We start from the raw sequence: 72,089 nt of genomic DNA, 5'->3' as shown, positions 1-72,089 counted from the left end.
GAAGCCGGCCGTGGTTGTTTGTTCTTCATGCTTATATATCGGACTATTGTGACTCGCTCTGGGGTTAAAACATACGGTGCATGAATGCGGTTTTGCGGTAAGTGAAATTCGAGTGCTTCATTTATGTGTTAATGATTTTAATCAGCTACGTAATGAATGTTAAGCCTTGGGTTAGCGTGTAAGCGAGTGGTAGCTACATCGGTCCTAACGATGCTAATCGTAGCCTCCAAGTTAAAATCATAGACTGTATATATAAAGGTTAAAACGAAATAGACAAGTGTTAAGCGTTAAGTGGGATAATACTGTTGAACAAACGGCTTCTGTTTGAGGTTGATAAAATAAGGTCATCCTTGTAACTTAGAGAGATATTTTATTATGTAGGTAGGAACTGTATGCATCGCTAAGGTTATATTTAAATTGGCTAAGCTCAAGTATGTAAACAAGCTAATGTCGAAGTAGTGTATGTGAAATCAACCTCACAATATATTACAATTATTAATGTCATATTTCAAGATGATTACTTAGATATTACAATATGGTTGGTTGAGTTGGAGTTCATTATTGAGCTTACACGTTAACATTAGGGGTGCACCGAATGGGAAATTCATGGCCGAAACCGATACCGAAAATAGGGAACAGTTGGCCGAAAACCGAATGCCGAAAGGCCGAAAATGATTAATAGAAATATATATATATATATATAATGTATAACATTTTTACCAATGTTGTTCAGCTAGCTGATTATGGAAAAAGACATGATTATGGCAAAACTTAACTTAAATAATAATTAATATTATGGGTCCATAAAACATTTATTCAGCACTTTTGAATGCATACAGTACATTAATTCCAAGTCAAGTGCATGTTCTTTTCTCTGTAGGATAACTACAACAAAGTGCATTCAGAACAAAGCCAAGGTGCTTTAAAACTGCATAAACATCTAGGCCAGTAGGCCTACAACAAAATAGTGTAAATAAAGACTTTAACAGCCAGGCCTTCAACAACAACAAATGCACCTATAAGTTTGGTAACCTAACGTGTTGTTGTGATAACGTAATCAAAACGCGGCGACAAGCAAGGCGCGCGACCATGCTCGCGCGACCATGCTCGCGGCTGGCTCACGGCTCTCAGAGAGAGAGGCGCGGATTGCGATTTGTAAAACGTGTTCAGCTGACATTTCTCGAGGGGGTGTAACTGCAAAGACTTTCACCACTTCGGGATTACTCCACCACTTGAAATCAAAACACCCGGACAAATATGCGGAGTATGATCAACGTAACCCTGTTCTCTGACATTCGGCGATATTTTTTCGGTGCTAAAACCCTTTCGGCCGAAAAACGAAAGTGCCTTTTTAACCATTTTCGGCCGATAATTTTCGGTGGCCGAATATTCGGTGCATCCCTAGTCAACATCACAGTCATCTGAACAACGAACCCAAACCTTGTTGTTTTTATTAATTACATTACCAAATGGGTATCAAATAAACAGTAAGCATTGGTAACACAACTTCCAAAGTTACAGTAAAATAAAAAGGACCCTGACTCGGACAATACACAATCCAACATGTTCAACAGAAGATAATCAGTTTCTGTATATTGTTTGTACACATGGTACTTTACATATATATCTGTTTGTTTAAAGGCCCAGATACACCGGCCCGAAATCGGCAGTAAACGGGAGTCGGGCCGAACATGAGCGTGGGCACGCCCTATTCGGAGTGGTGTGCGCCGCACCGTTGGGTCTTTTCTGCCGACCTGACGCCTTTGAATCGGCGTCGGGAACACCACCGGAAGTCGGACAAAGGGATAACACTGATTGGCTGTTCAGCTAGCGAATCAGTGCATGAGAAGCCTTAACGGAAGTGAGGGAGGTAAATAAATGATTTAAAATGGAAGATGGAACACACACGGACGGCTATTTCACCTCATCGGTTTAAAGAGCTCCTGTTCGTTCATGTTTTCAATGGACGAGAGTGAAAATGGAAAGAAAAACGCTATTTGTTGTTTGTTTATATCACGGAGTCTGTTCTTCTCTGTCTTCCGGTTGTTCCGGTTGTTGCCTCTTTTGAATGATGAATACACACTACCGCCGCCTGCTGGTAAGGAGAGTTATTGCCACTCACGCATGCGCAGTTCATACGTGCTCGGCTCGGATTTGCGGTGTGTTCCAGTGCGCGAAGTCGGCAAATACGCAGGAGAGTCCGGCGACGCAACAGTCGGTGTCGGTGTCGGCGTCGGCGACTTCTCAGGTGACTGGCGTGTGTATCTGGGCCTTAAGGTGTCCAGGGGTGATGCAGGCAGGCTGGACCAGAGAGTGAGAGACAGAACTGGACTCCTCACAGCAGTGAACTTCAGCTCAGGTACAAAGACTCTTTTTTTCATACTGTACAAAGAATCAAGAAAGATATTGGTTTAAATGAATGAAGTATTGACTTTAATACACTGATATACATTCCATTAAACAATACTAAATACTAGATCACCTACACATCAGTTAAGTTGAGGGTTTTTTCCATGCAAAAAGTTACATTTAGATGTTAACAATCACTATGATTTTGTCAGCTTTCTAATTTAATGTATTAAAGGCAAAGATATTTAACACATAGTGAGAACTGCTACTATTTATCTCTCAATATTGTCCGTAAAAAACGTGGTAAAAGTTATTCTTTCAGTGAGACAACAGAGCACGCTTCTACAGTTGCAGTTTTGATAACAGTTAAATATTATTTTGATAATAACATATATTTCAATGTTGATGAACTTCATACTGTTCATTCATAATCTGATTGTCTTTGTAGCTCACGGTTGAAATAAAAAAAAAACATTACAATTACAAAATAATTATATCTACAGCCCCTAAACACACAAACACACCGCTTTCATAAATAACACACTTGTTCTGCAATAATATGTTTTATTTTTCCTGTAGTTTTTGCTAGGAAAGGACATGCCTGAAAGACACGACATGTTCTCCTTCTCTGAGGGTCAGGAAGAACATCCAAGAGGAAAATTAAAAGCTGATGCTTTGAGATTTTAAGACCAGTACACTAAGAAACTACTTTTATTGTAAAAACAGTCAGCTGATCGAATGCACCTATTTCCACTATCTACACTCCATCAGCTGATTATTTGTATTTGCCTCGCTTTATGAGCTTCACATCACTTGTGCCTTGTACCGCAGAGTTTGAAATGTCACAAATAAATGGGGCCAATCTTCAGTCAGATGTGAATGTGTAATATAACATTTTCAGTAAGAATAATGGACAAAAGGAGTGCAAATACAAATACAATTTATTGAAATGTGAACCAAAAGTTAATCAAACATGTTTTAAATAAAAAGCACATATGGACAGAAGGTGTAAACCTATTAAATGTATAACACATTTAGTCAAATAAAGTGACAGACTAGGCCTGTGCAGTTGGCATCAGCTTTGCCCAGCATGGGCTCCTCCATCAGGCCTGGTCCTCCTCGCAGAGGAAAGACCCTCAGTCCTCTCCGGGCCAAACAAACAGACAGGACGTCAATCACACGGAGGTTTCTCCCTGAAGTGTCTGCAGCTTTCTGGACACCACGCTGTCTCAATCCGTCCACACTGAATATGAGAGGCGGAAAATGAAAATAATAAATGCAATAAGAAACATAAAGTTGACTGTTGAGTTGCTCAGTTTTTTTAGATTGTCAATACTATTACTGTATAACTAATATATCAGGTTAAGAGGCACATTCAAATAAAGATTGGTCTTTAAATACATGTTGTCTTTTGAATTGTTTGTCTAAAGTCAAGGATCTAGAACTGGTACTTAGTTTTAATGATACAGTCTGGTTATTATGCTGTTTGGAGGAGGCCTCACAGGTAAGAGCACTAACTAGCTACCATCACATGTACCTTAGCTTGACTTAAATGTATTAAACGTATAATTAACACTAGAACCGCCAGAGGTCGCTGTAAACCTAAAACCGCTAACGGGTAAAATGTACCCGCTATTGATTTGCAAGGTACAATGTTATTTTATTTATCATACAGAACAGTGAGTTTTGATCGCACAGGGATGACATTTATACCAATAGAATCTGTGGACTCTCAGCTTTTCATATGACATAGTTTGTGCAGATAGCATGAAGTATAAAATATCGCTACAAGTGCTGATTTAAACGCTTGGTGTTAGACTTGTGTTTTGTTTAGGTACAAATATCTCTATCCATCTATAACTATCTATCGATCCATCTGTAATGTTCTGTTCTATGGACATATCATTGTCTACATAAACAGACGACGCGGACTACTTCTCTCATTCCGAGTGTCCATCTTTATTCAACTGGCACGTAACCTGCACACATGCATTACGTCCTCAACGTGAGCTCAGTCATCCAAGATCTTGTATTCTCCAAGATGTTACACTATCTATAACTATATATCTATCTCTCTCTTTCTCTATCTATCTATCAATCTATCTATCTATCTCTCTATATCTATCTCTCTATCTTTAAGGAACCGCAGTAGACAAAAGGCGTTGCTATAGCAACACGTCATGTTTACGCTGCATTTTCTATGAGGTAAATATTACCCGCTGGCGGATATGGGTATAAATGGCAATTTATTTGGCGATTTTTTCAATCTGACTTCCTATTGACAATTTTTAACAACAGAGGGTGCTATATAACAAACTTTCAGGAAAATTCACGGACTGGGAGACTTTAATATGTTATGGAAAAAAAGTTACATACAATAAAAAAACAGCTGCGGGTAAAATTTACCCGTTGGCGGTTCTAGTGTTAAGTGATATCAAAATATAAATAACTAATGTCATGCAAACATATTAATATTTGCTTGATTCCAGTGTTGAATTTAGCACAATTGCATACACATTAAGGGATTTTAAGGTTCTGAAGTATAATGCTAAAAACTCAATAACTTAGATTATTATTTATAGTTTTGCTGAATAGTTTCATGTCCGCTTATCTTAGAAATGTAAAATGCCACGGCAGTGTGCAGATGGGGAGCATGTTAGCTTAGCTTGGTAGCTTCAGCTAGCTCTGGAACTTTCAGCTCGGTGGCAGGAGGTCCCGCCTCGGCTCCGCCTCTTTGCCCTTATTTGGAGCAGGCTGGAGTAGGCGGGAGTTGAACTCTGACGTCAGGTTCGAGCCGTTAGTGGCCGACTCCGCCTACTAAGGGCTTCTCTGCAACTCTGCAGAATCCTATGGGTGACGTCACGGACCCTACGTCCATTTAGATATACAGTCTATGTATTTCACTAATATTATAGTTGACTTTTCATTCAGGAAGTATGACGCTGCGCTGTCAGTACGCTTGTCCATGTTTGTGATTGGTCGAATGCTCCAAATACCACCCTTCTCATGTGAACGCGCACATAACTAGATAAGACACGGCTGGCTTGAGCGATCCACTTGATAACCAGCGTCGTTTAGCGAGAGCGCGTTTGTTTTGGATTAAGTCAACCGGATAACTCAAAACATATGCAGGATATGTTGAACTAGATTCGTAGTACAGGCCCCTGGTTAGCCGCTGAAGTTACCATGGAGATCTAGCCCGCTAAAAAGAGAACCATTTTCGTAGGACCGGATACCCCGAGTTTTCCCTTAAGTTAGCCCGCTAAGCGAAAATCCTGCTTCGTAGTACAGGCCTCTGGTGTAGTAGTTACTGTAACGCTAGCTGCGTAAATATGACGCTCTTTGTATAACAACAAAACAAAACTTACCTTCTTATATATCGACTTTCTCCACTTCAATCAACTTTGTTTCCTCCGGCTTCAATTTTCATCACTCTCGTTCGTTCTCTCTATGTCTAGTCAGACATCAATCTGTTCCATGTAGCGCGCCCCCTACAGGCCTGGAGCACTGTGTGTTTTGGGGTTTGTATGTGTTTTGGGGTTTGTATTTTTTCCGGGGTTGGTATGTGTTTTTGTATTTGCAGCGTTTTTCTGTTGCGTTTGTTTTTGGGGTTTGTGTGTTGTATTTAGTTTGCATCATTTCTGTAAATGCAGCATTTTTTTGTTGTATTTTTTTTTCAGGATTTGTTTGTTTTTCATATCATTATTTGCAGCTGTTTCCTGCTTATGTATGCATTTTTGGCCGCGTTTGCACCTGCCGGCCACCGTAGAACTCATTAAGGTAATTAAGGAAGATTGTACTAGACTTATACGTTTCAGATAGAGAAAGGACTCAACCTTGAGAAACATAAGCTTACTGTTTTTGGAGCTTAAGGCGCCGTTCAGCAAACCTGCAGCGTGCTATTCGTTAACTCGAGGTTAGCATCACACAAGTCCTTCTGAGGTCTCTGCTATCAAATAATACACTAGGCTGGTCGCATGAGCAGCAGGTCATCAAACTGTCTAGCCTGTTATGACCGGCTCGTAGGCCACAACGGAAAGATAACAAGACGTACACGAGTTTCCAAAAGCCACGGCACATTTATTGCGGTTGTTTAGTATAATGCACAAGATGGATGGACGAGGGGAGAGGATCGCCGTGTTACTCCTCCTGCAGCCGGCTTGGAGAGAGTCAGGGCTGACCTGTGAATCCGGGCAGCTGGGCTTAATAGCACCTCGGCTCCGGCCAGGTGTTCGCGATCGCGCTGATTGGCCTCTTCAGCTCCACCCCACCGTAAGACCTGTAACACACCTTTAATGGGTATCCTGGCTCAGTCCATGGCACCAGAGTCGTGAAGAACAGCAGTATCTGCAAAGAGGTTCTGTATCCTCCCTAAGGTGAGGGTAAAGTAACGTGTTAATAAATCAATTACTTTTTTAGTTTCCCCCTCTCTGAAGGATTCTTTATTTCGGGTGATGGTGGCTACCTGCATGTGCAGTGCTCCATATCATCTGCCTCACAGAGGGGGACATCCTGGAGCCTGCAGAGGCTGTCAATCAGGTGTCCATTTTAGGCAACACTTTCCTGGAGCGTCAGCTCCAGCGTCAGACAGACGAAGACTGACAAAGACATTAGAGTCCTGTTGGAGTCAAAGACTGATAAAGACATTAGAGTCCTGTTGGAGTCACGAGGGAGGCAAAGAGGAGGCAAATCCTACTTTGATTGAGCTATGTATCTCTAGTATTTTATTTTATTTATTTTTTTAGCCCCTCATGCTATAATCATGTGTATTTTCTCCATTCCTGTTTATGTGTCTTCCCGCAATTATCACTGGGCCTGTGTATCTCCTAATAGATATAACCGTTCTGCTCTCGTCTATCCCACATGCTCCATTGAGATCCAACATCTAGTTTTAGGGGGCCTGTGGAACTGCCAGTCAGCTGCTCCTAAGGCTGACTTCATTTCTGGCTACGCTTCCCTGTCTCTGGATTTCCTTGCTCTCGCTGAGACCTGGATTACTCCATCCAACACATCCACCCCAGCAGCTCTCTCCACAGCATATTCCTTCTCCCATACACCCAGACCCTCTGGCAGAGGAGGTGGCACTGGTCTCCTGCTCTCTCCCAAATGGAGCTTTTCCCTCTTCAAGCTACCTAACTTCACTCCTTCCACCTTTGAATTCCATGCCGTCACAGTAACCCATCCTATACAATTAACCATTGTGGTTCTCTACCGTCCACCAAGCGCCTTGGGGGACTTCTTGGAGGGATTAGATAATCTCCTCTCACACATAGAGACTGGCCCTCCCGCTGTACTTCTCGGAGACTTCAACCTCCAGACAGGGAAGATAGCTGAACTAACATCTCTTTTAACCGCCTTTGCTTTCTCACTGTCTCCATCCCCACCAACTCATAACGCTGGCAATGTCCTTGATCTCATATTCTCAAGGAACTGCACTACTTCTAACCTCACTGTAAACCCGCTTCACACATCCGATCATTTCTTCATTTCATTCTCTCTACCCCTTTCCAAACATAACAAACTAATCTCTTCTAATTCTGCACCGCCGCAACCTTCGTTCCCTCTCCCCCTCTACCTTTGCCTCATCGGTGCTCTCAGCCCTCACTTCCTCTGACTCGTTCCAACTCCTGCCTCCAAACTCTGCTGCAGAAACTCTCCTCTCTTCTCTCTCATCCTCTCTGGACTCTCTTTGTCCTTTCACATCTCGGAAGGCTCGTCAGTCCCCTCCGGCTCCCTGGCTAAATGACGCACTGCGTGCTAAAAGAACCATCCTTCGGGCAGCAGAGCGGAAATAGTGGAAATCCAAACATCATGACGACCTCCTAACCCAGGGGCGGCAACCCGCGGCCCTCGGGCCGCATGCGGCCCTTTAAGCTCTCTGCTCTGGCTCCCTTGACTTTAGACAAAAATAAGAAGGAAATAAAATAAAAGTATGTGTAGGACTATTTATAGTTTGTTGCATGGTTGAAAATGTTTCGTATTTTGAGGTGATACTGTGACACATAAATAAAGAACAAAACGCATGCGGCCCTTTAAGCCCTCTGCTCTGGCTCCCTTGAGTTTAGACAAAAATAAGAAGGAAATAAAATAAAAGTATTTGTAGGACTATTTATAGTTTGTTGCATGGTTGAAAATGTTTCGTATTTTGAGGTGATACTGTGACACATAAATAAAAAACAAAACGGTTTTAATTAGGTCAACTAAAATATGCGTCACATCCTGCTACGGTCCCGCGCGAGCGCCTTTTCTTGGAGGCAAATAACCTGACCCCCGGCTCGATGAGCGAACTATGGATAAATCAAAGAAAAGTACCGGAGGAACACAGGATTTAATTCTGTGCCAACAGAGTTATATGCTTTCACAGCAAACGATGCTGGTTTACCGGTATGTTTGATATGTGGAGAGAAGTTGTCAAAGGTGCTGCAGCCTTTACGTGTCGAGGATCAACACGGGAGAGGAAGACAGCTGACGATCTTCAGTCATAATTCAATGGGGTATGTCATTTATTTCAGAAAACAGTTTTTGTTATATTCCATGGAATGCTCTTGCCATCCCGATAGCAATGAATATCTTAAGTGCTTTGACAACAAATCCATAAAAAATGTCATCTGTGGAAGCCGTGGTACTGTAAAAAGCACGACCAATAATCTCAGCCGGCCCGGCTAAAATAACTGGATGGCCTACCTTCCTGTCAGCCTTCCATCTGTGCACAAACTTATCTCGTGCCCTCATTGGTCATGTGCGCGTTCGTGTGTGTTGGAGGAGGGAGTCTGTGAGAAAGTCTGAAGGAAGAGGCATATTTGTTCCGGTTGTGTATTTTCAAATTCTAGCGCACTCGAGCTGGTTTCTCCATTCTTACCTACCCTACCTTTAACTCTTTTTAGGGTGCAGCTATATGTTTTATTTATTTCAAAGTGGGCCCATTTTAATAATATATTTTTTTCCTTCAAATGTGCAGATGACTCCTCAAGTGCTGTGTTTAATTTATTTTAAAGTAGGCCTGTGTATTATTTCTAATTCTCCTTATAGGAGTTCTTTGTTTCTTATTAGAGGTTAACAGTTTTATATAATGTAATAAATAGCCTAATAAATGCAAAAAAAAAATAGTTTTTGTCTGATATAACAATAAATACAACATTATTAGCTATCAAGCTATGAAATATTTTTTGCGGCTCCAGACAAAAAAATGTTTTGGAAAAAGGAGCAAAATGGCTCTTTTGGTCAAAAAGGTTGCAGACCCCTGTCCTAACCTATCAGGCTCTCCTCTCCTCTTTCTCTGCTTCGACCACTCAGGCAAAAAGCACTTTCTTTCAAGATAAGATCCACTCTTCCTATTCCAATCCCAAAAAACTATTTTCCATCTTCTCCACCCTCTTGGACCCCCCCAAAGCCCCTTACCCCTCCTCCCTTCTGTCAAGCGACTTTGTTAACCACTTTGAAAAAAAGGTTGATGATATTCGCTCTTCTTTTTCTGACTCACCTTTACTCACCGCCGGGTCACCAGACCCACCTTTCACCCACACACTAACCTCCTTCTCGCCTCTCTCTCCAAGTGAGGTTCTTACCCTCATTACCTCTACCCGTCCTACCACCTGTCCTCTGGACCCTATCCCTTCAAACCTCCTTCAAACTATGGCTCATGATATTCTACCGTTTCTCACCCACTTCATCAACACTTCTCTAACTTCTGGTCACTTTCCAAACAGTCTCAAGGATGCAAGAGTAAACCCTCTCCTAAAGAAACCCACCCTCAACCCGTCTGATGTTATAAACTACAGGCCTGTCTCTCTCCTCCCGTTCCTGTCTAAAACACTTGAACGCGCTGTCCTTAAACAACTCTCCTGTTATCTCCATCAGAACAACCTTCTGGATCCGCACCAGTCTGGTTTCAAGGCAGGTCACTCAACAGAAACTGCCCTCCTTGCTGTCACTGAGGAACTGCACACAGCTAAAGCAGCCTCCCTCTCCTCTGTCATCATCCTTTTGGACCTGTCTGCTGCATTCAATACGGTGAATCATCATATCCTCCTTCGCACTCTCCAAGAACTTGGAGTTTCAGGCTCTGCACTTTCCCTCCTCACCTCATACCTCAAAGACCGCACCTACAGGGTAACTTGGAGAGGGTCAGAGTCCGACCCTTGTCAATTAACTACAGGGGTCCCTCAGGGCTCTGTTCTTGGTCCCCTCCTCTTCTCCTAATACACAAACTTGCTTGGATCAGTCATTAGCCCGCATGGTTTTTCATACCACTGCTACGCTGACGACACCCAATTAATTCTGTCCTTTCCCCGCTCTGAGACCCAGGTCGTCGCACGCATCTCTGCTTGTCTAGCCGACATCTCTCAGTGGATGTCTGCTCACCACCTCAAGCTCAACCTTGACAAGACTGAACCACTTTTCCTTCCGGGAAAAGATTGTCCCACTCTTGACTTAACAATCAACATCGGCACCTCGATTGTTTCCCCGACTCAGATTGCAAGGAATCTAGGTGTGACCCTAGATAACAAACTGTCCTTCACTGCAAATATAGCTGCTACAACCCGCTGCTGCAGATAAACCCTTTACAACATCAGGAGAATACGTCCCCAGCTGACCCAGAAAGCGACGCAGGTTCTGGTCCAGGCTTTCGTCATCTCTCGCCTAGATTACTGCAACTCCCTCCTGGCTGGTCTACCTGCATGTGCACTCCGCTCTGCATCAGCCAAACAGCTCGCTGCACCTGCACTGCGAGGGGGACCCAAGTTCCCATCGGCAAAAACACGTGGGTTTGCTATCCTGGCTCCAAAATGGTGGAATGAGCTCCCCATTGACATCAGGACAGCAGAAAGCTTACACATCTTCCGGCGCAGACTGAAAACTCATCTCTTTCGACTCCACTTCGAGCGATAGAACTATTAACAAAGCACTTATATACTAATAAAGGACTGGCTTATCTAAAGCCAGTTGAGTAGCACTTGAAATGTTTTAGCTCTATGAAACCTGATGTACGTATATGATTCTGTTTTCTTCAAGTTTGTACTTTGTTGGTCGAACGCACTTATTGTAAGTCGCTTTTTATAAAAGCGTCAGCGAAATGCAATGTAATGTAATGTAATGTAATGTAATGTAATGTAATGTCAGGGACATTGGTTCCACCACGTCCAATGATGGGGGAGCAAGGCAGTCAAGTCCAGTGAGAGCGACTGGCAGGGCGGCTCTCTGCTCCCCGGGGCCCCCGGGGGAGTTGTTCAATGCCATAACATGAATACTTATAGACCATGGGACATGAAAGCCTGACACAATGTGAGGTAAACCGTGTGCCTTCGAGACTCTTTTCTTTTTGTTATACATTTGCCAAAGGATTGAGTTGTGCCGCAGCCTTGTCCTTGGTACATTTGAAATGGAATTTGTTTGGTACATTTTGTAAATACAATTATTGTTACACCCAGGTTTGATTCAAAATAGATTTCCACAACCTTTTTTTATTCGTTTTAACAATGTTCTATAACATACATTTATTTTTTGATCAAATAAAAATGAATGAAATCATTTTTACGAACTAACTCTTCAAATAAATCCACCCAAAAATTGCCATTTGCATGCAAAGCCTCAACATTTCAGGTCATCCTTCTGTAACAGTGCCCCCCATGTGACACGTCTTTCTCAGGGTGGGGCTAAGGCAGAGGTGGGGGGCTCTTCACACTGTGCAGAGTCCCCTTCCTCACAGGCTGGTCACAAGGAGAGGGACAATCATCTCTCCCCCCTTACTTTGGTGTTCCTGGACAAATGTGACCGGTCTGTTTTAACTGCTCTAACATTTCCACAAAAAAAACATAATCATCACCACATTTTATTGAACAACCTTTTAAGCTGTAAACAACAATAGACACTGAAAATGTATGTATATTTGTGGGTGTGTACTATCGGATGGAAGAACACACCGGTAATCTAGGTCTACTCATTCATTTCCAATGGTGGTCATTTTTGACTGGGAACATCATACGTTTTAAAAGGTTTACTTAAAGGTGGGGTAGCTAAGTTTGAGAAACCGGCTCGAGATACACTTTTTGTTATATTCCATGGAATGCTCTTGCCATCCCGATAGCAATGAATATCTTAAGTGCTTTGACAACAAATCCATAAAAAATGTCATCTGTGGAAGCCGTGGTACTGTAAAAAGCACGACCAATCATCTCAGCCGGCCCGGCTAAAATAACTGGATGGCCTACCTGCCTGTCAGCCTTCCATCTGTGCATAAACTTATCTCGTGCCCTCATTGGTCATGTGCGCGTTCGTGTGTGTTGGAGGAGGGGCTCTGTAAGGAAGTGGCAGATTTTTTCCGGCTGTGTATTTTCACATTCTAGCGCATTCTAGCGCATTCTTACCTACCCCACCTTTAACCACTCAAAATCATATGAAAGTAGTGATCATCATTTCAATATGTTCAAATACCTACTGTGGAGGATATCATAAGACCTTGAAGCAAATCAAATGTGAAGCACAATATTTATGATTTAGAACATTCCACAGGTAAACATGTAAACAATTGAAAATAGGTGAGTGTAATGATTGGGTATAAAAGGAGCATCCCTGAAAGGCTCAGTCGTTCACTAGCAAGGATTGGGTGAGGTTCCCCACATTGTGAACAACTGAATGAGCAAATAGTCCAACGATTTAAGAACAACGTTTCAACAACATACAATTGCAAGGAATTTAGGGATTTCATCATCTACAGTCCATAATATCATCAAAAGATTCAGAGAATTTGCAGAAACCTCTGCACGTAAGGTGCAAGGCCGAAAACCAACATTGAATGCCGGTGACCTTCGAACCCTCAGATGGCACTGCACTAAAAACCGACATCATTCTGTCAAGGATATTACCACGTGGGCTCAGGAACACTTGGGAAAAGCATCGTCAGTTAACACAGTTCATCGCTACATCCACAAGTGCAAGTTAGACTCTACCATACAAAGCCATATGGCCCATATATCAACAACACCCAGAAACGCTGTGTGCTTCTCTGGGTCGAGCTCATCTGAGATGAAAAAGTGTGCTGTGGTCTGATGAGTCCACAAATAGTTTTTGGGAAATCATGGAGGTCGTGTCCTCCAGCTAAAGAGTAAAAGGACTGTTCAGATTGTTATCAACGTGAAGTTCAAAAGCCAGCATCTGTGATGGTCTGGTGGTGTAGTGCTCATGGCATGGGTAACTAGCAGATCTGTGAAGGCACCATTAATGCTGGAAGGTACAGACAGGTTTTGGAGCAACAATGGCCAAGCAAAGTCTTTTTCAGGGACGTCCCTGTTTATTTCAGAAAGAGCGTGGCTTCGTAGTAAAAGAGTGCTGGTACTAGACTGGCCTGCCTGCAGCCCAGACTTGTCTACATTGAACATTTGGGGCACATTATGAAGCTTCAACAATTAGATCTTCAGTTCCCAAACGCTTATTGAGCGTTGTTAAAAGGAAAGGTGATGTAACACAGTGGTAAACATGCCCCTGTCCCATCAAATTCTAAATTAAATTACAAAAAACATAAAGTTGATCAGTTTGAACATTTAATATCTTGTCTTTGTATTGTATTGAATTGAATATAGGTCAAAAAGGATTTGCAAATAATTGTATTCTGTTTGTATTTATATTTTACACAACGTGCACATTTGGAGTCAGTAGTGTTTATGTGACAGTTTGCAAAATGATTTAAATCCATAAAGTGATCCATCATTTTATATTTGTTCAGTATATTTAAACACAACCAAACACCAAACAAAACATAATGAAAAAAAGTGTGGTTTGAGAGAAAGTAAATAAAGCAGGGTGTAAACAAAAGTATATACAAGCTGAATTCCAATCCAATCCAATTATTACAGGTGTTACAAATGTTCTTCTTTTTGTAACAAAAGAGGAAGGGTTACATAAAGTTCAAAGGTATTTGGCCTAACTGTTGACTTAAAATAACATTAAAGCTAGTGGACATGTGGTGAGCTGCACATGTTAACAACCCTCTTCATGCAGGTGAGCCAGGGGACAGGTACCAAACACAACGAAGTACAGACACACACACACACCAAACAAAACCAGGGTTGTCAGACAAGTTTCCTCAAATGTATTTTCATGAAGCCTCATGGAATGTGATTCTTTCCATTGCAAAGATTTAATTCATAATATCATACCAGTCATCTACTGATGGCACGTCCGGTTTAAGCTATTTCCTTGTAATTGCTCCCGTTTAAAAGGTGACTTTTGTCTCCAATACCATTTCGAATTCCAAATGAATCTTATGCCAGAAAATAAATATTTGTGGACAGGCCCAGAAAAAGTGGTAGTGATTGGCTACCTGGGAGATATGTTCCATCCAGTAACTGGGAGAGTCTGAGATGGGCTGACTGAACACGTGTGATAAAGTACCTGCCAATACGCTTCCATGAGACAGAGTTTAAATCTTCAATTTGTCACAAACCGGCTCATGGAATGTGACAAAAGGAGGGAGACAGGTAAGGTGGTAAATATGCATTTAATATGGATCCACAAACATAGCAGCAACACGATATGGCATGTGAAGAGTGGCATTATAAGTGGTGAGTGTTATGCATGGGTGAGTGAAAGATGTGTGTAAGTGTTGGTAGCAGACAAAAGCTGAACCACACCAGAGCCTGGACGGGAGAGAAAGACAGACAGTGAGTCTTGGCTTGTATTTGAAGCCTCTGTGCAGACACTCTCAGGTGTCACCACATTAACACATAACGACACCCCCTGACTGCTGCCAGAGGACAGCAGCAGACACACAGGGCAAATAGGGAGGGGTTGTAACACTTTGAAAATGACAATGTGTCCAGACTTCCTCTGGGATGCATGTCTTGTTTTTTCTTGCCATTTTTGTTTTATGTAGACACTATTTGCCTGTTTGATGTCTTGAAGGGCTTTATTGAATCTTGAGGGATGGAGGGTGACAGTGTTCCTAGCGAGGGAAAGAATCTGTTCACTTGGGTGGCTGGAATAGCCAGGTAGCTCCTGAAGAGTTTGGCTAAACACGGGAAGTGGTTGGTCCCTGTATTGTGCCCACCCCTCCAGTGGATTATCCATCATGGGGCTAGGGGTGTCTGCTAGCAGTAATCCCATAACTCATATGGTCTAGACAGCTCTTCCAAGTGTCTCTCCAGTCCCGCTTTTTTGCAACTTTTTTTCACCAGCTCCTCTCGTTGTCAATGATGGGGATCTCAACCTCACAGTGAACATTTGCCAATTTAGTGGCAACAAAAAAAAAGTAGGCCTTTTTGTTGCAACCTTTATTGCAGGTTATCATTAGGTCACTTATATTCACCTGTAGCTCCAGGCTGTTCCTCCTTTCTGTGTTCCCACACTCGAGTCAGGCGAGCCTGGGCATCGTCTCTGATATCTTCTGGAAGGAGATTTTTATACCAGGGATCTAGCATGCATGCCGTGATCGGGATGGATTCTGCCGACAACACGAGAAGCTCATTCCTCATGGTGTCCTTGAAGGAACAAATAGCCACCAGAGCGGACTCCATGCACTTAGCGTGTTGTTCCATGTTCAGTAGGGCCGGGTAGCTGAAGGACAGCCCGACGTGGGATTCTCCGCACATTATAGTTGACGCCTTTGATAGAGGCCTGAGCACCGGGTTGCGCCACCATCTCCTCAGTCTTCTTTACATTTAGCACAAATGGTTAACATCACACCATTGCACAAGTCTCTGTTTCAGAGTTTATACACTGATGTATGGAGCTAATTTCCTGCCATAACTCCACAAACAAACTAAACAGGTTTTACAAATGCCTCATGATTCACTAACAAACACAATGTGGTTTGCAAATACATAACACCATCTACAAACTAATGCATTTAGTTTTGCAAAGACAAAACGTATCTATCAAATAAACACATACATTTTTTCTAATTAATCATGTTTCAGAGACAAATTCAGCATAGGTTTTACAAGTCGCCTACACAACTTTTTTTAACAAGGACAAAACCTTTTTTTACAACTACAAAACTTTTTCTTCTCACGGCGGAATATTACTGCCAAAAGTCACGTGAGTGAGTCACGTGACTTTTGGCAGTAATATTCCGCCGTGGGTGGCTCATACACACTCACACATGCTCACTCACACATGCTCCACGGCAGCAGGGGGCGCTACTGAGTCCATTGGGAAGGCGGGAGGTTGAGCAGAGCATGGAACAGCCCTTGCCAGTCTGATGACAGCGGTGTTTCTAGCGATCAGTGTTATAGTGATAATATTATAAACAAGGTGAATTTAGCGATCACAACGAAAACAGCAAAGACACACATTGAGCCCAGAAAATGAATGTTATTAGGGCTGTAAATATAATAAGCCTTTGTCTAAAATGGACAACATTGTAACTAAGGAGATTTAAACTATACAGCGATTCTGCACTCGGTCAATCAGCTGATCTTCATTTTCTTTCCTGCTATATTCAATGAGTGATTCAAATATATTTTACCACAAGTTCTTAATAAAACTGACACTTGTGGACTCGTTACTAGTTGACTGCTACCAGATATAAAATGAAGTACTTTTACTGTGTACTTTGTGAGTAATCCTCTGTCAGAGTCCCCTCCATAGTACATAATGCATGTTTTCTGCTAACTTTAATGAATGATAAAAATAAAATCTTACCATTAGTTCTGAATGACATTGATACTGTTTGACTTTGTATTAGTTAGTCTACTACTAACAATAAATTGAAGAACTTTTACTGTGTATGTATATGTCAAAGTCCCCTGCTGAGAACAAAATCAAGCCACTTCTGCTAAGTTTGATGAGGGAATTATTTTTATTGCCATTAGTTCTTTGTGAGATTGATCCTGTTGGACTCAGTACTGCTGAAACTACCCCCACAAGCACTATGAAGTACTTACTGTGTACTTTTCCAGTAATCCTCTGTCAATGTCCCCTCCTGAGTACAAGAATGCATGTTTTTCTTTTAATAAGCGTTAAAAAACACTTCTTCCTGAGACTGATATTGTTCGACGGAGTATTTTAAGAGAATGGTAGACATGATATCAACAATACTTCCAGTCAGTATTCCGGCAGCAGCATTTTTACCCCTTGGAAAGTCTTTAGAGTCTGGCCTGGATAGCTGGTCACAAATATCCCTCAGCATTATATTAAACGTCCCATGTCATGCTTTTCCGGTTATTACCCGTCCCCTTGTGTGTTATGAAGGTTTTTATGCATGTAAACGGTCTGCAGAGTCAAAACCCTCAAAGTACACCCTGTAGGGAGTAAAACTCTAACACAGAAAATACCTCCCCAAAACGCCTCGTTGGAGATACAGATGTAGCACTTCGGACTCCAGCTTACAGCTTCCTGCCTACGGCCTGCCAAAGACCAGTATAGAGGAATGTTAAGCCCTCCCACTATTTTCCAAGAGGGCATTGCCAGATTTTCAATTTCAGGTTTTAACCAGGAGATGGCGCTTCATTCACAAATACAGAAAGACAAGTTTCATGGACTTTCAGTTGTGTTTTGAAGAGCATTTGAACACATCAATATTTTAGATCAACTAAAGTATATCTAATCTTGTAATTCAATAATATATAGTCTTTATATATTAAATAATCATAATTATAATGTAAATGTTTACATTACACTTCTTTATTTGTTATGCTCATACTTTAACCTTTACAATCGTTTGCTTTAATATGCAATATATTTTTGTGTTTGCTTCCTCCTGCTCCCTTTCGGACACATACTGTATGATTTATTATTATTATTAATATGAAGATATTATTAAGATAAGATAAGATGTTACTTTATTGATTGAACATTTTAGTTTAGAATGTGCTGTCCCACGGTAATTCAGAAGGCTCACAGGTCACATTCCGACCATTATTTAAAACAATAGGTGCTTTCACACCTTCTACAATTTGATTTGTATAGAGGCAGCTCTGTCAGTTTTCGAATTACCCATTTGCTTTCGAGGAGCCCTATTTTTCAGAGCACATCCTGCTACTAAATATGTCACACGCACGCTCTGTTGACTGTCGCAGCAGCGCGGATGCGATCAATTGCTATAAAAACACTCTTCTACTAATACAGACGGTGTCACTATGCCGGCGGATGTGGCCGTTGTTGAAGCCTCTTCAGGCTCCGCATCGGCAGGCCTCTCCCTCGGTGTGGAGCTGTCAAACTCGACCCTAACGCCGCTTACAGCCGGCCAACTAAAAGTTGTTTTCCGTTCACGTTGTAATTTTTAGACTCCTTCGCTTCTTTGCTTGTGAATCCAAAAGCTGTGACGCTTGGCTGTTTTCGTTTTGCCATATTTTTTATTACAAAGCCAGAGTTAAAAAAATATCAATATGAACATTTCAAATACCGCGCCGGCATCACCGCCATAATCATAGCAACGTAAGTAAGAATGCAGCGCCGCCACATACAGATGGCAACACCCAGACATATTCACAAATATAAAACAAATATTCAGAAACTGTAATGAACAATAACTATTATTTATTTCAAGAACTGTTATTTACAGAAACTCAACATTTCTAATCTGTGTGACACAAATATGCACGATTGTTTTGGGCTCCCCCTATTTATCTCAAAGTCGGCCTTCAGGGGAGTTCCCTCCCTCTTCGGGGGAGCCAAGCTCCTCCTAGCTCCCCCCCATTTCGAACAGTGTCTGTGGCTGAATGGCCAGCGATTAGGTGCGGCGCATTTGTCATAGGTGATCAGAGCTAACTGCCTGCCGTCAGATTTCATTTAAAAAACAGATCTGATTTTAAGACTATTTCTGCGCTCATAAAGAATGATAAGAATAAGAATAATGCGTATTGAACTGGTTTCATTAATTAGTGAGTTTATTTCATACTAGAACCGCCAATCCGGTCAATTTGTGTGATGTGTGTTGTGTGTGTGCAATGTAACTTTTTTTCAATAAAATATTAAAGTCTCCCAGTCCCTGACTTTTCCTGAAAGTGTGTTATCTAGCACCCTATGTTGTTAAAAATTGCATTCTAATAGCGGGATTTGACAGGTTTAGGTAGGCCTATACAAAAACCTCTGGCGGTTCTAGTATTAAGGTAATTAGGTACAGTAGAAGCCCTTTTTTATCAGTAACGAATTTAGCAGTTGAACATAAAAGTCAACTAACTGAGGGTCACTTGCAATGACAGTGTTGTGTCTAACTGTAAGCTTGTCACTCAGAGTAACCTACCGTTAATTTAGCTGCTGGAGAAGAAAGATCAAGGGGGGAGGTGGGGAGAGAGCTGTGGTTGATGGGCCATTAGTTGTGTAAATACACAGCTGAGAGCTGCCGTTTCATTCAGACTGTTTAAAAAACTGTAACAACGGACTATTTTCCTTAGCGGATGCATGTCAATTTAAATCAATACATACAACTATTTTTTAAATCAATAAAAACATTTTCTAAATCCATAAAAGCATTTCAATTAATATTGGGAGTCATGTCATTACTTTGTTGAGAATTTGGCCGTGTAATAAGCGGGATAATTTGCAGCGACTTGTTCCTTATGGGGAAAATAACACCCGTCATGTGTGTGTAGAGGTGTGTGTGGTTAAAACACTTTCATGAAGTGAAGGAATTTCCTTCTATAAAACAGCTGTGGGCAGCAGTGAGTGTCACGGACATGAATTCATAGATCAAGGCAGACTGGTGCACACACTCTCCTGTCCTGCCAGGCGACACGCCCGTTCTAAGCCGTGTCCCTCACTCCTCACATCCCAAGCATCCCCACAAGTGTATTATGTTGTTACATCATTTCAGATGCTATGTTTCAGTTGTGCTCTGTCTATGTTCAGTGATGCAAACTTGTCACCTTTCGGCGAAATTCGCCGTTTTGAATCCAAAATAAGTCGTTTGTGTGATTCATGTAGATCTGCAATACAAATATTTTTGGGGTATGGGGGGGGCTGGGACCCGGAGTAATCTGCGGCCGTGAGCTGTTATGTGCCATCATGACACGCATGGTGTTCTTTTTTTTATATATTATAATGAAGTACGAGCTGTGTGCTCGAGTCTTCCTGCCTGTCGGCTCTGCTCATGGATGTATAATAAGGCTCTGCTGCTTCGAGATGATGGTCTAGCTTCAGCAGCTACATTACCTACGGGTGCGTTCGTTAATATTAACTGTGCATCTGGAGTCACTGTGGCACAGACTGGACCGCTGGTGAACAGCTGTTAGAACGGGCTGTTCAGGTATTCAGAGCAGAGCTCCCTGTCGGAGCTGCAGAGCGTGATGTGAACTGAAAAGTTTTTCTGTGTCAATATTATTTAAGGAATCGTTGAGCTAGCTAGCTAGCATACATTGTCACTATCTGCTAACGTTAGCTTTAGCCTTCTATTTCGAATAGTTTTTTTCATAGGCTATAAACAGAGGTGGTATAAGTATAGACTTGCCACCCGTTCCTTGAAATACGTATTTGTTACGTAATTGGGAATTAAATGTTGCGTTCCGTATTGGTTAGTTTGTCCCGTATTTTCACAATCTGTCCCATGCACGTCTGTCACACACACACGTGAACACTGAACTAACAATAATGAACAAAATAAAGGACAGGAAATATTAAAAACAGCAAAATATGTTGGCGGGAGGTGCGCAAGACCTTCCGCGGACTCTCCTCTCTGCTCTGCCTCTGTGCCAAATCCTGTCTGTCTGCCTGTCAGCCCGGCCCGGCCCCTTTGCGCTGCCTGTCGTCGTTACGCTCGCTACGTTACGTCATTACGCCGCTCTGTCGCGGCGTGATTTTTAAAAACAAATGCAAGATGTCTTCAGATACGCCACCTCGTCCTCAAAAGAGGAAACACCGACAACAGAAATACAGACGAGAATGGGAAGAGGCAAACCAGTGGCTTGATAGGGTCCCTGAAGATGACTACAAGGCAAATTGCAAAGCATGTCGCAGAACATTTTCAGTGTCGCACGGTGGGCTGTCTGATGTCAAACAGCACGCAGCCGGGGATCTCCACTCAAGAAATATCAGAACACAAAGGAGCCAAGCACCAGTGTCACAGTTCTTCATAGCTGAAACATCTCCTGAGATTGATTCGGTATGATATGGGACCAGGGGTGGTACCCACCCCTGGTCCCATATCATACCGATATGATTTTAAAGTCTATTAAATAAACGTGTATTTAATATTATCAATATAGAATGAAATGTAACCATAAAGAACATCTCTGATTCAGAATCAGAACTCTTATGTTGTTATGCTAATGCTGCTCATTTGAAATTATTCCTAATAGATTAACAGCAAATAAATACTGTGAATAAATAGGCCTACTGTGAATAAATACGATTGATTGATTGATTGATAAATAAAATAAATAGTGACAACAATATGAAAGTAATAATCTGACATCATCCCATTCCCCCCTCTAGATTACTGCAGCTGAGGTGACACAGGTATACCACACAGTAAAACATAACCTCAGCTACAACAGTGCTGACTGTGGACACAAGCTCAATCAAAAGACTCTATCTGATTCCAAAATGGTGAAGAAGATGACTTTGGGGAGAACAAAGCAAGAGGCACTGGTGAAAGACGTCCTGGCCCCGAAGGCAGTGGGTGATGTTCTCAAGATCTTAACATCACCACCCCTCCCATTCTCCATACAGACCGATGCTTCCAATAAAGGGAACAGGAAGATGTTTCCCCTTGCTGTCCAGTACTTCACTCCAGAGTCTGGTGTCACCAACAAAATGCTGGACTTCATAGAGAATCCAGGTGAGTCAGCTGCTGGGATTGTAGCTCTCCTGGAACAATCCCTTGAGAAATTTGGCTTGTCAATGGATCAAGTGACTGCATTCAGTGCTGACAACACAAATGTCAATTATGGTATTCACAACTCTGTTTTCACCAACCTGAAGAGAAAACAAAACGATCTGCTGCGAGGAAATTGCCATGCCCACATAGTGCACAACACAGTGAAGCACGCCCTTGACAAGCTTACTGTAGATGTGGAGAATGTTGTGCTGAAGGTCTATGGCCACTTCTCCATTTCAGCAAAAAGAAGAGAGTCACTCAAAGAATTTTGTGAGTTTTGTGACGTTGAATTCCAAGAGATCCTACGACATGTGACAACCAGGTGGCTCTCCCTCAATCCAGCCATCCATCGGCTGATGCAGACCTGGACTGCACTGAAGTCGTACTTCATCAGTCTAGGAGACGAGTGTCCCAAGCAAGTGCAAGCTTTGTTAAAGCTCAACAGAGACTCAACTGTGGAAGATGAAGACATTGTGGAGATTTACCTTCTTTTCTGCAACAATATACTCTCCCTCTTTGAGGAAGTAGTAAAGAGCCTGGAGAGCAATAGAACCACCTGTGTTGAGTTGTATTCCATCATGGATGAATTCAGGCAAAAGCTCATACAGAGACGAGACGACCAGTTCTATGGGTACTGAAGGATTATTTGAATTATTTGAAGGATTAAAGTAACGTGTTATGGCAGGAAAGTTAAATCTGGTATATTCCTTTTAATGTCACCTTATATATATTCATGTGTGTTAAATTAGAAGGGACAAAGTATCTTTTCCCTCCCCCAATATATTGAGGTGAAGTCCTTGTGTTTTGAGAAGAGATGGGAGCATGGGACACCCTTATTTGGAGATAGTGCCGAAACTCTGGAATGTTTCCCTCGTAAAAGAAGGGTTTGCGCTACACAATCTTGTAGCAGATGTGTGTGTGTTTTCATTGCAGTAAAATATATGTGCTACAGGATTACTGGTCAACTATACCTCTGTTCTTATTCTTTCATGTGTGGGTACTAAATGGCTACAAACATTGTGGAGAAATTAGCTTAAACATCTTTCATTACTCTATATGAAATGGAAGCAGTTTTTTATGACAGGGACGAGAGAGTTGGGGGAGGGAACGCATTCCGAAGAGTTTCAGCATGTCAATTATCAGGGGAATCGACTTGTTTTCAATAGATGTGTGTGGTTGGTTACTTTGTATTAATAATAACAGTATGTGTAAAGGAAGCTGGAAATATACAATGTGAAACCTTTTATTTGAAGTAAAGATGTGAACAATAGCTCAAACAAATGGAAGGGCCATAGGTAGGCCTGTGAGAAGTTTGACTATTTGAAAAGCATCTCTAATACTGCTTAAGAGCATAGGTAATGTGTTCCTCGTTGTTATTGATATGAAAGTAATTAACATGTATTACGTATATTTAGCCAACTATAACAACTATATCTTAAAACATACTTTTAACTTGTGTGTGGCAGTCAGGAGGCGGGAAGATGGACACAGGGACAAAGGGCCATAAACGGGATGTGTGTGTGCTGGCTACAAGCTGCTGTGTCGCACTGATTGGGTGCGACCGGCCATGTGTTGGTCTCTGCCAATAAGATGACCTCTGGGGGAAAGCACGTACACCTCCTCCTCCTGTGTTTTAGTATGAAAGACTGTGTTTTCCTTTGGTTCGCGCTCTTGTTTTTCACCGGCCGTTCCTGAGACCTGTCTCACACGGTGGTAGAACCTGAGCCCGGAGTACTCTGCAGAGTGCTTCGTGATTTCTTTGTATTTGTATCGTTACTGTATATCATTAAAGCAAGATTATTGTTTAACTTGTATTCTGGTGTTTCTTAATCCCTTCCTTTTCACGAATTCACCCAGCTTATCAAACGACACGCGGAGACGAGGTTGGTTTTCAACATCCTCCAAATCTCCAACAGTACCTAACAAGGCAAAAGCTGCAGCGCCTCCTCCCTCATGACGCACACATGGCAAGGGCCGAATTCACTGCATTCCTCAATACAGCCATTTCATATGTTGAGAAATGGTTCGACTTCTCCGAAGAGAACTGGCTCTTCTCACTGCAGCCTCTCTTACTCCAACATGGCAACCTGACCTTTAATCAAATTGAGAAGGTGGCTACCAAACTCAACCTCATCGATAAATTGAAGATGAATGAGCTTTACGATGAGTGCACCACAGCCAATACAATCCTGAGGAGGCTCAGAGAAGAATATTCTGATGCATGGAAGTCCAAGGGTGTGGCTGCGAGGTGGATGGCTGTGTTTAAAGAAGTGGATGTGCCCAACATGCTCTCCATCATGAGACACATCCTGAGCATCCCAGCATCCACTGGATACGTGGAAAGGATCTTCTCCAGAATGACCAACAAGTGGAGTGACTGCAGGAGCAGGTGCTCAGTGGAGCTCATCAGGAGTGAGCTCCTCATTACTCTGAACTTTGAGCAGACCTGTCCAGAGTTCCACACCACAGCTCTGAAAGACAAGGAGCTGCTCAGTGCTGCAAGAAGTAACAAGAAGTACTCCTGGAAGAAGAAGTGAGGAAGAGAGGGGACTGTTTAAACCTGTTCTAACAAAAAAAAGGACATAAAGGAGTTGAGGGAAGCTATGCACTTTATTTTTTATCTGTTTATTAGTTTTATGTTATGCACTTTCTTTAGGCGTATCTTGACTCCACTGGTGGCTCCCAGTTATGAAGCAGAGGGTATGCGGCCAGGTTCAGACTTGGCTCAGGGAGTGATTTTATCAATCTTTTCATTTGTCATTTTGTTCAATCAGATAATCATAACAGGTTCACAAAAGTGTTTCATTTTAAGATGATTCGTAAAAGAGTCCTCAGGCAGGCTTTGTTACAGCTGTTACAGCACTTTATATGCATATAATACAGACTAGCATATGCTCAAGTTCAGCCTAGGTCAGTCTAATCACCCGTAACAAGTTTACAAGTGTGTTTCATTTCATTGTTTTCTGCCTTAAGTTTAATTGTTCCCAAATGTTACACTTAAAGCACATTCTATTGTAGCTTATTTAATTTAGGTGCTGTTCTGTTTCAGTTAACGTGCCCTATGCAGGCAGGCTTTGTTTAATTTACTATGGCTATGCTCAGGTTCAAATGTTACACTTAAAGCACATTCTATTGTAGCTTATTTAATTTAGGTGCTGTTCTCAGGTTCAGGCTAGTTCAGCCTATGCACAGTATGTATTTAAACATACAAGTTTACAAGTTCATTGCTAATAAAGCACTTTAAACTAAGTATGACTACAGTAAATGCTTTCTTGACTACCCCTTCCTTACTGACCACCAAGTGACCCCAGGGCCCAGAGGCTATTATGGTATGTGAAATCATGTCAATTATTTAAATCAAAGCATTTTGGTTCATATAAAAAATAGATATATTTCTATGCATTTCAGGAGTTTCGGACACCCGCGCGGCGTGAGGGGTGTTCCTTATTTTTATTTCTGAAAGGTGGCAACCCTATATAAGTATATATATTGTACTTGAGTAAAAGTAGAAGTACTCAGATCTTTTACTTGAGTAAAAGTAGAAGTACTCAGGTCTTGTACTTGAGTAAAAGTAGAAGTACTCAGATCTTGTACTTGAGTAAAAGTAGAAGCACACAGATCTTGTACTAGAGTAAAAGTAGAAGTACTCAAATCTTGTACTTGAGTAAAAGTAGAAGCACACAGATCTTGTACTAGAGTAAAAGTAGAAGTACTCAAATCTTGTACTTGAGTAAAAGTAGAAGTACTCAGGTCTTGTACTTGAGTAAAAGTAGAAGTACTCAGATCTTGTACTTGACTAAAAGTAATAGTCCCAGAGTGTAGGAATACTCTGTTACAGTAAAAGTCCTGCATTCAAAATGTTCCTCAAGTAAAAGTAGAAAAGTATTATCATCAAAATATAGTGAAAGTAGCGACAGTAAAAGTAGTCATTGTGCAGATTGGTCCATTTCAGAATAATAGATATGATATGTTTTATAATGATTGATCATGAAAGTGTTCTCAAAGCTGCTAAAGGTGCAGCTAGTTTGAATGACTTTGTATACTGCAGGGTAGCTTGTGGATTTACTCCAGGTGGAACTAAAGTCTGATTTAACACTTGATTATATTTCACTTAATTAATCCAGATCTGTGAAGTAACTAAAGGTATTAAATACATGTAGTGGAGTCAAAGTACACCATGTACCTCTGAACTGTAGTGGAGTAGAAGAACAAAGTAGCAAGACATTGAAATACTTAAATAAAGTACAAGTATCTCAAAATTGTGCCCAAGTATAGTACTTGTTGAGTTTATGAACTTAGTTACTTTACACCATGTGGCTATAAAGATAAAAAGACTAGCCTTGCACAGAGGCATGAAAATACATTTTCAAAATGCTCAACAGTGCTGCCAAAATTATAAACTGACTGCTCCACAATTTAAAATAAATGCTTTTATATATTTCTATTAGATGTGACTCTTTGGCGTTTCTGTTATTATTAACACTGCTGCTTTAGTTGTTCTGACTGCTAAAATCCTCTGTCATTCCGTGGAGTGGGGGAGGCGGGGGCTCGGATCCTTGTCACCTTTTTCATACCTGATGAGTTTGCATCCCTGTATGTTAAAAAGCCTCAGTCACCTTAATTCATGTAATAAAAGCATCTCAGGTCAGTAACACTCAAAGCAAAATGTGCAATACCATGTTCAGCTATGTTACTATTTATAATGTTATTGTTTTTACATCAGAAGATGTACATATTGAAATGATTTCTTAACTTACAGTAGGCTATTTTTTACAATGTGTGTTGGAAGGATTTATTAAATTACAATGAATATTGTCATTGTTGAAGGCTTTTCGAGAAGGGTGAACTATAAGCCTGAATTACATAACATTTTATACCTAAAAACATAAAAGCCACAATAAAGTCACAATTATTGTAGTTATTTTTACCTCCCGTATTGCTTTCAACCCACCAGCTTTTATGGTGTTGTTACGTCACTAACTGTAAGCTTGTCACATACAGTCTATGGTCACTCAGAGTAACCTACTGTTAATTTAGCTGCTGGAGAAGAAAGATCATGGGGGGAGGGGGGGAGAGAGCTGTGGTTGATGGGCCATTAGTTGTGTAAATACACAGCTGAGAGCTGCCGTTTCATTCAGACTGTTTAAAAAACTGTAACAAAGGACTATTTTTCTTAGCGGATGCATGTGAATTTAAATCAATAGGCTACATACAACTATTTTTTAAATCAATAAAAACATTTTCTAAATCCATAAAAGCATTTCAATTAATATTGGGAGTCATGTCGTTACTTTGTTGAGAATGTGGCCATGTAATAAGCGGGATAATTTGCAGCGACTTGTTCTTTATGGGGAAAATAACACCCTTCATCCAGATGAGGATCCCTCCGCTACACTTTGGGATCCTGATCGACCGACGAAACTCCATTAAAATATACATATTTTTGGTGAATTACTGAGTTTAGGCACGTTAATAACGTTTTAATGAAGTTGAATACAGTATATTCATATGTGTCAGTGATTTCATGTCAATTCGGCGAACATAAACATAAATGATCGTGGTGAAGATGATGATTAAATTAGGATTAAAAATCGAGAGCCGGGCTGCATTTCCTCCCGTTCGTTTTTTTCGAATAACAAAATTATTTTGTTAAATAACAACATGGTGATGTTTTGTAAATGATTACATGTCTCTTATTTAGCACAGTAGTATGATATCCGTGACATATGGATCTTAACAAAGCTCCGCTGTACATCCAGCATACTGTATCTCACTTTATTTCACATGAGCTCCAGTGTGGAACCCCACTGCACCCCCTGGTGGATCAATGATCCATTGCAGCTGGCTTCATTATAATTACATTTATCTATCACGGGGGGGGTCTCAAGTCAAGCTGGAGGTTTTCCCTTGAGCGAGGGCAGATCACGTACCAATCACGGCCCTCGCGTTTCAAACTGTCTGAAATGAATTGCTACATCTGTACGTCACTGTCCATTGATTCTTCCGGATATCGCATGATGTCATGCGTTACCCGGAACCAAATGGACCAATCCGTTACGTTACGTCCGCGGAGCCGTTACGTTAAGCCCCTTCTGATTGGTCCAAATTGACCAATCCACGGACTTCCTCACACACACACTCAGTGCAGACAGCTCTGCTGATCTCTCCTCCCTGGCTGCAGGCTGATAACAGACAGTTGGGATCGCGGCGAAATTCTCTCCGCAGACCCATTCTCACAGCATTTATCAAGCTTTTTTCTGACTCAATATCAAGCCACACTGCCACACTGTGACTTTGTGTGTGCTCAGGGTGAGTTTGGCTCAGTGTGAGTTTGGCTGTGTTTAGCTGTCGCTAAACAAGGAAACCACACCTCCACGGAGCTCAGCGCGATTCACAACGTCCCGACCAATCAGAGCACACTGTGCTCACAGGGAGGGTGGGGGCTGGAGCTATTGGAGCTACAACGAGCCGTTAAAGGCAGAGAGTGAAATTCAGTGAATACACGTAGTTTACAGAGATGCTGTATGAGAAACCAAAGTGATTTTGGAAAATTGCACAATATAAATCTATTCAAGTAGACCTCAACAGAATTATGATCAGTGGAAATGGCCGTGACATGATTAATTTTCCGCCGTGAGAATAAAAAGTTTTGTAGTTGTACAAAAAAATGTTGTAGTTGTAAAAAAAAGTTGTGTACTTGTAAAAAAAAGTGTTGTACTTGTAAAAAAAAGTTGTGTACTTGTAAAACCTATTCTGAATTTGTCTCTGAAACATGATTTATTTGAAAAATGTTATGTGTTTGTTTGATGGATACGTTTTTTCTTTGCAAAACTAAATGCATTAGTTTGTAGATGGTGTATGTATTTGCAAACCACATTGTGTTTGTTAGTGAATCATGAGGCATTTGTAAAACCTGTTTAGTTTTTTTGTGGAGTTATGGCAGGAAATTAGCTCCATACTGATGGGCCGCTGTCTAGGCCAAGAATGTCTGTGTCGTCGGAGAGTTTGATTCTGGGTGGAATTGTGTGCAGTAATTTGTATGTGTAATACCCCTTTCCCACCAAACCAGTTCCAGTTCTAGCTCCGTCTTAGTGCTTTTCTTGCTCCAAAGTGGTTCTTCTTTTTAGCCCCTGTTGTGTTTCCATCGCCCAGAGCCCGACTGGGTACGTCGCTGATTTTCTTAGCAATGCGTGTTTCTGTTTTTTGGCATCATAGCGCCATTATTTAAGTTTCTCTGGTATTAGACTGGTGATGTTAGCATAGCATCCAATGCTCATCTGATTATGATGTTGTTATCATATTGTAGCAAAAGCTGTTTTCTACATGCAAATTTTACCAGCGTATTTTCATTATGATTTTACTTGTGTAGCCAATATACTGATTTCACCCGATAGCTGCTACAATAAAAACAATGCTGGAAAACGTATGAGGCATTGTGCTGGTCTTCAAAATGGGAAATAACAGTGAACGGATGGTCATTCAAAGCAAGATAAAAACAAACAACATCACACTCTGCCTAGTTAGTGTTGCCTCACTGTTGTGATCTCGTTTTAGTGACTTTGCTCAGCGCCCCGGCCCTCGCCTCCGACGTACGTTTGATATACATGGTTCTTGGTTCGACGGGCAGTCGAGTGGGGCCAGAAAATAACCGGTTTCCGGTGCCAAGAGCTGGCCCCGCTGCGCTGGAAACAGGAAGAACCGGTGCTTAATCGGGCACTAGCTCCAAACTGGCCCTGGAACTACTTTGGTAGAGGGGCACAAGTGTCCAGCAGGATTGTAGCCCAACATTTAGATGTGAATTTATTGGGAGAAATGTGTATTTAAAGTATTTTGTCACTTTAACCAATGAGTCATAATAGAGGTTGGGATCGATTGGGAAACGATAGAATGAGCAGTTTACATTGCCCACTTGTGTCTCAATTAGCTGTGTATTACAACCACTCTTTCACCTTCACTGTGGAAACAAACAAGCCAAACTATTTTAACAGCTTCAAGTTGTTTTTGAACTACCGTCATGCCCCAGAGGCGCCTCACAGTTACAAATAGGTCCAACAGAATCTGGTAGAACTGAGACCTGGAAGTAATGCCAGGACTTGAGCTGTACTCTCTGAGAAACACTTCAGTCTGTTACTGTCGATAATAAAAATAGATCTTGTATAGCAGCATTGTGACTTCTGTAGACTTGAAGGAGTGTTCTAATTCATCTCCCAGCGGAGTCAGCAACCTTCCAGTCACCTTAGTGCTGTCACTTTAATGAAGTTCTGAATAAAACCAAGAATTCATTCTCTTTATTTTCATAAATTACACCACTTCCAAGCTCCATGCATCCTCTTTATGTACATGTATAAACATTTATTGCACATGAACAACCGTTCAAACTTAGTCCTGTAGAGAGTATCAGGCTGGCCAGCAGAAAAAGATATCATTGAAAGAAACACAAAACGTGTCTCACTACTTTTTTTAAATAGTTGATTTCCTTACATTGATAGTCATTAGCTTTGCAACAAAATCCAACTGTAATTTAATGCACTGTACATATCACACCCCCCCCCCCACACACACACTCAAATATTTTACGTAGTATGTGGTTTGACATGGCTTATCATTTAACATACAGTACATTCAAATTACACATGTAAGTTTACAATGACATTCTATTCCTGCCCATCAATGCTGCTGCTAATGATGTCTCACCTGGTAATGACATTAAGAAGGATTTACCCAGATGCTGTCCTTTCTAGACCTACACTGTTTTTATTCTGAAGTTGTCAGTATTATTTGCATATTACTATGGTGTCCAGATTGGCCGGTACCATGTATACACTGGCTCACTTTAAAATAGATTTAAAATCTAGTTTTAAATGTTTCATCAAAAAGCATAGTAATGGATATCATGCTGACATCTAATGGAGAGTACCTTAATATTAGGGCTTGGACTAAGAGGATTTGACAACTGAACATGGGTCAGACTTAGTCATGGTCATTATAATAAATGTAAGCTATTGTAGGCCACCTACATTTTGTTGCAATTGTTTAATGCATTAAAGGGGGTATGATGACCATTTGTAATGGAAATAGGTCTACAGCCAGGTTTAGAATAGAAGAGTGTATATATATGGAGATTCAAGGTTGGATGCAAATACTATGAAAGTATGAAGAGGCTTAGAAATCTTGGCAAAGTTGTGGAAAAAAGTGTAGCAATGTTACACAACAAATTAAGAAAAATGATTTTGCTCTCACTCCTCACATTAGAGGTGTAATGAGCCAGAACATAAAGTGCTTTATAAACAGCCACACTTTTCCTGTGGGCTGACTCCAAAAGTTGAGATTGTTTAGTTAACTGCTGTTTCCAAGGTCAACAAGAAACCAGAAATCCAACTTCCGGTTGCATGCTGATGTATATTTACAAAGATGGTGAATGTATGTGGTGTTGAAAGTAAATCCAATGTGTGTTAAATTAACTAAACATAAAAGTGGTGAGATGACATCTGAGTGCATGTTTGTGCTTGGGTAGATCCATCAGTGTTTCTGCAGAAAACTTTTCCAGTAGCAGTTTAGTTTTGACTGTCAACCTTCCGTATCGATTGACTGGTATTGTTCACAGAAGTTTTCACACCTGGTGGATCTGAATACTTAACAGTTGGAAGTTAGAATCCCTAATATTTAAATACTTAAGTGCCATGCTGTTGGTGCTATTAATGCCATGGGTTGTGTTGAACTGTGTTTGCCTTTACCATTCTGCTAGTGAGACATTTTTATGAATGTAGGCGTATAGTCCCAACAGTTATGTATGAGATGTATATTGTTTGTGAGCTGTGGTGATCTCAACAACACATGGGGCCTGGTGGCCCTGCAGCAGCATCCATCCATAATTCAGACAGACGGACAGGAGAGCAACGTAAGGCATCAAGCTGATGTGAAACTGGTTCAACTGGAAGAAATTATGTCCAGAGTAGGCTCAGCGGCATACATCCCTTCACTGTTTCTCTTCTGTTCTCTTCGTACTTTATTGTCTGGTACTCCACAGGAAAACAAGTATCCAAAGTTCAGTCAAATCTTCATGCCCAGCTTAGCTTTCTGTGAAAAACGTCATAGGATAATAGAGGTTAAGTACAATATACCTGTGTATAATTGTATTATAAGCAGTGCAAATCTATGCAAACAAGTAAATAACTTAAAATGGGATCAGTCTTAATTTTGAAGTGATAGCAAATAAACATTCAGCTTAACCATGTTTGCTTTGTGCTTTGGAGATAGAGGCAATCAGTCATGTCTCATGATAGTGACCAGCATTGATCCTTCTCTAAAATGTAGTGTTCAAGACACTCTGCACTCATTTGCTCCCTATTGGTTCATGCAATTGATGAATTTGATCAAAAATGTATATAGTAAATTTAAAAGTACATTATGTGGTATTGCTAATTTCTCCTACTCTGTATATTGTTACTGTTGTTAAGTCTTAAATACATATATTCATAAACACTTTGGGAGTGTTATAAACCATTTATTAATTAAAAGTAGGGTAGGTAAGAATGGAGAAACCAGCTCGAGTGCGCTAGAATTTGAAAATACACAACCGAAAACAATCTGCCCCTTCCTTCAGACTTCCTCACAGAGCCCCTCCTCCAACACACACACAGACGCGCGCATGACTAATGAGGGCACGAGATAAGTTTGTGCACAGATGGAAGGCTGACAGGCAGGTAGGCAATCCAGTTATTTTAGCCGGGCCGGCTCAGATGATTGGTCATGCTTTTTACAGTACCACGGCTTCCACAGATGACATTTTTGTATATATTTATTGTCAAAGCATTTAATATATTCATTGCTAAGAGCATTCCATGGAATATAACAAAAAGTGTTTCTGAAGTGAATTACCTACCCTACCATTAAGTGTTTATATAATGCTGGAGGGCTTAATAATAAAGCTATATTGTTGTCTGTACTTATGAGGCAGTGGAAATATATATATATATTTTCCTTTAGTCGACTCTTAAGTTAAACAGGGTTACACTTGAAGGAGGCTGAGTGGTGAACTTACGATGCCAGAGGCCTGTTTGGGTTTGACGCTGTAGGATGCCTTCTCCTTAGCCTGCCGGAAACACTCCTCAGCTGCTTTTAACCTGCACACAATATGAATGCAGTTTTTGAAAGCACAAAGCTTAATTTGCCTAAGATCCATAATATCTTCACATTTTATTTTGGTCTTGAAAGGAATAAAAGAAGAAAAGGGCCATTTTCAAGGCTGCGTGACTGACCGCTCTTTGAGGATGACTTTGTTCTCTTTCTTCCACTGATCCTTGAAGTCAGAGGAGAACTCGTGCCAGACGCAGAACAGGGTGTTGGGGGAGACCTCCTTCTCTCCTGACTTAGCCTTCACTGAGAAGAACACGGTGAGCTCCAGGAACCTGCAGGACACCATCACAATTTACTTTCTAACTTTAACCATTAGTTTCCCTTTTGATGTTAGGAGAATTTACCACATCACTCCAGTTCTCCAAAATCTGCACTGGCTTCCTATTACACAAAGGATACACTTCAAAATATTAATTTCAACATACAAAGCACTTCATGGATTGGGACCAAGATACATGTCAGAGATGCTGCTACGAGCCAAACAGAGCTCTCATATCATCAGGAGGGTTTACTCGTTGTCCCCAGAGTCAGAACTACATTTGCTGACGCAGCTTTTAGCTTTTATGCTTTTATTATTATTATTATTATTTGTATTTTTATTATTTATTTAGCTTTTATTTTTACAAGACTGGAAAAAACTGCCTGAAATGCTGAGGTCCGCCACAACCCTGGTGTCACAGTCTGCTCCATCATTCACCAGTAGTTTTCCATTCACCTGTCTCACCTGTTAACCACACCTACGTTTTTGCTCACTCTCTTTCTCTACGGCACCCATTAGTTTCACTGCCAGTATTTAAACCCTCACCAGACACACACCAGTTGCCAGATCGTACTTGCCTTCATGCTAGCCTTTCACGCGTTTATTACCAGATTGCCTACCCGGTTCCGACCCTGCCTGTCCCTGACCTGCCTGTTCTGCCTGTTCCCTGATCCTGCCTGTCCTTGGACTATCCTGCCTTGCCTGCTGTCTGACCCTCTGACTCACCTTCTGCCTGCTGTCCTCTGGTTCGTTTGCCTGCACATCATCCGGCTGATACCGTTCTGCTGGTATCCCTCTGTTCTGGTATTATTACCAATAAAGTACATTACCAATACTCCTTGGTTTCTCGAGTGCTGCATTTGGGTCCTTCATAAGATTGTGACACCTGGGTTCTTTTAAATCAAGGTTAAAAACCTTTATTTTGTAAAACCTTTATTAGAACATGGAAACCCTTTCTGGACTTCTATGACTCCTTACAAGATCCGCTTGATAAAGAATAAGATTAGACTGGGTACGGTATTACAGCAGTGAGCATTTAATATATATTTCTATATTATTGATTTATTATTATTATTATTTTCCTATTTTTTTTATATTCCCCCCTTTTTTTATACGTATGTTTTTCCCCTTTATGTTTCTCAGCCCCCTTGCAGTCATTACATTAATAAACAATACTGTATTTACTGTTAAAGTACTCCTGTAACTCAATGGGTTAATGGGTGATGGGTGGGTTGGTGGTGCGATTGAAATGGAGATTTTGATTTGTCAGCATGTGTGTGTATATATCTTTACTTGAATTGGAACCAAATCTACATGCTCTGTATCACTTGCTTTTGTAGAAAAACTGAGAAAAGAAATACATATATTTGCAAAAAAAAGAAAATAAATAGAAACCTTTCTTTTGATGCAGCCTATCCTGGGATCCTTTAACCGTGCCTTATCATTGCACTTTTAGCTTCAACCATTAATTTATCGCTTTTATTAATAGTGATTTTTGTTTTTGTTTGTGTGTTTGTTTTTGTTTTAAAAATTATTATGTGAAGCACTTTGAATTGCCTCTGTGTATTAAAATTTGCTATACAAATAAACTAACCTTGAACCTTAATATTTACAAGAAAATAAATAGAAACAGGAAGATTAGCATTTGGAAGCTGTTACATACATGTCAGTCTCACAATACCCAGACATACCCATCAATAATACTATTAACCAGATATTGCTTTGGTGTCATGGAATTACTTAATTATTACCACTTTATTTTCAAATGATTACCCCAATATAAGTTGAGCTGTTAGGAAAAGTGAAACTTGCATTCATAGTAATGAATACAGCTTATTTCCAGGGCAATGCACTCTATAATGTACATTTAGTGTTGTAACTATCTCTCTGGACGTATTAATAATTGTAGCCCACTATCCTTCAAGCAGGTGAAACTGTTGCCTAGTAACAGCAGAAAGCAGAAGCCAAGTCTTGCAGTGAGGATGGCACTGATAAGAAGGCCTCAGAGCCGTGCTGTTAACAGGGCACGATGCTCACTCTTCGGTTAGTTAAACGTGTCTTCTGTGGACAGTTTACATCTAATTCTAGGCCTCTTTTTAAAATGTATTTTTTACATATATTTACAACATCTTTTATAATATTTGCAGCAGATGCCTTGTGCTATGTGTAGAGGCTGTTCTGTAGCAAGAACAAATCATGGCCACCGTCCAACACGTGATCGTACAGCAAGTGCACTGACTGGCATGAGCTACATTGGTAAACTGTAAATACAAACTAAATTCCCAGCCATGTCCTGTTCTAATCAAGCCTTCCCTTTTGGCTTTTGTTTTTAGACATCTGTAATGAATGATCAAGACCTGAGTTATCCTTTCTGCTGCTAAACATAATGAGGATGAAGTGTATTGTTTACAGCTCTCCTCAGTATCACTGGTACAAACAGAGTGCGGAGAACAGTTGAAATAAAACACAGAAGTTAGTTTAGTGTGAAAGGTGCTTTCTTACAGTTTGTGAGTGCTGCTGAGTTGAGCTTCTAGGGTCTCCAGTTCACTCTTAGCTGAGAAAGGAGGGAACGTTCAGGAGTTCAGAACAAAATCAGTTTTTAATAACTTATGGTTTTTGTCTTAATGTTTTATCATACAGAACATTGTTGCTCAATAAAAAAACCTAAATGAAGTTCAATGCAAGCATGTTCAATGTTCCTAAAAATAAACATGTTGTTAGTCACCTTGTGCAAGGAACTCCTCCATCTTGTCTTTAAAAGGCTGCAAGTTGTCCTCGTCTGAAACCTTGCACACCTTCTCCACTTCTGATGTGCACGCTGATTAAAAAATGTAGAACAAATATCACATCAAGTCAAGTTGTGTGTGTGTGTGTGTGTGTGTGTGTGTGTGTGTGTGTGTGTGTGTGTGGCCAAGCATTACTATCCTTGTGGGGACCTCAATCTGTTTACACAGTCACGTGTGGGGACTCGCCTCCCTTATAAGGGAGGTCCCCATGAGGGGAATCATTAATTTTAGGGTGAAGACTTGGTTAGGGTTCTGGGGAACGCGCGGTGCTCCATAGGAGCGCAGCGTGGTGCACGGGCTTTCGGGTAAACCTATTTAAAAACTCCTGTAGGAAAACCAAAAAAAGTTTATAAAAGCCCTGTTTGGTCTGTGTTAATTTTTTTTTAAGAAAATATAATAAAAGGGATAAAAGAGAGCAGCGGCTGAAGCACAGAGCGTATGCGGCAGGGTTAAAACCTGTACTCCTGTACCCCGGTGGGGTGTCCCACAACATCTGGAAAAAGACTTGGTAAGTGGGTTAAAAACATCTGGCTAAAAGTACAGAGGTTGACTTTGTTTAAAATCGGCATGCAGGTAAAATTTGTGTGAACAAATTATAAATACATACATAAAAGTGCTTAATAGAATAAGTGCTTTTAAAAACAAGTACTATTAACAAAAATCACATCAAACTAAATATTAAAATATCTAAAATATCAAACAAATATTTGAAATGGGTTAGGGTAAGGGTTAGGGTTAGGCATGTGTTGGTTATGGTTAAGGTTAAGATAAGTCTCCAGGAAATGCATGTAAGTCAATGTAATGTCCCCTGAAGTGTGTGTGTGTGTGTGTGTGTGTGTGTGTGTGTGTGTGTGTGTGTGTGTGTGTGTGTGTTGTGTTTGTTACATCTCAGGTCCTTCCTGAGTCGAGTCAGGTCTTTCTGAAAGTCTTCAAACTTCATCTGTGAAGACTGGAACAGGTCGTGAGGCTCTGGGAGGGGGTACACACAAGTCTCTCTGCCAGCGTCCTGAGAGGGACAGACAGCAGGTACTAATTATTGTCTGATACTGTTTGAAGTACATATTTCCAAGAGATGTGGAAATGTGGTGTTTGTTGCATACAGAAGGTCAGAAATATGTGAAAATTAGGGACAAAATAGGCAGTGGACAAAGCTAGAAAATAGAAAGTAACAGTATGGCAGGGAGTATAATCGCTAAAAGCTTACCTCATCGAAGTGTCTGAGGAAGTATGCAACAATGTAAGACAGAAGACTTTTCGTACCGTCCTGCAAAGAAAATAAACGAGTGGATCATTAACAGGAGTGGAGACGTCAGGTGACTTTCTGTAGCTCCACAGGTGAGGGAGGTCGGAGGGTTAGTGGTAACTGAAGCACATTTATTTCTATGTGTCAGCCATGTGTCAGCAAAAGAAAGGCTCTTGAGGCCTAGTACCAGGGCCGGTTCTAGACAATTTCCTGCCCTAGGTGAGATTTTAGGCGACATTTTATGTGTAAAGAATAAATGAAAAATCTCTACAAAAGACAAATACACTGCAAAAACAGAAACTTATTGACATAGGTAATAGACGTCAAAATGGCTTCAAATGTAATCAGTATTGTATGAACATGTTTGAATTGGGGGGTGGACGTCACATCCTCTAGGGGGGTCCAGTAAAATGCTTCAATCTGGTGCACTTTGAGCACACAATTACTAGAGACCTGATGTAGGGAGTACAACTCTAAAACGCCCATATGAAAAAGATCGGTCTACATTTTAATAATCAAATAAGTATGTGAACATAACCAATAACCTACCATAGCCAATAACAAATAAATGTAGCTTATTTTATTTTTGTTGTTCATTCAAATCTTATTTTACCTAGTTAACATTTATTTATTTATGCATATTTTTGTATCTCTCCAACTTTAAACAATATTTTTGGTTAAGTATACATTGGAATGATTTCAAACCTGTTTTTATTTATCCTAATAATTATAAAGGAGTGCCTTGGAAATATGTGTTTACATAATTTGTGGTCAAAACGTTTGAGACCCACTGAAATAACTTAGACTAAAATTAACTATCTAAATACTCAGAGAGTCCTTAACCTCACTGAGCCTCTCAGTCTGACAGGAGAGCTCTCTCCTCCACCCTGGTTGTAGAAACATCTACATCTTATATCCGTTAGCGCAGCTAGCACCAGATTCTAATAACAACAGCGCTGGTACCGGTGCACCCTCTCCCTTGCTCGCTCTCTCGCTACCACGCTCGCACTTTGGCTGTGAGCTGCGGGCGCCTGATAAGCCAACATACCCGACTTTCATCACTTACAGCGCCCACCGTACAGGGCAAATTAAACATGTAACCGGGGTGAAGAGGGTGTTACATTTACTTAATTATGAACGTTGTTACATCAAGGCCGAACATTTGGATGAGCGCCAATGGTCAAAAATGTTTTTTCCCTCCCAGAGCTACCAGCGCAGCGCCCCCCAGATCTGGCGCCCTAGGCGACCGCCTGTGTCGCCTATGCCAGTAACACAAATACTACAAATCTACATAACAAACAATCAAAAATGAAAAAGGGTCGCCACTTATTATTATTTTAATAAGTTTTAAACTGCTTTTAATACGTTTTAAACTGCTCATTCTATCGTTTCCCAATCGATCCCAACCTCTATTGGGTACCTCACCTGGCTGGCGCCCCCTAGCAGCGGCGCTCATATTTCAGCAGCGGCGCTGCGCCGCCACTATTTGTATTTAGGGGAAACACTGGGTTCTACTGTTCAGGGTCCTCAGTAAATAATCGGCCCTTTCTTTGTCAACCCTCCATGGGCAAATCTTCCCTTCGCGGGGAGTTTTGCGGCAGAACGGGTCACCAGAGAGTATCACAGCTTCATAGCTGAGGCCCAAAGCTGAGGGCTTGTCCATTAAAAAAATGTTCTGGGGAATGGAAACTCAGCTGTGTGCTAACAAGGTGGAGGGACAGGACGCTGAAACAGGGCTATTCACTCCAGTTTTGCAGCGTCCCACTGTACCACATGTCTATACACTGTACCACTGTATCACATGGACCACTGTCTTGTGGGTGTCCCACACCCACCTCTTTTTATGGGCATGCGAGAGGTAAATCTGTCCTCCCAGGAGGAGATGTGTTTCCTCTCATCAGAGATTCAGGCTCTGGTGCAGAAACAGGCTGTGTCTTTTTGTGCACCCTCAGCACAGAGAAAAGGGTCTTTATTCCATGTACTTCCTGGTTCTCAGGAAGAAAGGGGAATTCAGACCTATTCTAGATCTCCACGCCCTGAATCGCCACATTTCCTGCAGGAAATTTTGCATGTTAACTATGAAACAGTTACAGGGGCTTGTGCAGCCAGGCGATTGGTTCACCAACATCGACCTGAAAGACGTGTACTTTCATGTAGTAATTGCTCCAGAGCACAAAAAGTGTCTGCGTTTTGCCTTCCAGGGGATAGCCTGAGAGTACAACAGGCTGCCGTTCGGCTATTTCCTATCCCCATGCACATTCAGCAAATGTGTGGCCACAGCGCTTCAACCGCTGCGCGCCCACGGCATGAGAGTTTTCTTTTACTAGACGACCTCATAAGCCGCTTTCACACCGCAGGACTTGCCGTACTTTAGTGCCGGCACTAAAGTACCACGGCACTGAATCTGCCAGGGGGCTAGTGCCAATCGCATTCACACCGCAGTACTTTCCCTGAGGCAAGATTACGCTGACATCACTTCGTCTTCTTCTTCTCTGGGTTTATTGGCAGGCCGCAAAACCACTTCACGGCGAGTACAAAAAAAAACGAGAGAAAAAGAACTACACGGGGGAGGGGGTATAAAGCCCACCCGCTGTACATGATATATATATATATATATATATATATATATATATATATATATATATATATATATATATATATATAATAGGTAGGCTCAGCAGACAGACCGTAGTGCAAAGATAAAGTGTCACATGATTATCTACTAAATAGTGAATTCAGCATCAACTTCACCAAGATGAAGTGCATATCTTCCCAAGATACGTGTTACTTTATGTCCCTACTAGAATCCGAGCTCAAATGACACAAACCAACAAAATGTCCAAGCAAAGAATCATGTGCACCATGAGGCTGGGTTATAAGGGTAATTTACAAATAAAATACCCCATCATAACAATGGACTTTATCTTTATGTATTTATTATATATTACCCCCTCAGGCTGATTTTGGAAAAGGACATTAACCGTTGTTTGGTGTTTTTCCCTTATTTATCTAAAACAAATGACATGATAAATTACTTGTGTTTATGTGTGTAAGAGTTGTGTTTCTGCCCCTGCCATTGCTGCACAAGGTTGCAACATTGTAGATAAATTCAACCACCGACACCTGTCTGCTCTCACATTCTTCTATTCTGCAAATTTGGGGTGGGACACAATAAATAAAGCTTCGCCAGTTTGTTTGTTTTATTGCACAGTCAAGACATAACAATAACGGCATCACGCCGCTGAAGTAGCTTTAGCGAACATCGCTCAAAACATTTGGAGTTGGGAATTGCTTTCTGTAGAAGCTGCTGCATACCATCCTTAGAGTAAATTGCCAGAAGCGCCGACACTTCCTCATCATTCCACCGCTCCGGTGTTGTAGTACGTGTGGTCATAACTGCTTTAAAGTACAAAAAAACGACTCGCTCAGGTGTGGATGTGGTTTTGTAGCGAGGAAAACAATGGCTGCCTAACAAAAAAAAATTCAGAGTCTAACGGGGCGTGGTTTGCAATTCGCCCAGCCAATAGAAATAGAATAGAAATTGGCACTCTTTTATCACCAGGTTCGTACCACCTCTCTAGCAGGGACTGAAAATTGCCAAAAGAGTTCCCGGCACTGAGTAGTCCCGGCGGTGTGAACGCGGCATTGGTACTAAAGGAACTAAAGAACCAAGGGAAAGTCCTGCGGTGTGAATGTGGCTATAGTCATGGCTGGGTCCCGGGAACAGGCAATGTTTTGCACAGCACAATTGATCACACACCTAACCAAATTAGGCTTTGCGATCAATTGAAAAAGAGCACTCCAATACCTCACCAACAGGCGTTGTAGTTGGGAGTGGAGCTCGATGCAGGCGCGCTACGCGCCACCCTGTAAGAGAGCAGAACTGCGTCCCTTCTCCGGGCGGTTCACAGGCTGAGACAGGGGACGACAGTGACAGCTTTAACCATCATGCAGACTTTGAGTCTCATGGCGGCTGCTCACATTGTTGTCCCGCTGGGGTTACTGCATATGCGCCGCCTGTAGTGGTGGTTCTCCAGCCTGCGTTTGGATCCCAAGAGGCACAAACGGCGGCTGGTGACCATCCCCCCCCTCAGTGGAGGGCAACCTCCGGTTTTGGGGGTCCCCGGATCACCTCCGGAGGGGGTCTCCACTGGAACGGATGACCTCCTACATCAAAGTGTTCACGGACGCATCCAGAACAGGATGGGGAGGGACCTGCATGAAGAGGTCTATAGGTGGGCGCTGGGCTCTAACAGAGTCTCGACATAGCAACCTCCTAGAGCTACGGGTGGTAGTGTTAGTTCTCCAGCATTTCATGCCCCTAATTCAAGGGAGACATGTAATGGTCAGGAGCAACAACAGCACCACAGTGGTTTATATAAACAGGCAGGGCGGAGTCCGCTCCGCCGCCTTGTTGGCCACAGCGGAGAGGCTGTGGTTATGGGCTTCAGAGGTTGTGTTATCTCTGAGAGCCCTTCATATCCTGGGACTGGAGAACAGGGGGGCCGACCTCATGTCGAGGGGCGGCCCCCTGCCAGGCGAATGGATGCTTCACCCGGAGGTGGTGAAGTCGATCTGGGCCCAGTTTGGGAGAACGGAAGAAGATCTGTTCGCCAGCCGGCGCAACAATCACTGTGCCCTGTGGTTCTCCATGGCCCTGAGCGAGGACCCGCCCTTGGGGGTGGACACGCTTGCACACGAGCCATGGTTTTATCCCTTGGACATGTCTGGCTCTTTCTCCTCGTCTGTGCTTGCTGGAGCAACACAGGATTTGTAGTAGGGGGGGGGGGGGGTTGTGGGTCAGTTGGCATCTGACCCCCTCCCCGGACATGATGCGCCTTTCCCCGGTCCTCTGAGGGTCCCGGGATGGGCGCGCTGGGCCCTTACAGGGCTGGAGGGCTGCTCTCCTCCTGTAGAGGTAGCCCTCCACACTTTATTCCACACACACTCTGCACGGGGTCGGTGTCTGAGTGTGGGGCATGGGCCCTGGCGCTCTCTCTGCGATCCTTTGGGACTCAGGGAAGCAGGCGTGTAGTAGGCCCATTCGGGGCCGAGGGGGCTCTCCCCATCCGTCTATGGGCGGGTGGGGGTGGGGGGGGGACCCCGGCACTTTTTTTTTAGCACACTTTCTCCGAGGTAAGCGCAGCAGGGTGTGCTCTGTCAGCCACAGCCCAGATTTCTCCTCGGTCGCAACGGGTTAAAGGAGAATGTGGAGCAGCAGCTGCTGACCAGAAAAGCCGGTCAGGGGCAGTAGGTTGGAATGTTGTTGTTGGGCGACAGTGTGCGTATACATCGGGGCTCCACCCACTGAACCCATAGAGTCCAGTAGAGGGCGGAGCCTGTGAGAGATATAACGTTGGGTTACGTATTGTAACCCTTGTTATATTAGCACAGGCGGAGCCCTCTACTCAGGGCACTGTCTGTCCTATTCCCGTCGTTAAAGAGAGGTGTAGGATGATAGTCAGGAGGCGTGGCCTCCTTTTATGCGGTGTGATACGCGCGCATTCAGGTAGGCCCGCCCAAGGCAGGCTACGTCTATAGAAGTCTCAGTGGGAGAATGCTCGCAGGGTAAGGTAGTACCCATAGAGTCCAGTAGAGGGCTCCGCCTGTGCTAATTTAATATATTTAAGGGTTACAAACTTAACCCAACGTTTCTTATTACTTTACATATTCACATAATAAGCTAATACGTTTGGACTGTCTGTCTCTGTGGATGAAATCTATGCAGCAACGCGTATCTCAGACCATTTACCGGTTCTGTTTACAACTTCGATCCCTTCCACAGGAGTCGAATCACGTGCCCCTGCGCGTCGTCTGCGTTCGATTAACCCCTTGACTGCCTCACAGTTTTCTGATGTTTTTAATGCTTCCCTGATCTGTAAATTAGAGGTGAACTGTGCTTTTAGTGCTGATGAGCTTATCTTCATGTTTAACTCGACATGTACCCTAATATTGGATTCTGTTGCTCCTTTTACGCTTAGACGCACCAAAGTTCTCTCAGAGCCGTGGCTCAATGACTGTACTCATGCTCTCAGACGCACATGCAGGCGTGCAGAGAGAAATTGGAAAAAGGATAAACTCCATGTCTCCTTAGAAATCCTTCGTGCTTGCCTTTCCGACTACCAGACGGCAGTCAAAGCAGCCAACACAGAGCACATTTCTCTGTTAATCTCCCAAAACAGCCAAAAGCCTCAGGTTCTTTTTAATGTCCTCAACTCTATTATTAATCCCTGTGATGTTTCTTCAATTGTACCATCGACTACTCTCTGTGATAAGTTTATTACATTTTGTATCGAAAAAGTTTCTGCTCTTAGGCTAGCCCACACTAGTGCTACCCCAGATTCTGCTCCTTTTCTGTGCCCTGCTGTCCTCGACCACTTTGAGCCTATATCCCTCTCTTCTCTCTCGGATGTAGTCATGCACCTGCGGCCGACAAACTGCACCTCAGACAGCATTCCCTCTCACCTTCTCATAGATGTTTTCAAATCAGTTGGAGCAAGTATTTTATTCATAAACACCTCTCTTAACTCAGGATGTGTCCCAGCTGCCTTCAAACATGCCGTGGTGCAGTCACTACTTAAAAATAAAAATCTCGACCCCTCCATTCTAGCAAATTTTAGGCTCATCTCCCAGCTACCTTTTTTATCTAGAGGCCTGGAGTGAGTAGTCTATAGCCACGTTCGCTTTTCCCACTTTAGTTCAGACATAGTTCCGAAATGTTCACCAAAAAGAGCCGGAACTAAAATGAGTCAATCAGAACCTTTTTTACCCCCTTTTACCCCTTTTACCCCCCTGCTAGAGAGCAGGTACTTTCGTGGGAGAAAAAGGTTGCAATGTCTGATTGGCTGGGCGGAATGCAAACCACGCCCCGTAAAACCACAAAAAGGTTTTGTGGAGCCGCCATTTTATTATCCTCGCATTAGTATTATTAGCATTAGCCCAGCGCACAAACGCAGAGAGACTAACTTATGGCAACAGAAAAGAAAACATGGGAGCGGTGGAGATGAGGAGGTGTCGGCGTTCTGGCAATTTACTCGGAAGGCTTCAGTAGAAGCTGCTGGGAGTCCCAGCAGCTTCTACTGAAGCCAGTCCCCAACTCCGGGGACTTCCGGCCGGGGACTTCGGGTGGCAGTATACGCCGTGAAGTTGTTTGCGGCCTGCCAGTAAACCCAAAGCAGAAGAAGAAGAAGTGACGTCAGCTGCTTCATTTGCCTAATCCTCCCCCAGGAACTTATTCCGGTGTGAGCGCGATCTATACTTAGTTCATGAGAACTAAAGAGTTCTCATGAACTAAGTGCTGATGAATCTTTGTGGGAAAAGCACTGCGGTGTGAATGCGCCTCTTGTCCAGCTGCAGTTGTCCTTAACCATGCATGGCATCCATGAAAAGTTTCAGTCTGGCTTCAAACCCATGCACAGCACTGAAACAGCCCTTTTAAGAGTTTTTAATGATCTGCTCCTAGCCACCGACTCAGGTACCCCAGCTGTCCTGGTGCTGTTAGACCTGACAGTTGCCTTTGACACTGTGGACCATAGCATCCTGTTGTCATGGCTTGAACAGTCCGCAGGCATCACAGGCTCTGCTCTTGCATGGTTCAGGTCCTACCTGACAGACCGTAGCTTCTCTGTGCAGCTAGGTGCCTTCTCCTCTGCTAAAGCCCCTCTTACCTGTGGGGTTCCCCAAGGCTCTATTCTGGGCCCCATCCTCTTTTTACTGTACATACTGCCCCTAGGTTCAATTCTCACTAAACACAATATTCCCTTCCACTGCTACGCCGACGATGTACAGATCTATCTGCCTCTCAAAGCAAATGTCAAACACTCACTACAGCAGTTGATGGACTGCTTGATAGAGATAAAATCCTGGCTGAGCAAAAACTGACTTAACCTCAACGAGAGCAAGACAGAGATCATCTTTTTTGGACCCCAACCTCCAGCTTCTCCGGTTGATATTCTGGGCTCTCAATGAAAACTGGGCTCTCAATGAAAACATCCTCAGCACCGTAGTCAAATCCTGCTTTTTTTAAATAAGACTATTGGCCAAGACCAAGTCGTTTTTATCTTTTAAAGACCTAGAAAGGATTATTAATGCCTTTGTTACCTCGAGACTGGACTATTGCAACGCTCTGTATGTGGGTATGGACCAGGCCTCAATTAAACGCCTGCAGCTAGTGCAGAACGCAGCTACACGTCTTCGGACTGGCCACAAAAAGCGTGACCACATCACCCCAATTCTGGCTTCCAATTCAGTTAAAAATGGATTTTAAACTCTTTTTATTTGTTTTCAAAGCCCTAAATGGGCTGGATCCGGCCTATATAGCTGAACTCCTCCAGCGCTACACCCCAGCCAGAGCTTTAAGGTCTGCTGACCAGCTGCTGCTGATAGTGCCCAAGACCAGGATCAAAACCCGAGGGCACCAAGCCTTTGCAGCAGCTGGCCCTAGGCTCTGGAACACTCTGCCCCTCCATGTGAGGTCGGCCCAGACCCTAGGTTTTTTAAAAATCCTCACTAAAAACACACTTCTTCTCTCTGGCCTTCTGGTCAGAGCTGAGTACGACTCCTGACTTTTCCCTGTGTTTTTGTTTTTTATATTTCTGTTGTAAATGATTCTCTTTTATTGTGATTGTAGTAATGTGTTTTTATTACATGTACAGCACTTTGGCTCAACCAAAAATCGCTTTTAAATGTGCTATATAAATAAAACTTCAGTTGATTTGATACAAAATATAAATAAACTATGAAACATAATTAGAGGTTAAAGTATCCAGCAGCAGTATATACAGTAATTAAATTACCTCCACCTTTAACAGCTAATGAACACCTTAATGCAGCAATAACAAAATGCGGGTATTTAATATATGATTAAAAAAAGGGACATTAGCAGAATAAGTACTTATACTTACTTAGATAGTCCTTAAAGTATATTTTGATGCCAATACTTTTGTACTTTTACTTGAGTACCCTTTTGATTGCAGGACTTTTAATTGTAACGGAGTAATACTACACTCTGGTACTTCTACTTTTACTCAGGTACAAGATCTGAGTACTCTGAGTACACCTCTGCACATTGAAAAGGGGGGTCACGCATAGACTTTCCACTGATCATGGCAGCATTGAATTATATTTTTACTTATGTACAAAAAGAATGTGCAAGGCTGTCATTTCATTAGCAGCAGAGATGTAATGATGTGTCGGTGTGTTTCACATGGCTCCCTCTCTACTCACGCTGCTCTTCACATCTTTCAGTTTTGGCAGGATGTCCAGGGTGAAGCCGTCAGCTTGACCTCTGGTTCGATTCCCACCATTCATGAAGTTACCGAAAGCCAGAATCAGACTGAGAACCTTCTTCACCGTCTCACTGTCCTGCAGCGCCTGCACAGACAGGGGGGCGGGGGGGGGGGGGGGCGGGGGGGGGGAGTCAGAGACAAACATGATGGGAAACGGAAATGAAGTTTCACCCTGCACATTTCAAAATCATTTCAAAATCCCAAGAGATGATTGTTAATCTCAACATGAAAAGAGAAGGTTTATAAAGAGTGAACAAACAGACCTCAGACCAGGCTCTTACACCTGACTGAAAATCACATGAGAAGTTGTATATCCTTTCCCTGTGTTAGTGCAGTATAGACTTCAAATACCTAGCTTGGCTTTGTCCAGAGTCAGAACATATAACAATTAACACCTCTAAAACTCTCTAATAACCCTGTTGGATTGTAATTATTTTAACGCGATTAACGCATGTATTTTTTGTCCTCGTCCGGCCCGTAGTTTCAGAGCGCATCAAGTTTAAAATACCATCTACAAGCTGATGCTGACATCCCCACTCACACTTACACGCTCACCGGCAGGCCCTGACTGGCCATCGGGAGGGTGTGTGTATGTGTGGCGCGAGCAAGCGAGAGGGAGAGAACGGGCACAACTTACGTGTATTGTTGTTGTTAGCATCTGGTGCTAGCTAGCTTCGCTAACGGATATAAGGAGCTGTTTCAATGAAAAGAGAGGAGCGACATTTCACCGACAACTGTGCCGAGCACTTGACTTTATGCAGGTAGCCAGACATTGTACGAAAAGTCAGCACACTCAGCACGGATAGTGCGTGCAACATGATTGCAGCGTCCAGGCAGCTTCCGTTCAAGCATATGCCTTATAGTGATAGGTCGTTCGCGAACTGATTCCTCCCACAAAACGATTCGTTTGTTTGAGTCGCGGCCTTCCTCCAAAAGCTAAAGAGAAGCTGTTCTCGAACTACAAACTTAAAGAACTGGCGGAAACAGTTCAGAACTGTTTCCTACAGTTCTTTTATCTTATATCCCTTTCTTTCAAGAGGAGGGTCCCGTTAGGGCCCCTCCGAAATACTGGATGTTCCATCTACACAGAGTTGGACTCAGTTAGACAACTACCACAAATACAATGAAGTACTTTACTGTTGGACTCAGTACTAGTTGGACTTTTTCTTCTAGGCTACTATGAAGTTATTTTACTGCGTACTTTTTCAGTTATTCTCTGTCAAACTCCTGTGGCAGAAAAATAATTTTATCTCTTATCAAATATGGCAGAAAACATGCAGTTTGACAGAGGATTAAAACTGTAATCAGAGCCCTCTCATCTGAGCTCCGTCACACACACACACACACACACACACACACACACACACACACACACACACACACACACACACACACACACACACACACACACACACACACACACACACACACACACACACACACACACACACACACACACACACACACACACACACACACACACGAGCGGGAAATCCTCCTCAACCATAAATTTCTGAGGACGGATACATGAACCGTAGCGTCCAGCTAGCTTAGCTGCTAGCTTAGCGATAAATACACACAGCGTTGTATTCTCCTCCCCCCTGTCGGCCCTAAAAGCTTCAGAGAGCGGATACCTGAGCTCCATAGCATCCCGCTAATGTGAAACACACACACAGCGTTAGCAGGACATTCTCCTCCCCCTGTCGGCCCTAAAAGCTTCAGAGGACGGATACCTGAACCGTGTGTGTGTTCGTGTGTGTGTCTGTGGAGAGACACTGTGATGGATCGTTGGAGCTATGTGCAACTCAAGGCATATGCTCGAACGGGAGCTGCCTGGACGCTGCAATCATGTTCCACGCACTATCTGTGCTAAGTGTGCTGACATTTTTATGTCCCACTGTCTGGCTACTTGCATAAAGTCAAGTGCTCGGCGCAGTTGTCGGCGAAATGTCGCTCCTCTGTTTTCATTGAAACAGCTCCTTATATCCGTTAGCGCAGCTAGCTAGCACCAGATGCTAACAACAACAATACACGTAAGGTGTGCCCGTTCTCTCTCGCTTGCGCCACACATACACACACCCTCCCGATGGCCAGTCGGGGCCTGCCGGTGAGCATGGAAGTGTGGTCTGCCGCAAGCGGACGGCAGGAGCGGGGCTGTCAGCAAAGCAAAGGCAGTTATTTATTATAGTGTGACAGTGAAGAAACATTTACATTTTACATTTAAATCTCGCTCAAAACCAGGACGGCTTGGCGCATGCGCAATTCATTTACAGTCTCGACGCGGGAGGGTGTGGCTGTCTCCTCTCTGCCCTGACTGCAGATGAGCTGCTGCGGGAGGCAACTTGCGCCTTTGAGTACTATGGGAGGGCAGAGGGGCTCATGGCAGCACCCACGGCTCGTTAACTGCTGAACAATACTTGAGTCTCCAAACATCAGAAAAGTTCCTAATAACACCATTACAAGTCGCTAGATTATTCATTAGTCGCTTTTGACAAAAATAAGTAGCCGGAGGGTTTGGAAAGCTGCCAAATTTAACGACAAAGTCGCCAAGTTGGCAACACTGTCAGTGTTAACTTGACAGCCCTAATTTAATACCTTTGGTTACTTTACAGATGTGGATGAATGATGTGAGATATAATCTAGTGTTAAATCAGATTTTAGTTTCACCTGGAGCAAATCCACAAGCTACCCTGCAGTATACAAAGTCATTCAAACTAGCTGCACCTTTGCCAGCTTTGAGAACACTTTAATGATCAATCATTATAAAACATATCATATATATTATTCTGAAATGGACCAATCTGCACAATGACTACTTTTACTGTCGCTACTTTCACTATATTTTGATGATAATACTTTTCTACTTTTACTTGAGTAACATTTTCAATGCAGGACATTTACTGTAACCGAGTATGCCTACACTCTGGTACTTCTACTTTTACTTAAGTACAAGATCTGAGTACTTCTCTCACCTCTGGCTAATGGATTAACTTTGTGATTGTTTATAAATAGTTACAGCAGGTCAATTTTCTTTAAACCAAATGTCTTTTGTCTGAACACTGAAAACAAGAATACATTTAATTTGATTTAATTAAAACAACATGTTAATCAGGGAGGCGTTAGTAGGTTTATTTCAAAATGTCAGACTGATCCAGGTAACGTTTAGGAAATTAAAATCACAGTTAAAATAATTCTGTTTCTGACATGAACTCAGTCACATACATATGATAACGGCCTACCAAGCTAGTTAGGAGTTGATTCTCCCAATGACAACTGATAATTGCCATTTATTGGCTGAAAACAAGTGTGTAGTTCCAGTTGCTCCCAGGCTTTATGCAGACATTGAGATACTATATTTCATTACTTTGGAGAGATTGACTCACCAGGCATACTCTCTGCAGAGTGTCCAGTTTCTTCGTTATGGACGACCTGCACTCGTGGAAGCTAGACTGGAAGATGATGCAGAAGACTCTGGAGGAAAAGTTTGGGATCAGAGAGAGCTGGTGGAGGAACCTGCAACACACGAGGAAACACCGATCACACTCATGTCTTCTTCACCATCTCTCTACTCTTTATTCCCTCCTGTTGTTTGATACTGTTTACAGAATGATACACAGCCTGGCACTACATCTGATCATTCTGTAGAAGTAGTAGAAAAACTCACTGCTCAGGTTTGTCCAGGGGTTTGGCGTTGTCCTTGTCTTTTGACGACTTGATGTGCTTTTCTATCTTGTCCAGCTCATCCTGTTGTGCCCTCTGAGGGAGAGACACAAGACACCATGTCATACCACCCAACAGAACAGATGAGCTTCAGAGTCTGACAATTCAAAGTCCCTCCCATTTGACTGATTTATGCGCTACAGGTTTTATTACATAAGTGCTAAAGGACTGTATTAGCATAAACAACCTCTGAACAATGTATAACCAGGACTCCAATGCTCAGATTTCCCAGCGCAGACCAGGAGTCACAACTGGACCCCGGAGTGATTCAGATTCTATTACAGACAAGTGAGATAAAGTGTGTGACTCACATTTTCATACAACGCCTGCAGGGTCTCCAGGTCAACTACGGTGTTGTCCAAGTTCAGGATGGCTTTAGGACAGGAAGAAAGACACACAACAATAATATAATACTTTATACCAGCAAAGGCTCAAAATGATAAACTGGCTCCAAGCACAGAGCAACACAAATAAACATGTGTTTTGGAGTATACTTCATACCCAAACCTAAATGAATATTTTCCCCAAAAATATTTATACAGATATGGTAGGAATATTTTAGCGAGGTTTTCCTTGAGAACATAAATTCTCTCAATTAGGTAAACTAGTCTCTGACAGCGGAGTTTGTGGCTAAATGACTAGGCGATCCTTTCCTCAGTGTGGCATACACCTGTTTTATAATATTCCATGTGGAATTAGAATTATTGATATCAAGCGTTCTCAAGTGTTATGAACTCACCATGCTGGATATCTTTCATATCAAGATGCAGGGAGGACATGAGGATCCCTACTGCCTGGGAACGCTTATTGTTCAGGAGCTTCATAACCTGAAAAATATGAATAATATTCACAATTAATGACAACAAAAGACTGAAAGGTAGGCTTAGTGGGAGGGACCATACATTTGCACCGCAAAGTATGTATGTATGTATGTTTTTGTATGTGCTTTCCTAAATTATAAACATCTTTCAAATATCATCAAACTTTTTTTTACAGAATAAAAGTAAGATTCAATGTGACATTAATAAAATAGATAATAAGCCATATATCACTTTTTCATTTTAAGAAATACAATACAAATCTGAACTACATGCCCAGTGTGTAACCCAGGTGAGCACACACACCTGTTTGGCCTTGGACTTGGTGATGGTGTCAGAGAGCGGCTGCTTCTTCTCCTTCACGGCTGTTTTGGAGAACAAATCTACAAACTCCTCAAAGTCCATTTCAGGCTCATCGATTGTGTCCCACACCAACGAAGAAGAAACCTCCCTGAGAAACACAGAAGACCACTTACATATTGTCATTTTTTTAACAGTAAATATTAACACATAGTTTAACTGGCCTTAAAAAGGTGTTGCAGTTTTGCATCGATTGAAATTATTAAATGTGTAGGTTTACTAAGATAATAAGAATCATGATGTATCAAAAGATGTTTATAATTTAGGAAAGCACATACATATATAAAAACATACATACATACTTTGCAGTACAAATGTATGGTCCCTTAAAGCAAATTTCAAGCTACAGTATAAAACTGCCTACTATAGAGTAGGCAGTTTTATAGTGTAGCTTGAAATTAGCTTTGTACATGGAATGTATTACAACGTTAACTTTTAAGTGGCTAAAGACTGTACTGAACTCTAATTAATAATTTCACTTAAAATATCTGTTTTTGAATAAGATCCCTCCGCTTCGCGTTGGGCTCCTGATCAGCCGGGTGTTCTTTTACCCATAATGACTGCCTCGCTGCACATTATCCCTTACTTACTATACCCACATCACTCTATAATTATACCCATATTACACACAAACACACTTCTATTACACCCATGTTACACTGCGATGACACCCATATTTTACCCATGTTCAATTATTATTTCACCTATAACACTATTATGAGTCTCACATTACACCCATATTTCAACTGTATTACACTTTCAGTACTCCCATTCTATATTTTGACTGTATCCCACAGGGTACAGAAACCTTTTAAGGGTTAAATAGATTTGGGCTTGAATGGTCAGTAAACTAAACAATCTGCAGCATCATCTTCTAAACCACCCTTACTTTTTGGTGGTGAGCTGGATCCTGGTCCAGTAGAGGGGCTTCATGGGTCTGGGGGGCTCCAACAGAGCCTTCCTGGGGGGCTTCTCCTGCGCCAGGCCCAGAGCATACAGCCCCATGGGCAGAGGAGGAGGCAGCGAGCCCAGAGCCCCGGGGGGAGGGGGTGGAGCGCACATGCCTCCCGGTGGAGGAGGGGGGGGAGGAGGCCCGCACCCTGGAGGTGGAGGTGGGGGAGGTGGGGCTCCCATTCCTGGTAATGGAGGAGGAGGTAGAGCCATGCCACCAGGGAGAGGAGGAGGGGGTGGGGGTGGAGCAATACCACCAGGAAGTGGAGGTGGAGGACATGCTGAACCAAAAGGTAATGGAGGTGGAGGTGGAGGAGGAGGAGGAGGAGGAGGAGGTGGCATTAAGCCTCCTGGTAATGGTGGAGGGGGAGGTGGTGGAGGAGGCGGTGCCATAATCTGTCCTGGTGGAGGTGGAGGTGAAGGGGGGGGCTGCAGCTGACAGGAACACTGAAAGCCTTCCTGCCTGGGTGGAGGCTGCGGGGGAGGGTCCGCTCCACCCGGCTCGCTGCAAAGCACTTTGAACTTAAAGCTGTCCTCCATGGGGGAGGTCTGCACCGACTTGGCCTCCAGCCCCCCCGCAGCTACAATGGTTTCAGTCTGCAGGTGAGCGTCACACATCGCCCTCAGCAGCCCCTCCTCTCCGCCCACCTCCCGGTCGGTGGTGGAGGGAGGGGGTTTCACAGTGTCCAGGGGGGGCAGCTGCTCCAGCTCAGCGATCTTGGTCCTGAGGGCCTCGATGGTATGCTCCAGCTGCTGGATCACGATCACGTGTTTGGCCTTCAGTTTCACTGAAGGAAGGACACACTCCTCCTGCTCATATAAACGAACCAAAACACAAATCAGAGATGTTTCTTGTGAAATCTGTTGATTGGCGAATGTAGAAATCACTCCTTTACATCCAAAATGGTCACTGGTACATTCAGAAATTAACGCTGGCCCGATGGGACTAATCCATGTATCTGTATCATGTAATCATAATATACATGATAAAACATGAATGAATAGCTTTGAACACAATCCGACCACATGAGGCAACCAGGGCTCCTGCTATTGGAATATCTTGAGAATAAAGAACAATTATTTTATAAGGGTTGAAAATAAAAATATAAAGTTATTGCCTTGCACTTCCTACAGCCTATGGAAGCATTTCTAACTTCAGAGAGAAAACATATAGAATATTTGTTTTGATGTTCCTGTTGGAAAATATGAAACATTAGTTTAGTTTAGTTTATTTATTTTTTTCGAGCGTGTAAAACCAAAGAAACTACAAATGAAACAAAAGATGATACAGACATGATACAGTACTATACAAATGAATGCAATAACACAACAAAATATTTAATTAATAATTGAATAATCTGTAGTATCATTGTCTGATATCAATAAACAACAAAGCTTTAGCTAAGTACACGTCCGAAAAGGTATTGGAAGAAATTTACACGTATTATATCCGACCCCTTCTCCCTTTTTTTCTTAATATATGTTAACATACAATATCAATGTATACTTTAACCTTGAATAATTTATATAATCATTCATATAATATACACAGGCAAGTTAGGAGAATGGTCTCTATATATTTATATATATATATACATATGTACATACACAAATTCATACAAACACAAATTCATAAATAGAATACAAAACAAGAATATAAACAGTTATGGTTTAGCAGTTTCATCCCTGTACCATGTGAGAATTGTGTCTTTATACCTCTTTTTGAATCAACCCACTCTCTTCAGTCTGCGTACAAATGACACAACTTTACACATTGGAAAATGCGTGCAATAGATACGCTAAAGTCCGATTTTGCTTGCCTATCATACGCCAACTATTCCTATTGAGTTCTGAGGCCAAGTTTTGCGTGCATATGAGACGCAAATGGATACGGTCGGGTCTGAGAAGAACGGAAGCTGTGTGTTCCATAAAAACATGTTATTACTCAATATCAAGCTACGATTATTGATTTTATTTGTAATCGTATAATGTCTGACTTTTTTTGTCATCCGTGAGGAAAAGAAATGGGGCTCAGAGCCTCAGAATACTGAAATCTGGATTTTTTAAAATCTTTTTTTCCTTCTAATTTGTTATTCTTTTCTAAATAACACACTGTTATTTACTCAACAATAACACACAATTATCCTTGTTTTTATTTATTTGTTTAATTCTATAATCTTGGGTACCGGAAACAGACGTAGACGGTAAACTGATTACCCAAGATCCTCAGCTTGAAGCTCAGGATGTTTTAGCTGCAATGCACGTTGGGATATGGTGTTAATGCGATATAATATCCGAAAAAAACAATCAGAGTTTAGGATGGCCGAAGACACTATATTACCCATAATCCCCAGCTATCGTTTGGGACTACAGTCCCGTTGACAAACCCCGTGATTAATCTTCAAGCTCTGGGATTGGATGTTGGAGTGGCAGTGCGCCAAGGTTATGCCGAGCGCCAAGCTCTTTGAAATGGAACGAAACCACGGCAGACTGTTCAAAACTGGACTCCATCGTCCCCCCAGAACTACACATGCAGGCTGTGTTTCGCAACATGTTCTCTATGGCACGTCTCTACTGGGAATTGTAGTTTTAAAATACGTTTTCATTTTTCCCAAAATTAGAAGTTGACAGTATTAAACTTTGTACAGCCCTGGAGGTTTAGGCGATAGGAAACACATTGGTGTGTACAAATTTAAAACATCTAAGTACTAAATGGATGAACATCGCTTGTATCCATAATGGGCAGCATTAATATATACCCACATGACAGCTCATTGTTACTTTGTAATTCTACTCCTCTACAATTCAGAGGTTAACCTGGTATTTTTACTCCACTACACTTATTTGAGTTACTTTGCAGATTCTGATTAATAATGTGAAATATAAACAACCCTTAAATCAGACTTTAGTAAAATTCAGGGAAAGGGGATTGTTAAGTGCCAACAATCAGGAGAGATATTTGATAGTTGGTGCTTGAGAAGACTAAACATTTATCTGCAGATCTCTATAAAGTATATTCATTACTCGTTATTCTCTACTAATAGTTAATTAAAGACTGTATATGATGACTATTTTGCAAATCCCTTTCAAGATTTCAAGATTTTCTAAGGTTTATTGACATATCATATACACAACTACGGTGTAGTTATTCAAAGAATGAAAAACTTGTGTCGCAGGTTCCTCAACAGTGCATTACAAGACGTCTATCCATATGTGTGTATACCTCCACCATTAAACTGTCAAATTCTGCACATGTCTTATACTACCTACATACATAAGAGTATCATTAATGTGTATAATATCAGTTAAAATAAGTGCTTCAACATAGTTAACATTGCAGGAAAGCAATATATTAGACGTTAAGTACTTTGCAGGCTTAATATTTATCTGTAGATACCCCCAAAGCTTTTTTCTTATTTGAAAGAAGACCTTAACCTAAAGTATTCTTTAATGTGTTAATAAAGGTTAATTAGATTGTCTGTTTTGCACATCCTCCTATTAATATCTTTGTACATCCATCACTAAACTGTATTATTGTAGAGATCACTACAGTATCTTCTTGATTTTTTATATTCTATATTTCTATCATTGACCTTCTACTTTCCCCCTATGAAAGTATGTACTCTTAATATTTTGTTCATCAAATAACATTATTAAACAAAAATAATTCAATAACGTGCTTTAACCACTAGGCGGTGCACACACCTGTCCACACAGCATACTAATAATAACTTTGTATTATTAGTGTAGGACACTTATGTATGTATAACTTCTCAAGATGTGTAGTTCAATTCATGTTTTTACATAATTTTACAGGATATTGCTATACTATTTCTCATGTTTTACTTTTAACATTAATATCTGATTTGTAAAACATCACAGACAGAAAGGTATATCCATCATTTAATGGTAAGCTATTGCAATTGTTATTCCATAGATGTGTCTCCCATCACCCAAATCCCCTGACTATTCTCTCAACTCAGTATTTACATTCTTATATTCAAAGAAAATCAGTAATATCTTTTCAATCAGCTGTGCACCGTTCATTTCATTCCATTTCATTTCATTTCAAACCTTTATTTAACGAGATTGGTCCCATTGAGATCATAGATCTCTTTTTCAAGGGAGACCTGCAGCATATAGGTTCCACATGAAACATAAAATAATAAAGGACATCATACATTATAAGGACATCATACATTATAATGTTATTGTGTAAATATAACCTATCTAACAATTGGATCAAATATAAAAGTCAGCCGAATTAAGGTTTATACTGCAAGGAGACGTATTGTGTGAAAAGAAATGGAAGATGTTGTTTAATTGCTGATATATTTATGGTCCACGTCACATATTCAGTTTCCGGGGCTGTTCTTCCTGTGTGCCGAGAAGTCTTCTCATCAGGGCTCTATAAATAAAGAATTACGGCAGATGTGTAATATGTAATGCAGCCGAACCGTGTATTACAATGCCGTTATGTGAAGACTTTCAAAGAGAAAAGCAAGCAAACCCGGAATAAAGTATTATTTTCTTTTTTTAAATGTTTTTCGGATTTCATATCGCATAAACACCATATCCCAACGTGCATTGTGGCTAAACAATCCAATCACCAAGCTTCTAGCTGAGGATCTTGGGTAATCTGTTCAGTGGTATTGTGTTGTGTATCGCGATGATGCTCAAAATGTCCCTTATAGGCCTACGTCGGTTTCCGGTGACTTTATTTTGAAATTCAGTTCCTGACAAACGGCTAAAAAGCCTCAGATTATAGAATTAAATGAATAAATAAAAAAAAGGATAAATGTGTGTTATTGTTGAGTAAATAACAGTGTATTATTTAGAAAAGAATAAAACTTGGCCTCAGAACTCAATGGGAATGGTTAGCCTATCATATGCACGCAAAATAGGACTTCTGCGTATCTATTGCACGCATTTCCAATGTGTAATTTGTAAGCTGACATCTCTCAGTGGATGTCTGCTCACCACCTGCAGCTCAACCTTGACAAGACTGAACTGCCTTTCCTTCCGGGAAAAGATTGTCCCACTCTTGACCTAACAATCAACATCGGCACCTCTGTTGTTTCTCAGACTGCAAGGAATCTGGGTGTGACCCTAGATAACAAACTGTCCTTCACTGCTAACATAGCTGCTACAACCCGCTGCTGCAGATACACTTTTTACAACATCAGGAGAATAAGTCCCCACCTGACCCAGAAAGCGACGCAGGTTCTGGCCCAGGCTCTCGTCATCTCACGCCTAGACTACTGCAACTCCCTCCTGGCTGGTCTACCTGCATGTGCAATCCGACCTCTGCGGCTCATTCAGAATGCAGCGGCTCGTCTGGTATTCAACCTTCCTAAATTCTCCCACACCACGCTGCTCCTCCGCTCCCTTCACTGGCTTCCGGTAACTGCTAGAATCCACTTCAAGACAATGGTACTTGCGTACCATGCTGCGAATGGATCTGGCCCTTCCTATATCCATGAAATGGTTAAACTGTACACCCCAGCACCTGCACTCCGCTCTGCATCAGCCAAACAGCTCGCTGCACCAGCACTGCGAGGGGGACCCAAGTTCCCATCAGCAAAAACACGTGGGTTTGCTATCCTGGCTCCAAAATGGTGGAATGAGCTCCCCATTGAAATCAGGACAGCAGAAAGCTTACACATCTTCCGGCGCAGACTGAAAAATCATCTCTTTCGACTCCACTTCGAGCGATAGAATTATTAACAAAGCACTATATACTAATAAAGGACTGGCTTATCTAAAAGCCAGTTGAGTAGCACTTGAAATGTTTTAGCTCTATGAAACCTGATGTACTTATATGATTCTGTTTTCTTCAAGTTTGTATTTTGTTAGTCGAACGCACTTATTGTAAGTCACTTTGGATAAAAGCGTCAGCTAAATGCAATGTAATGTAATGTAATGTGTAACGTTGTGTCATTTGTACGCAGACTGAAGAGAGTGGGTTGTTTTGAATAGTTTTATGTTTGGACATCCCTTTAGCTTCTCACTCAAATTGTTCCAGATCTTCCCCCCACAAACAGAAACACAAAAACTCCTCTTTGTTGTGCGCACCCTAACATTATTGAACATAAATGAACCTTTGTCTTTCATTGAACAATATCTGAATATTCCCAGGTAATTGAACGTTTTTTGCCTTTTACATGATTTGTGCAATTTGGAATTCAACAAGATCTGACAGTTTTAATAATTTTAGCTCTAAGAATAATGGGTTTGTATGATCTCTATTGCCGACATTTTTAATAAGTCTTATTGCTGTTTTTTGTAGAATAAATAGGGATTGTGTTGTAGTTTTATAATTACTGCCCCAAACCTCTGCACAGTAACTTAAATAAGGTAACACCAATTAACAGTAAAGAATGTAGAGGGGATTTTGATCAAGAATCTGTTTTGCCTTGTTTAATATTGCAATACTTCTTGAGACTTTGGAATGAATATGTTTTATGTGTGGTTTCCAGCTCAGTTTCTCATCAATTGTGATTCCATGGAATTTATGTTCTTTAACTCTATCAATGAAAATCCCATCTATCTTAATGGATGCTAGTGTATTGCTATTTCCAAATATGATTAATGTTGTTTTATTCAAGTTTAATGATAACTTATGACTGTTTAGCCATAACTTTAGTTTGCATATTTCAGCTGTGATCTCTTCCAATAGTAGCTGTACATTGTCCCCAGAAGAAAAATATATTAGTGTCATCAGCAAACAAAACAAACTTGAGTACTGTCGATACATTGCATATTTCATTAATATACATAATAAATAGTTTCGGCCCCAATACTGACCCCTGGGGGACACCGCATGTAATGCCCAAATATGAAGAACAACACTCTCCCAGCTTCACAAACTGTTGATGTTGGTTAAATAACTCCTTACCTATTCCAAAACCACACCCCTGATTCCATAACGTTCCAGTTTTTTTATTAATATGTCATGATTAATTGTGTCAAATGCTTTTTTTAGGTCAATGAATATTCCAATGGCATGTTTCTTTTGGTCAATTGAGCTAGTCATTTCTTCAAGTGAGTCTATTAAAGCCATCGATATTGATCTATTGGATCTGAATCCGTGTTGACTTTCGGTGAGAAGTTTGTGTTTTTCTATGAAATTGTCCAGTCTGTTATTGAAAAGCTTTTCAAGAATTTTTGAGAATTGTGATAGAAGTGAGACAGTTCTATAGTTTGTGAAGTGATGTTTGTTCCCAGCTTTGAACAAAGGTATGACTTTTGCTATTTTCATTTGGTTAGGAAATGCACCAGTTTGGAATGATAAGTTACATGGTTTTGTAATAACATCTATAACCTTTTGAATACAGTCATGTCAATGTCATCACAATCGGTAGATTTTTTGTTTTTACATTTTGTTTCATGCACTGCTGTGAGGAACATTGAGAAAGGATTACGTTTTATTACATTTTCCAGCTTTTTTTCTGATGTTCCTCCATCAGGGATTTTGCCTGCTAATTCAGGTCCAACATTTACAAATAAATCATTGAAACTGTTGGATACAACATCCATAGTTTCCTCTTCCTTATCCTTGTCAATGAAGTATGTGGGAAAACTCATTTTTCTAGACCCATTTTTTATAATACAATTCAGTATCCTCCATATTCATTTAATGTTGTTTTTATTTTTGTCTAGTATTTTCCGATAGTATTCCCTTTTGAAGGTCCTTATTATAATTGTTAATTTATTTTTATATTTTTTATATCTAATCTCTGTCTCTTGTTTTATTTCGCATGAAATCTCTATACAATGAATTTTTCTTTTTACAGGCATTTTGTAAACCCCTTGTGATCCATGGACATTCTTCATATTTTTTCTACTGTATTTGACAATAGGGCAGTATGTATTATATAATAATAAAAAAATTATCAGGGATTGATCATATGCACTGTCAATATTGTTTTTTTTGTATAAATCACCCCATATTTGTGCGTACATTGCTTCCTCTGATCTAACTTGTCTGTATTGAATAGCATTGTCCGGCATGTTATTACTGTAGTTTCTGTCATAAACTGCAAATACTGGTAGGTGGTCACTTATATCATTTATTAAGAGTTCACTTACTGTATTGTTTTCTATGTCATTTGTTAATATATTGTCTATGAGAGTAGCACAGTGCGATGTGATTCTGCTGGGTCTAGTAATTTTTGGATATAAACTCATACTGTACATTGTGTTGATAAAATCTTCTCTCATGCTGTGATTATTTGGATTTAGAAGGTCAATATTGAAGTCACCACAAATGAAAACTGTTTTATGAATCACTTTTGAGAATATTTCCTCCATCCAGTCCTTGAAAATCTCAATACTAGAGCCGGGTACTCTATATACATTGTCCGAGCGTTGGCACACAGCTGTATAATAAACTATCATGTGCCATGACGACATGATGCTTTAAATTATTTCAGCCTCAACTTTATGTAAAGATAAAGAAAGAGACTGACCTCATGGCTCTCCTTCGGTTGTTGAGTTGAACCCAAGATGGCTGCTTGGTGTTCTGAACAGAAAACACATCAGCCGGTCAGCAAAACACAGAACCACAGAAACACTCTTCAGAAGGCTCACAGGTCTTCTGTAGGCCACTGTGACTGTATCAATGTGTGTGTGACATATTACATAGGATTGTTTGTGTTGTGGAGTTTTTCTCCACTTCCACAACATCAGAGGGTTTTCACTTATTTCCGAACCCAACGGTGACCTGTACATCACTGCAGAAAGGTGAGAAGTTAGAGCATGACTAGTCAGGAAAGAGACAATGTCTAGGTGCTGTAAAGATAGTTTTTACACAAGTAATAATAATAATAATAAATTATATTATTATTTCTTTAACTTAAAGATTCTTTACAGTATAAGGGAGGGTGTACAAACAAGGACAAACAAAGACAGTCAACAGGAAATTGATTGATGGGGGGAGGGGGGGTGTCTTATGGATGGACAGAGGTGAAAATATATGTTTTGAGGCTGGACTGGAAGAGTGTGAGGGACTCGTAATCACGAAGATATTGGGGAAGGAATTCCAGAGTCTGGGATCTGCCTCAGAGAAGGCTCTGCCCCGGTGCTGCAGAGTTTGGATTTGGGAATGGATAGGAGACCGGCTGCAGTGGATCTGAGGGACCGTTGGGGTTGGTAGGGGGTGAGAAGGTTTGTGAGGTAGGGGGTGGGGGGTTAAATGGTGGAGGGCTTTGTAGGTGAGGACCAGCACTTTTAATTGATGCAGTGGGAGACAGGAAACCAGTGAAGTTCTTTGAGGACTGGGGTGATGTGGTGCCATGACTTGGTGTTGTGTGAGGAGTCGTGGGGCTGTATTTGAACCAGTGATTACATTAGCCGCTTTCACACCGTAGGACTTGCCGTACTTTAGTGCCGGCACTAAAGTACCACGGCAGTGAATCTGCCAGGGGGCTAGTGCCAATCGCATTCACACCGCAGTACTTTCCCTGAGGCAAAATTACGCTGACGTCACTTCGTCTTCTTCTTCTCTGGGTTTACTGGCAGGCCGCAAAACCACTTCACGGCGAGTACAAAAAAAAACGAGAGAAAAAGAACTACACGGGGGAGGGGGTATAAAGCCCAGCCAATGTACATGAGGCGTTTGTTCACTTTCCGACCTCAGACATGATGGAGTTCACTGAGCTTGTTGTCTTTGTGCTCATGTTATACAGCTTTGTAACTGGGTTATTGCAGCCAACTCGGGATTTGACCCACTCGTTGGATGCTCAGAGTCTAACGGGGCGTGGTTTGCAATTCGCCCAGCCAATAGAAATCAAATAGAAATTGGCACTCTTTTATCACCAGGTTCGTACCACCTCTCTAGCAGGGACTGAAAATGGCCAAAAGAGTTCCCGGCACTGAGTAGTCCCGGCGGTTCGACATTATTGGTACTAACGGAACTAAAGAACCAAAGTACCAGGGAAAGTCCTGCGGCGTGAATGCGGCTATTACAACAACACAGTATTATTTGTTATACATGATGCAATGCATACTGTACAGTATATATAAATATATATTAAAACATTGGACGTTATAAATATTTTCTGATTAGAATGTCATTTTCTTTTTTTGTGTTAGGAATTACTTAAGTAGGTTTCATGTCACACCATGCAGCTGTTAGGTGGCGTCTCTGTTTTTGGAGTGTTAATGTGTTTTGCCTGAAGGTATATTTGTTTATTATCTATGGGTCAGTTAAATATGCAGAGCTGAAGAGAGATCAGCTGGACACACTTCTCTGTGTTCTGTTTGTTCCCTTGCACAAGCCTTTTTATTAAACTGTCGATGTTGTTAGACATCAGTTCCAAATTCCAGCAGCTTCTTTGTGTTTTCCAATTTTATTGCTCAAGGGAAATCCCATCACAAGTGTCTCTACCGGGTTTAATCTGTGGCACTCAGTGAAAAGTATTTAAATTGGTTTGTATGTACATGTACATGAAAATGAACTGCACATGTAGCAAAAAACACATTAAGCTGCACACACTCAGTTCTTGGTACACCTAACATCTTGGATAGATTTAGGAATTTCATATGAATTTGTTGAAGGAAAATTTGTTATTCATCAGAAGAGAATTTGAAGCTGAACAGAAGGTTAATATAGAAACAGAGATGGGGGTCCCTCTGGTCCTGTGGACAGCAGAGTGTCAGCATGAGTAACTGGACCCACTAAAGTGTCATCAGATAGAGAGATAATGCTAATTAATAGTACTGAACGACAAAATGTATCAACACATTCAAATTCAAATGGTATATAAAAAAAGTATTTGTTTTTTGTTATCTGCTGAAATGTCAAAATACAATACCATACAAAAAAGAGTATTCTGACCACCTGAAGCACTGTTACCCTACCTGCCAGCATTTCTTCATCCATACACACATTCATTCACTGATGGCAAGGCTGCTTTACAAGGCGTTGTTTATCATCTAACTCACACACACACTTTCAGAGCAATTTTACATTATGGGTAGGAGTCTTTGACATGCCAGCAGTGAGAGGTGAACATTAGAGTGTAATCTGAGTGATGCATTTAGCTCTCCAACGATGCTGCCAAACACCAACTATCCATGTCATCATGGTGTCCCTGCCCTATCACTGTTATTTTAGAGAGCACTAATGTATATGCGGCAAATTGTGTAATACAAAATAGGAGGACAGATTAAAAAAAAAAAGTTACATTAAAAGACTAACTCAGCATACTTTAGGGAGCTTAATATGATACCTTAACACATACTGTGAAGCATATACAGATTATAATACATGAAAAATGGGAACAACACAAAAGTAGACTAGTCCAAAAAACAAGATGATTGTCAGTGGATACAAATTCTGATCCTAAATTCCAAACTTTTAGGGACTCACATAAATCTCAACATCTTACCAACAATCTACTGACTACACAAATAAAGAGCTAAGGTTGAGAAAGACTTATCAGCCCGGTTAAGTAGCCAGCTTGAGATATATATGTGTATATATATAGATGATGAGTTTGTGTTGATCTTACCTGCCTCTGTGGCTTTGAGCCCAGTCTTGGTGTCCCCTCCTGGTTTAACAGGAGCCCAGGGGCCCCTCAGCTGCGCCGGTAGTTTCCCCTCCAGAGAATCCAGGGAGTGAGAGGGCTGGTTAACTGCTGCCCAGGTATACAGCTGGTCATGCTGCGGGGGGGGGGGGGGGGGGGGGTAAGTAGATTTGGTACTTTTGATTATCACTCTACAAATATGACAATGTACAGCAAATATTTGTACTTTTACTCCACCATTTAACAGTATGTTGCCTTAGTAACGATGCTGTAAGCAAACTAATTCTGATTCACAGCATTGTGAGTCAAAATAGGAAATATGTCACACGGGGTTAACACAAAAAGGAGAAAAAATACAAAATATACATACAGTATGTTAGGTACATTTAAAAGCAAGTACGTAGTAACAACTACGTTTTACATTTTTGTAAGTAGTAGCAACGAAATGTTCATATGTAGGATAGAATAAAAAACATATAGAATTTTCTGAAACTGAGATTGTAAAAATATGTTATACTCTTTTCATCACATCCCACATCCTCTTGGACTAGGTTGCCCCTGCAATCATGAGTATGTGCTAATGCATATATTGGTGAGGAAATCAATATACATTACATACAGTATAGGCTGTGGTCTTTCAATGCCAAAACCTCCACTGGCCAAAACAAAGAAAAGATAGAATATGGCGTGTGTGTATGTGCACAGAACCTTCACAACAAACATGTTGATGATGTATGGTTGAATCTAATAGCAAACAGATATTTGCTTTGTTAAGACAACATATAATCTGGTTCAGAATGAAGTCACTTTCTCAGATCTTCTGCATTGTTTCATTGGCCGCCCGTCGTGCATGCATGCTAGTGAAGGTGAGTCCCTGTGTGTCCCACTGGCTGTTCAATCACAGTCGCTCATACAGCTGTTGCTGCCACCCCTCCAGGTTAGACACTCTAGGCTCTGTCAGCACTGTTGTCCCTGTTTGCGCTGTTAGCACTATTAGCACTATTATCACTACCAGTACTGCTAGTTGCCATTTTTGGCACCTCCATTTTTCCTGGAGATGTTCCCAAACACGTTAATGCATTAACACCTGCGGTTTCTGGAAACCTAAAACCTTTATAAATGTGTGTGACAATACAGCAAATAGAGATAAACTGATGACTGAGGAAATATCCCCCGGTGTTGAGATGTTAAGTAGCCCTGTCTAGAGCACATTATACAGAGGGAATGTCAGTGACAGTGGCTTTGTCAATGCTTTAGCATTTAAGCTCGTCTGCCTGTGCAACTGCTCTAAAGAAAGGTACTTTATGAACTAGTTGACTAGTGGAAGGACAACAATGTTCACACTGAGTAATGTTATTCGACACAGTGTGAAAAGGGACTGTTCACTTTGTTTCCTAAAATACATGGCATTCAGTTTGTTGGATGACTTCTCACTTTAGAAATAATTTAGGTACTTTTTTTTAAATGTAGGTTTAGGGACCCATGTATTGGTTTTATTTCCACCTTAAATACAATTAAATACTAGTATTTAATCATGTGTTTAATAATGATTAGTAAGATTGTTATTGTTATTGTGGTTAAATTTGTTAAACGATTGACAGCACTACTTTTGACGTAAGAAGAAATAGCCCTACTCAGGCAATCCCGGCCTACGTTGTATGTTGTATGGCACCTAGGTAATACTTATAAAGATCAAACACAAATCCCCAATAATTGTCGTCACTTTTTAATTACATTTTTCAATCCCAACCCTAACCCTAAACCTAGAAAGTGGCGACAGATAACCAACAAGGTTCTATTAAGAACACAGCGGCAAACATAGCCCAACCACAGCTTTGAAAAACTTTTATGAAGTGTGTCTACATACATCAAATGTGGCTACTGCTGTGGAGGGGAGGTGGGTGGTGCTGCCCTCCAGCTTCTCTCTGAAGCAGTCAGCGAACGGAAGCAGGAGCCCCATGGCCAGGATCCTGGAGCAGAGCCGCTCCGCCTCCTCCGGCTCCTCCTGCTGCTGCTGCTGCAGGAACAGCTTCTCCAGGAGGGTTCGCCCTGACAGACCATGATCAAACAAACGCTATTTGCTAAAAATCCTAGCTGAATAAAAACAGGGTGTACATGCACTGTAGTAAGTTGTTACTGACAGCACATTGAACAAAAAGATTGAACTTGAAGAGTCTTTAGTTATCAAATAGTCAACCTTCGACTCTAGGTGTCACTTTGTGTTAGTTTCAGTTAAAGTTGGACTTTGGAGTTATTCTACAAACAAGGACGTATCTCATACATGGCTAAGAACTCCACTTTCTCCAGCAAAAATCTAGATTGGCAAATCATCGGTCAATCAGCTTTTCAAGGTAATGGACCCTTATATACATGACATACTCCAGTGAATGATTGTGTCTGCATATCCATTGATTCCAACTTGTTACGTTGAGCATATTGCTTTCTTCTTGCCCCTAGTAAACTATAACTGTATTGTAAGTGACATTGGTTCCTGCTCACCTGTGAAGATGTCCTGAAAGCTGCAGGTAGAAACCTGTCCACAGGAGGATCTTCTGGTGGCACAGAGGGGCTGGCTGCCTCCTCCTCTGTAGCTCAACAGATATTCCCCCAGACCAACCCCCTCCTCCTCCCTGCTCCTCAGCCTCCTCTCCAGCGCCTCCGTCCAGTCAGCAGAGCGACTCAGAGAGCCAGCGAGGCTTCGAGAGCGCTGCCGCCGGACCCGAGGACTCTCAGCCATCGTCCTGTCAACACACACACTACAGGTTAGCTTTGCTTTGGAAACAGATCACTCACAACACTTATTACAATGGGCAAACTACAATGATACAATAAAAACAGGCAAATTACAAATGTTCTTCAAATTTGGCAGTAGCCTACTTTTAGTATTGTAGCAGACTCAAAGGACATAAATAAACCCTTTTCTGTGGTTAAATTCTAGCACCCAAATAATGTGCCTTTACTGTGATGACCTTCAAATCCAACACAGTAACATTTGAACAATGTCAGTGTGTTACTATGGTAATGTAGATTGTTGAAAGGAGCAACAATATTTTTGAAATGTGAGTGTTAAGCCTGAAAATAAACGACACACCTTGTATAGTCAAAGACAGAAGTCACAACTTTTACAGTTTTTCAGACTTCATTTTATTTGGAACTCTCCGAATGCCAATGGTCTAAATCAATTTAAATATATATATACTTTTATTTATTTATGAATTTCACTCAGTAGTGCTACTTCAAAAACAATAGTAGGCATCATTCTGGCTTTAAAGGAATGCCCATCACAAGGATGCAAGTGGGCTCTAAAACTAAATGGATATGAAGGGAACCACATGCCTGAGATAAAGCCCTTTCAGAAATGGAATATGAAACCTTGCAAGGTACATGTATCTTCTATATAGTGTTGACTTTTTGTTATTCAGACATAGATTAATTTTGTGCCAATGTTCCTTACAGACATGACAGGATATTTATAGAAAGAGCTGAGTGTGGATGTGTTATTTGGCACCTGCTGTGGGTACTATGTTTGTTCTGTACCCACAAACAGGACAAACATAGGGTACAGGACCTTTAGTTATAACAGCCAGGTGCATCATCTGGACAAAGATGTGTTTGTTAACTGAATGCTAACGAAGCGTAGGCCCATCTGCATTACTAACCAAGCTGTTTATTGCTTAATGAAACCCATACCATTAGCTTTCCTTAATGTGTGACTGTTTTACTACATTTGTGTTTGAAAATGTTATTCACTTTATTATTTGGTGTTAGTTTAGCATTGTTTGACACTTACAGCAAACAGCTAGCGGGTAGTATTCTAACCTTAACCCTTACCCTCAAAATATTGCGGACTTGCTGTTGATTACATCACATTTAATTTCCCTGTTGGCTTTGGGGAGATTTATTCGCGAAACATGTGCTGCCTCTGTTATTGATGCCGATGCTCAGAGTGCCCTATTGGTTAGATTTAGATATTATAGTTTTGTGCATTTTTAATCCCTACATTATATTCACTTAGGTAATGAGATCTGGGAACTTGGTGACTATGTAGGTGGTGTTGCTTTTAATCTCTTCCTGAGCATGTAAACTACACTGGGTCAGTGTTTAAGTAAGAAGGTTGTTTGTCAACTGTGATGGATGTTTGGGTTATAACTTGATCATTTTACCAAGTTTGACCAACCTGGAGGTTCGTTGTCTGATCAGTCATCATTACACTCTGATCAGTCATCATTACACTCTGTTTTTGCAACGCAAAGTTTCCAGACCCCATCAATAACCTTTGTAATGATTCGTATGATTCTAAAACTACTAAAATAACACCATCTTGTAATAAACTTCAATTATCCTCTTTATCTAACAAATACAATACACTTTACCTGCAAATGATTAACATCACTTGTGACTGTTAAAACGCATACTGTATCAACAATTCAGAAATAATAACATTATTATAAGTGACTTCACCCCAGGTACCTGTGGAGGTGGTGGTGGGCTCTGCGCGGGGACAGGGGGCTGTGGGAGGGGGACAGGGCGGGGGAGTGTCCAGGGGAGCTGAGCTGCCTGGTGGTGGTCTTGATGTAGGAGGGGAAGATGGGAGGGTAGGGTTTCACCACAGGGGAAGGGGAGGTGGAGGAGTGAGTGGACCTGAGGAGATGTCTGGCTAATGTGGGGCTCTCCTTGGGGGGCAGCGGGGTGAAGCACACGCTGCTCTTCCTGCACTGCTGGTTGGAGGGGGGGGCAGCAGACCCCACACTCAGGCATTCCTCGAGGGACTCTGTACTGGTACCCAAGCCCAACAGACCCTCACCTTCTTCGAACACGACCCCTGAGCTCAGCACGTTTTCGGGGGGGTCTGCTGGTGGAGGGCTGAGATCCACCTCCACCCCCGGATCCATCTCCTCCTCTCCTTCACCTCCTGCTCTCTCCCCCAGGGTCTCAGCACTGTCAAATGTGAGTTCAGTGAAGCTGTTACCACTGGTTGTCATGGAGACCGGGCTGACTGTTTCCCCCCCTGTTGTAGCCATGGTGATGGTAGTGTGAGGGGGCTCCTGCACCCAATCATGCTTCTCCTTTGTGCCTGTGGTAACACAAAGAGGGGCTTCTCTCTCCCTCTGCCCCTTGCCATTTAGCTCCGGATGCTCCAGCCCCCCCTCCTCCTCCCTTCCCTCATGTCCCTCAGTGGGTGACGGGGGGTGTGGTGTCTGCTCCATGAGCTTGACAGAGCTTGACACAGTTCCCGTCTCCAGGAATGACAGGGCATCGGACCCCAGCTCTAATTCTGGAGTCAGGTCAATCACCTCTGGAGGAGTACATTTAACTCCCCCATTACTCTTCCTCCTCCCCTCTCCTCCCCTCAGACTCAGATCCTTTTCTCCCGGTCCTTGTGCATCCAAAGTAGGATAAACCCCCCCATGCTGCGGTTGGTAATGGAGCCTGATAGCCAGCTGGATGTCTGCTAGCAGATCCTCGTGGTCAGCTGCGGAGTGGAAGCTGTAGATGTCAGTGTCGGACCCTGAGCTGCCCCCCTTCGGCCCCCCATCCTCCGCGGGTGAGGTTGCTGCTGTCGAGGCTTTCCTCTGCACCTCCTGCTTCGGCTCTTCTTTCTTTTTCCCCGGTTCTGGTTTCTTTTTCTGTTCAACCTCAGTGTCCGACTGACCCAGCTCGTCTGCAGACAGGTCAGGTGTTTTGGTGTCCAGCTCCTCATGTTGGGAGAGTAAAACATCCTCCTTCGATCCCGTCACTGACGAGCACACGTCCCCTCTCCCTTTCAGGTTGCCCTTTCTCTTCCGGATGGAGAAAACAGAGGACTTGGATTCGGATTTGTTTTTCTTCTTCCCTGGTCCTGTGCCATGCATCCCCCCTCCTCCTCCACCGCTGCCTGCTCCTTTACCTCCATGCTTATTGTGTGGTTTCTTTCCCCCCTTTTTGGTGGTGTCCCCTCCTCCCTCTTTCCATCCTTCATCCAGGGAAGGGTAGCTCCCGTTACCCGATGCTGCTGCAGCTCTCTTCTGCTTCGCCTCCTGGTTACCCATGTTGATAGCAATACCGATGGCTTCCTGCCTCTCCTCTCAGGTCATGTCAGCGAGAGCCCCTCCTGCCTGGGGGAGTCTTTAGATGCTCTGGAAACCGTTGTGGCCTAATCTGTGGAAGCACGTCTGGTGGAGGTGGAGGAGCTGCTGGTGCTGATGGTGTTAAAGCTCCGTTGTGCGCCTATCTTCCTCCTTGTTTTCCTGTGACGGGACCGGCGTGGCAGTGATGTTGACGCTGATGCAGGAGAGGCATACAGCTCCCTCTTCCTCCTCCCCTTTCTCTCTTTCTGTCTTACCCTCCCCCACCTCATCCTCTCCATCTGCTGAAAGGAGTGACGTAGGCAATGCATGCTCAGTGAGGCTCGGGCAGGGAGGCAGACTGGGTGAGATGCTGGGAGACTGGGATGGGGACACAAAGCAATGCCTACGGGGGAAAAAAAGCTTGAGAGGAATAAAGATGCTGCTGGCGACTGTGACTGTGCTGTTGGAGGGGAAATAAACCCTCCTCTTGGCTGAGCTATCTCATCTGTCACTGCAGTTAAACACACACTAGCTCACTACAGCTCCCATGATTCCCTGACTACGTCCTACAACACCCATAGTGCTACAGTATGTGTGGGCAGGACTCCGGTAAAAGGACTTCTTATGCAGCTTACTGTTATTGCAGGATGCTAGCTCCTTGTCATTTTATTTTGAACAGCAATCACAGAAAAAATAATGCTTATTCATGGTTTAATAAATGTACCTGAGCAATTTTTCTATTACAACATTTGTATTTGTATTGAGGGTTTAAGTTATTGTTTAAATTGGAAAAACATATCACTATTTGCCTTTAAGCAACTTACAAAAAGTGCTGATCAATTTAGTTTACATTCAAACAGATAAAGCCTTACCATTACGTCCCTTGTTCCGGTGCTTTCCGTCACATCACATTATCAATTATCAATTATCATATAAACATGTTCAAAGGAGTACACGTTACAAGGCCGTGCGGGGGGAGCTGCCAGACCCAGATGTCCTCAAAGTCAGCGAGGCATAAAAGGACTTCTCAGCAGACATCGGATCACGGAAAAAAAAAAAAGGAATGGCTCACTACTCAACTCAACGACTAACACTCTTTCAGAGGATATGTTGGAAATGCACACATTATATATATTTTTTGCATCTACTTTCTGGATATTGTACATCTGTTCATCTGTTATATAAACTAGCATTACTTAAATATGCAGAGACTAATTGAAATGTTTAAATATGTATTTTCCCCCCCGATATAACATCAACCTATGTTTTGTAAAAGTTTATTAAATTAATCTGTAAAATGTTATCATATTGTGGATTTATTAAATTATGTATTTTCCTTTGTTATTTATGTGTGCGTTTGTTTTGAGGATATAATTCATTAGTACCTAAACATAGTATGGTATAACCAGAGTTGGGTGTACTGTAATAACATTACTTTTGTTGGTAACGGAGTAGTGTAACGCGCTACTTTTATAATTCAGTAATCACACTACAGTTAGTAACATTAACGCGTTACTTCGTTACTTACTAAAAATAAGTCATAATCACACTAACAGACAAGAGGGATTTCCGCCGTAGGTTTATATGTACGTAATCTGCGCGTCCACATCTCCACATGCAGTGCTGCATAAACATGGCTGAGTCAGCAATAACTTTCGAGTGGTGGAGGTATGCCCATTATTTTGAGTTCGTCCGAAGAATATTCAGGAATGTGACGGTGAGGTGCAAACTGTGTCCAGGCCAGAAGCTGTTATCCACTGCTGTAAACACCACGTCAAACCTCAACAAACACCTGCAAAGAACACATGCTAAGGTGAAGCTAACGCACACGCTATTTGTTGTTTGTTTATAT

The 72,089-nt window shown here is 41.8% G+C and overlaps 1 protein-coding gene across 1 annotated transcript; it reads right to left on the bottom strand.

The window, feature by feature from the left end:
* Positions 1-30,372: 30,372 nt before the first annotated feature.
* On the bottom strand, positions 30,373-70,936 carry fmn2b (formin 2b). Its single transcript, XM_079657944.1, has 19 exons — positions 68,661-70,936; positions 66,690-66,931; positions 66,058-66,239; positions 64,176-64,326; positions 61,131-61,183; positions 52,598-53,469; positions 51,655-51,799; positions 51,270-51,357; positions 50,842-50,903; positions 50,475-50,566; positions 50,194-50,323; positions 46,749-46,895; positions 37,485-37,544; positions 37,166-37,286; positions 36,220-36,312; positions 35,997-36,048; positions 33,358-33,507; positions 33,141-33,222; positions 30,373-32,176 (listed from the first exon to the last, which is right to left on the bottom strand). Exons 1-19 carry the CDS (start codon positions 70,217-70,219, stop codon positions 32,150-32,152), a joined length of 4,308 nt encoding a protein of 1,435 aa, XP_079514070.1. The 5' UTR covers positions 70,220-70,936; the 3' UTR covers positions 30,373-32,149.
* Positions 70,937-72,089: the final 1,153 nt, after the last annotated feature.

Source organism: Notothenia rossii (assembly GCF_949606895.1).
Source record: "Notothenia rossii genome assembly, chromosome: 11".
NCBI classification, from domain to species: Eukaryota; Metazoa; Chordata; class Actinopteri; order Perciformes; family Nototheniidae; genus Notothenia; species Notothenia rossii.
This window is presented reverse-complemented; position numbering and strand designations above follow the sequence as displayed.

Excerpts from the sequence above, each read along its gene's own strand:
- fmn2b (XM_079657944.1), bottom strand. The coding sequence starts at position 70,219 with ATGGGTAACCAGGAGGCGAAGCAGAAGAGAGCTGCAGCAGCATCGGGT. Across the intron at positions 50,567-50,841 it reads TGCAGGCGTTGTATGAAAAT|AGGGCACAACAGGATGAGCT; the intron begins GTGAGTCACACA and ends TCTCTCCCTCAG. Across the intron at positions 37,545-46,748 it reads TGAAAGATGTGAAGAGCAGC|GACGGTACGAAAAGTCTTCT; the intron begins GTGAGTAGAGAG and ends TTTTCTTTGCAG.